Source organism: Carassius gibelio, chromosome B7, assembly GCF_023724105.1.
Source record: "Carassius gibelio isolate Cgi1373 ecotype wild population from Czech Republic chromosome B7, carGib1.2-hapl.c, whole genome shotgun sequence".
NCBI lineage: Eukaryota > Metazoa > Chordata > Actinopteri > Cypriniformes > Cyprinidae > Carassius > Carassius gibelio.
In genome coordinates, this window is record NC_068402.1 from 35,311,564 (window position 1) to 35,383,652 (window position 72,089).

General features: G+C 37.6%; 1 protein-coding gene across 4 annotated transcripts; it reads left to right on the forward strand.

The window, feature by feature from the left end:
• Positions 1-30,330: 30,330 nt before the first annotated feature.
• On the forward strand, positions 30,331-49,798 carry LOC127962537 (hepatocyte nuclear factor 4-beta). Of its 4 annotated transcripts, none has more exons than XM_052562143.1 (10): positions 30,331-30,762; positions 33,352-33,535; positions 35,437-35,531; positions 38,421-38,524; positions 39,112-39,255; positions 39,334-39,421; positions 44,522-44,674; positions 45,733-45,996; positions 47,436-47,555; positions 49,011-49,798. In XM_052562143.1, the coding sequence occupies exons 1-10, from the start codon at positions 30,645-30,647 to the stop codon at positions 49,136-49,138; spliced, it is 1,398 nt and encodes a 465-aa protein (XP_052418103.1). In that variant the 5' UTR covers positions 30,331-30,644; the 3' UTR covers positions 49,139-49,798. The 4 variants fall into 4 exon arrangements, with proteins under 4 accessions (XP_052418103.1, XP_052418104.1, XP_052418102.1 ...); XM_052562144.1 differs by having other exon boundaries at positions 33,367-33,535; positions 49,008-49,798; XM_052562142.1 differs by having other exon boundaries at positions 30,332-30,762; positions 49,008-49,798.
• The last annotated feature ends 22,291 nt before the right edge of the window (positions 49,799-72,089 follow it).

A 72,089-nucleotide genomic window follows, 5' to 3' on the forward strand; every position in this document is an offset into this window, starting at 1 on the left:
AAAAAATAAAAGTCCCGATCACCCTGTCGGGTTTATTTTGCGATAATGACTAGCTGAATGCACATTATCCCTTACATAAGCAATGCTCACCATATGGAATATACGCTGCATCTTATGCAGAGCATCTACTTTGCACAACTAAGAAAGTAACTCTGAGAGGGGGCAGGAAAGGCCACGGACCTCGTGTTTCATTGAGGAACTATTGGCACAGCAATCTGCTGCCCCTTCCTGCCCTCATGACTAAAACAGAGCTACCCAGCTGACTCTCCTGCCTTTCATCTGTTCATCAGACATTCAGAGGAGTGAGAACGAGAGGATGAGAGGGAAGAGGAGGAGACACGCATACCATGTAGAGAGACACGGCCACTGGAAAGGGGTTTTGTAAGATCTTTTGCAGCTTCTGGTGTTTGGAGAGCTGGCTAAATTAAAATCCTGTCCATTAAATCCTGTGTAGGCGTTCGAAATCCCTTTCCTTGACCTTTTGGATAAATTTCCATCAATCTCATTTTACACACGATTAAGGTTTTAATGAGAGATGGGCAGTATTAATGCTGAGTTTAATCTAGACAACCTTTTCTTCAGTGCTGCTAGCTATCCTAAACGGACCTGATAAATGTTAAAGCCTGGATTTTAACACATGCATTTTTAGAGGTAAAGTAATATGTTTTCCTCTTAAAAGCAATTTTACTCTGATTTATTTGGCAACCTAACAATTAGGTCAGAGGCATAACCGCCACAGATCCTTTAAGGAGGACAAATTTTCTGATTAATTCAATTTTTCACCAATTTTAGTGGTTGATCTGTATCCACTGTGACAAAGCCTTGCTTTCTATACAGTCCTCACCCAAACTCAGAATAAATACTTGATTTGTGTGTTGTAATTGGAAAAACAAGACTTTACCAACATTTTCAAAACTTTATAAACATACCTACACACAATTCACTGCAGCTTCCAGCTAAAATGAACACTTTTAGCTTTAAATCACCAACAACTATTATTTATTTTCACACATATCATGATTACGGGGCAGATTTTTACTTAAAGGGGGGGTGAAATGCTATTTCATGCATACTGAGTTTTTTACACTGTTAAAGAGTTGGATTTCCATGCTAAACATGGACAAAGTTTCAAAAATTAAGTTGTACGTTTGAAGTACGTTTGATATATGTTCCAAAAATACTCCTTCCGGTTTGTCACAAGTTTAGGAAAGTTTTTTTAGAGTCCGGGTTTATTTTGGATGATGGTTTTTTCCTCAAGGTAATGTCAGAGCCGTTAAATATGTTTTTCAACGGCTCTGGGTAATGTCACAGCTTCCAAACGCTCTCAACGCAAAGCCTACTGGTGCTCGTGATTCTTTAGCTCCGCCCACACGTCACGCCTCCAGTCGTTCGTGTTTTTCCGGGAAAGATCGGTACGGACTATCTTTCTCTTATGAATATAATAAAACTAAAGCCTTTTTGGAGTTATGAAGGATGTAGTACTACTCTATAGGTACTCAAGATTAACAGGATATTGAGTGAAAACGAGCATTTCACCCCCCTTAAAAGAGACTTAATTTCACCCGGATCCTTTTACAATAATATGTTATAAGTATGGCTTTTCTGAAAAAGTAAAACTGCTCGATAGCTCACCTGGTACAGCATTGCACTTGAGATGTGTAGTGCATAAGTGTTCAATAAAACATGAACTTCAATAAAAGAGATTAAAGACTTAGCTAAACTGGCATGGTTGCAGTAGCAAATGCATTTTTATCTTAAATATTTTTATTTTAATGTTTGCTTTGTTTACACTACTGCTTAAGTTTAGGATAGGGTTTAGTGTAGGTGGTATATTATTGTCAAACACAATATAGAATTGTCAATTTAGTCAGTGTCACTCACCAGACTGCTGCAATACAACAACCAATGTAATAAAATGTTGCCAGGTTCACATGAATGTGTTTTGGATCAAATTGAACATGCTGCTCACTGAGCATTTAAATTTGAATGCATCATGAAACATGCAAAATGCAATGAAACATGATTTTACTGTAGTATCACCACAGGCATGTTTTTCCATCTGCCCTAGGTTGTAAATATGAATGGCAAATGATGAGATGAATCAAAATAATACAATTCATCCTTGAATTACAATAAACATTTTTTCAATTCATTACTGCTCTGACATTCTCACATTAAGTGCTGTGTAATGGAAGCCTGTGCTTGACCCAGTTTTCTAGGTTCTCACAAACATCTTCAGAAAGTTATCAGATACATCCAGCTGAACATGACAGCTCCTCTTCTATTCACACATTTAAGATAGCCTTCCTTTGAAAAATCACAGCATTCGCCAATCAGCTTCAAAACCCATTCCACAATGGTGCAGTAGATTTGAGTCCTAAAACATGCATCCACTTCCTTTCAGCTACAGCACAAAGCACCATACCAGCCACAAAAGCCACCAAATAAGACCACAAGGATAAAATGATTCATTTTAGTATCTCAGCAGAACTTTTCAGTTGTACAGAAAAGGAGTAAACTGAACAATTTTTAAGCTAAACTTAATCTGTTCTATATTGTAGGCCCATTGTGTGATTGATTCCACTGACAAACGTTCTCAGGGTTTTTGGCACATTTTTTTGTAATCCATGCAAACAAAACCAGTACCTAACCTGTCCACTAATTGTAATCATAAGTATCTGTGATTCTAGCATACTCTTTTGTACATGTGCGAAGACACTCTGCATAATGCATTAGCAGCATCTGCAGACGTATTTATATATATATATATATATATATATATATATATATATATATATATATATATATATATATTAAGTAGTTTAGAGATGTAAAATGTTTACAAAACATTCAATGTTCAATGAAGATTAAATTCTTAGCTGCTTCAGTAACATTGATTTAACTTTATTTAATCTTTGAGAGAAAATAGGTTAAATTTTATATATTTTTAATATATTTACCTCACTATATAAACTGTATCTGAAATAATATAGATATCCAAATATAGAATAAATTTATATATAGTGCAAACTGAATGTAATGTTTTTTCTGAAGTTATTTATATGTTCATGTATCAAATGGAAGTGGAACAGTTATCGTAACTTTTTTTTTAAATACTGCCATGTATTTATAGTTAATTAAACGATACTTTATAGTATAACATACAGTAAGATTATGCACTTTTAAGGTAAAACTTTTGTTCTGATCATTATAACAAACTGCATGCAACTGTACTCGCTGAAAGTACACTTAAGTGGCCTTTAATTTAATCGATAAATATATCTACAAGAACTTTTTAAAAACTATACTACACTATAAGCGCATACTCAATACATTTAAGCTTGCTTATTTTTCACAAGTAAAATAATAAAAAAGAAAAATGTCTTATGGTATCTTCCTTTTCCTTTCTGAGAAGACCACAATAATCTGAAATGCCACACAAAGTTCTCACCAAAGTCTGTCAAAAGTTTGAGATTTCAGTTGCTTTAATGTATTATTAACAACAGTTACATTCGTTTCTATTTCTCTCTCTCCTAAAAAAATACATAAATAAAGGAGAAACATCCTAAAGTTAATACTTGAACTATAACTGTCTCCTGAGCAATGAAAGAGAACCCTATCAATTATATAAAAAACTAAAAATTCAACTAGGAGGCAAGAATCAACACAACTTCTCGAAGGAATATTTATGTCAGACTATTTTGTTGATTCATATATTTAGCCATTTATAACTAAATCTTTTTCAGGTAACAGCTTGGATGAAAGCAGATGAAAGGCATCTGTCATAAGCACCATGTTCCCTGGTGCAGTAGGTGAAATCCGCAGTGAAATCCCCCTCTTTGTGAGCATAGTATGGCATAGGGCTGATCCCTGGAGAGGTAGCTCTTTTGAATACATATTGATATGACTGAGCTCCTAAGACACAGCGGGAGAGCCTAAGGCCACTTCCTGTTTATTACACATGTACTCTGTGCGTGAGCCGAGGGTGTGGAGCCAGGGGGGCCTTGGGAGCATGCAAAGACTCTACACTTTATCTCCTGCTGTGCCAGGCTAAAGCAGCATGTACTGCCATATGGGGCAAGCACTTTCTGAGGCCCATGAGCATCTGCTGAAAGCACTTGTAGGAGAAGAGCGAAGCCATTTAAAAAAACGATCAGGGATAAAAATGAATCATCTTCTGGTGGCGCTTAGATCACTTAGAGTTTATAACAATCCAATGTTCGCTTTACAACCACAGCATTTGTGTGCAAACGAGAGGAAATCAGGGTGACCAGGTGGCACGTATAATGCGTGCATGCTTAAGTGTATGCAAGAAGTCGTCGAAGACATCAGTGATCATTGTGAAAGTCCTTCAGAATTAATGCAAATGAGCCTTCAAGAGACTGAGGGTAAGTCGGAAACTAAAAGAAGGAGGGGGGCAATTAAAGAATGCCCGAAGCAACAATATTGAGGACAAAGCTTTTCTTCTATCTAATTATATTCTACGGCAGACACTTGCCCTTTCACCCCGGGTTCTCCTGATACTCGAGTGAGGCAGTGAAACGCTCTTGGCCTCTTTGCCCACTGAGACGACTTCACAGAGAGAGAGAGAGAGAGAAACCACAGCTTAGAGTACTGCGAGAGCACAGCTATTCTTCCCCACAGTTGTGGGGAAGTCGTGGCCTAATGGTTAGAGGGTTGGACTCCCAATCGAAGGGTTGTGAGTTCTAGTCTCGGGCCGGACGGAACTGTGGGTGGGGGAGTGCATGAACAGCTCTCTCTCCACCTTCAATACCACGACTTAGGTGCCCTTGAGCAAGGCATCGAACCCCCAACAGCTCCCCGGGCGCCGCAGCATAAATGGCCCACTGCTCCGGGTGTGTGCTCACAGTGTGTGTGTGTGTTCACTGCTCTGTGTGTGTGCATTTCGGATGGGTTAAATGCAGAGCACAAATTCTGAGTATGGGTCACCATACTTGGCTGAATGTCACTTCACTTATTCTGTCCCGTTTTCACAGAGCACGGTTACACAGAGGAGGGCAGTACTTCATCTGAAAGGAGGACAGTGAAACTCCAGCCAGTTTTAATGATGGTCTGAATTAAAATACTGGTATGGTTGTGATACTGAATTCCTAGTCTGTTGAAAAAAAAAATGCATATGCTGGTTAGATATGTTCTGAAGCATTGTAAGATGGTTATGGGCTGGTTTAAGCTGGTCTTCATACTTAAACCAGCTCATGACCAACTAAGAACCAGCTTAAACCAGCTCAAACTAACTGCCATGCTTCAAAACATATCCAACCAGCATATGCTGATTTTTTCAACTGGGTAATATAAGCTATGAGCACCAAACAAGTTGGCATGCCAGTTAAGCTTAACAAGAAAGACGTCTATGGTCAACTAGCTTCACCATAAAGGCCATTTCAGTTACCAAACCAATTTTTTTTTAGCATACCAGCTAGCCCAACACAAAATCAGATATAAAACTATGTAAAACTTCAGATTTTTAAAGTCAGCTACTTTTAGGGTGCCTAAATGACTAGTTAACATTAATCTAAATGTATGATTATTATTTTATGGCAATTTATTTTTTTTTATTTTTTTTATTTTACAGTATACTGTTTACTACATTTACTACATTTACGACATGCCTTAATTAGCATGGTTAGGCATTTTTTATATAAAACCTTCTCAGAAAAGGCAGTGTCAAATTTTTCGAGCACCACTGCAAATAATAATAATTATTATTATTATTATTGGAAATAATATTCTCTAAAATAATAAGCTTAACCGCAAACTGAAATGCATTATAGCTTAATTTTATTAGCATCACATTTTTGATGCTCCTAAGTAGGACTTAAGTACAAACCCGATTCCAAAAAAGTTGGGACACTGTACAAATTGTGAATAAAAACAGAATGCAATAATGTGGAAGTTTCAAATTTCTATATTTTATTCAGAATACAACATAGATGACATATCAAATTCAACTGAGAAAATGTATAATTTTAAGGGAAAAATAAGTTGATTTTAAATTTCATGGCTTCAACACATCTAAAAAAAGTTGGAACAAGGCTATGGGTGAAAGATCTGGACTGCAGGCTGGCCATTTCAGTACCCGGATCCTTCTTCTACGCAGCCATGATGTTGTAATTGATGCAGTATGAGATCTGGCATTGTCATGAAGGAAAATACAAGGTCTTCCCTGAAAGAGACAAGCATATGATAGGAGCATATGTTGTTCTAGAACTTGGATATACCTTTCAGCATTGATGGTGCCTTTCCAGATGTGTAAGCTGCCCATGCCACATGCACTCATGCAACCCCATACCATCAGAGATGCAAGCTTCTGAACTGAGCACTGATAACAACTTGGGTTGTCCTTGTCCTCTTTAGTCCAGATGACATGGAGTCCTAGTTTTCAAAAAAGAACTTAAAATTTTGATTCGTCTGACCACAGAACAGTTTTCCACCTTGCCACAATCCATTTTAAACAGCCTTGGCCCAGAGAAAACACCTGCGCTTCTGGATTATGTTTACATATGGCTTCTTTTTTGACCTGTAGAGTTTTAGCCGGCAATGGCGAATGGCGCGGTGGATTGTGTTCACTGACAATGTTTTCTGGAAGTATTCCTGAGCCCATGTTGTGATTTCCATTACAGTACTGTATGTGATGCAGTGCCGTCTAAGGTCCCGAAGATCACGGGCATCCAGTATGGTTTTCCAGCCCTGACCCTTACGCACAGAGCTTGTTCCAGATTCTCTGAATCTTTGGATGATATTATACACTGTAGATGATGATAACTTAAAACTCTTTGCAATTTTTCTCTGAGAAACTCCTTTCTGATATTGCTCCACTATTTTTCGCCGCAGCATTGGGGGAATTGGTGATCCTCTGCCCATCTTGACTTCTGAGAGACACTGCCACTCAGAGAGGCTCTTTTTTACCAAATCATGTTGCCAATTGACCTAATAATAAGTTGCAAATTGGTCCTCCAGCTGTTCCTTATATGTACATTCAACTTGTCCGGCCTCTTATTGCTACCTCTCCCAACTTTTTTGGAATGTCTAGCACTCATGAAATCCAAAATGAGCCAATATTTGGCATGTCATTTCAAAATGTCTCAATTTGAACATGTGATATGTTATCTATAGACAAGTTTATGAGATTTGTGAATTATTCCATTCATTTTTTACTCACATTTGTACAGTGTCCCAACTTTTTGGAAATCGGGTTTGTATGTGTTTAAGTAATTGCACTTAAGTATTAAGTTATGTTATACTCATGGGCGTAGGTTTGTTCCAAATAGCAGTGCAAAAATTCAAATTGCAGTTCAAAAGAAGCTCGCTAAATATTGGTGGGGACAAATTTGTCATCTCAAAATATTGATAGGGACTAGTACCTAGCGTCCCCCCCTAAACCTACGCCCATGGTTATACTTAACACTTAAAGGGTGAATTTGCCCTATTTCAGCCAGCTTTTTAATGTTTATTAGTCAACAAAAGACTTTTGATAACTCCAAGGCTTTTGTAAAAACTACAGATTGTACTTCTGCATTTTTGAATCCCTGCTCACAGAACCCAGTGCATTATGGGTGTTGATGTCATGCTACATTGTTTCACCACAAATTTCATTTTATTTATTTTATTTGCATTTTATTTTAATCCCATCTTGCCAGCGGTGAATTTAAATCGTTATATGTAGACACAGTATGTGTCTTTGAAATATGATGAAAGTGTATTGGAGAAAAACATACTGAAAAACGTTTAAGGTTAACTATGTATTTCTTCAATATTATATTATCTGCAAGTACAATGTTTAGAAATACTTTTTGAAGTAGACTTGAAGTACACTGTTTATTATTTATTTATTCTCTTTTTAACTGCATGCCAGCATCAATGCTATTTTCATGGCGATCTCAGAATAAATTACACAAGGTACAATTATCAAAAAAAGACATTTCAAATCTACACTAGACAAAAATTCTAAAATACATTCAGGTGATACATTTTTAATAAATCAGTTAAACACACCTCTGAATAAAGCCACTTTCGATTTACAGTACATTAAAAACATTACAATGTAACATGTGCATATTCAAGTACGCTACTTTTTCACAAGGGAGACATTTTGCACTAACCACTAAGCAACAGCTCAAACAGCAGGTCGCTTTTAAATTTAAAGTATAGCACAAAGAAAAGAGGAAACTGTGCATGTCATAACTTTCACAAACATATAAACACTCAATTGAATATAGTTTAGAAAAGTACATTCAGTCAGGCGCAGAGCCCTGACTCAGAGTTCATTAAACGGGAGATGATCTCCCTCTGCCTCACTCCAGAGGAATTCTTATAGGTGAAACACTGTGGAGGAGTCTGTGGTAATGGCGCGGAAGTTCATAAAAGAGAAACCAGGTACTGGAGATTGGTTTTAAATCGCTGGCCAAGTTGCTCTGCTCCGAAGGGAGACCAGTTTAGCTAATGAAGCCTGACAGTCCATTCCAGAGCAGAGAAGATTTCACCCGGATGCAGCCGCCCCCGGCTCGGCCCCCGCTCGACGAGCACAGGGAATGGAAGAACTTTAGAGAAACTAACTGCTGCCCATTTCCTGCTTATTTAACACCCAATCCTACTTCAAAGCCTGTAATAGCAACATGACTCCCCAACATCAAACACTCTCACTTCCCGATCTTCCTCTCCCACTTTGACTCATTCAATAACTGCCTCTCTCTCTAATTCAATCCTGCTCTCAGGTGGCACAATTAGTTCCTACCACCAGGGCTTGAGGCTTCATCCCTGCAATGAAAATTCAGCATTAACTACCTATCACTCGTACATGCTGGCATTAGCATGCTGACTAATAGCCGTACTTATGGACATTATTACATAGAGGGAAGAACGTTATACAGTATATCTTGAAATGCACCGGCCTGATCGAAAGCAAGCAGATTAATCAAAGTGCTATAGACTCTAGAGACAAAAGAGAATTTTCAACATGATTATCAGACCTGTAGTTTTAATTTGTAGACTATTAAGACTAAACACTAGTTAATCCTGGATACTAATAAGTGTTTAAGGTTAATTGTGTGGATCCCATTTTACGATGACTCTATATTACAGGCAACAATGAAATTTCACAAAGGGGTAGAAAGTATGAGCTGAGCAAGATTTACGGATTCCTTTTCACAACCTCTGGGAGAAGCACGCCAGTAGGACATTTTAGACAGAGGAACCGAGACGAAGCGGAAAATGCTTGTGAACCTGGCCCTTAAACATATTTCACTGCCTTACTAAAAATGAAGAGAGAAAGTGGCGGACTTTGAGTTGAAGGGTGCTGTTAATTTACAGCACATGGCAAAAACAGAGAAGTGAGGATGGAAAGGAGGCTAGAGAGAAAGGGAAAGCTCTGAGTTTAATACGATTCCCAGCTCCCTAATAATCCCTGGCCTCCCCCCTGGAGTGGACTTCCACTAACCCCTCCACTGCTCTCCTCTGTTTCATATTCTTCCAAGATGATCTGGAACTAATGTGCTGTTTATTTTTCCCAGAAGATAGCGTCTGGTCTGCTCGGCTCACGCAACCTGTCTTTATCCACCCACAGGTGGATGGAGAGAGAGAAAATGACACGGGGGTACGGGAAAGGAATAGGATATTTGTGTTCCTTGTTGGATTTAAATATTTTTAGATCATCGCTGTCCCCTATAAAGATATATGTGAGAGGAGGTGCTGAAATCGATGTTTGAAATGATTGCTTGCTGCTGATAATATGTCAGCTTCTGATGACACTTTTTGTTCGGACAATTTTTGAGCTGAAAGATATATCAGGTGTATGTGATTGACTTCACAGAATGTTAAAGTAATACATGCTCTTATAGAGATCAACCTCAAACGAGTCCTACGCAAAACTACTCTGAATTTCTATTTCTTATAAAAGCAGAAACTAATACAGGGCTGCAGCAACATCAAGCAAAAAACAACAACAAGAAAATCCTTTAAAAATCTAGTTTGAAACACATGTGCCAAGTTCTACAAAATGTAAGGAAAGTTTCAATTGAACAATTATTAAATCTTAAATCTCTTAAATATGGGTCTCATAACCTTTAAGTAAAAAATTATAAATTTCCTTAAAACCTGAAAACATCTTTCTTTAATAAGCTTTTTACAATACACTTTCCAAGTACATTTAATGCATACAAATAATTAAATATCTAGTTTGAATATTAAACTGTAGATGGCGCTGTCTGCAGTCTGCAGGCAATGAGATTGCTTGATCAACATTTAAATAGTCTGGTTCAGTGTTTGCTTTAAGCTGGTCCTGCAGTGCACTACTAGAATTCCTTTGAAACCCTCCACCTCCTCCAGCTCCACCTGTCTAGATGTACTATTGAATTTATAAATGCAGCATTTGCTCACAGCAGCAGCATATCTTACAAGCTCACTGGTTGTTAGCTGATCTAGCCTGCCAAAATAGAATAGATTAACTTCATATCCATGCTAAAACTATTCACAGTTGCTATGAATGGATTCTTTGTTTTTCCCAAAAATAAAATAGTAAAATGTTATGGCAATCTACAAAAAAAAATCACCCTTTTATTTTTAACATAATGCTCCCCAGAAAATATGAAAATATTAATAATTCAGAAATTAAAGACATGATCATCGTACTGTAGTATTGATGTTTGAAAATCATTGCAAGTATGAACTGTATTTTTATTTCTAACAAAAAAAAAAATAGTATCATGTTATTGACACACATACGGATAAAAATACATGAAAACTGTACAAGCCATTTTAGCTTCAGAATTTTTGTTCAATACATTACCAACCTTCCTCATATATTGCGAGTGATAAAATAATACCTGAAAACAATATGAAGGACTTGTCATCTGACAGGAAATAATAATAAAACCTGCATTGAGAATATTCAAAACGGCAGGTCACAGGACAGTCAGAGCTTGTGTCTATTGTGTCATCTATGTCACCGCCATGTCACTTCCTGTCTTCTACCGAGTGAACAGTTGATGGGTGCACATGGTGATTTGAGCTCCTACACAACCCTCTTTGCTGTTGTTGGACAAAAAGACAAGCCAAGTTGATTTCCAACAGACCAGCCCAGTCAGTTCCAATAAAGCCTGACAGCAGCTGTCAGACACTCTAATGCATGCTCTTTCAACACTCTCCGAGTGATAAAACATCGCCTCAGTTTGTGTACCCTGATAAAAGTTCCCTCCGCTCAGCCTGTAGGAACACAAGGATATCTTTGATGTAGAGACACCAGGGATGCTGCGTTCCCAAGCTACTATGGGCGTCTGAGAAAGCAATGAGGGCCCTGTACTGGCCTTTTCTCTCCTTGAAGATTTGTAAATAAAATATCAAGGCATGGAGAATCCTGAAACAATCCTGCTTCAGCCACAGCGGCATGCACCGGAGAGTACGGTGCAGCTCAGGAGAGAGATGCATGATTAAACTCCAGAGGTGCTGGGCATGGGCGTTAATGAGATGGGAGTGGGAGTGTTTTCTTCTCTGCCCTCCACACGACAGCCTTGAAACTGGCCCCGACCGGGCCCCATCCGTGCCGGCAAAAGGTACTCGGACTAATCTGCTTCATTTTCTGCCTCTTTAACCGAGACCAATGTATTTAAACGGTTGCTCCTTTGACAGATGCTCAGTTCAAATTATTCCTAACTGGAAATTTGCTGGAGCAAAATTAAATATCCTTCAGGCCAGGCCGCCTTAAGAGAACACTCAACATCAAAAGGGCGAACACTTCAAAAACTAAAACTAATGACCCCAGCCCACCTCCAGGGAGTATCGTTCCATCCTCAGATCCTGGCCAGCTAAGATTTCAGCCTTTAAATGAAGATTTTAACTGTTCCCTTGACTCTGGTCTTTAACACAGAATACAGAATAAGATACTGACACTATGTTTTACCACCTTCCATCAGTCCCAGAACAGAAACGGCACTCTAATCTGATGCATCTATTCATGACTGATTTTCACTTTGTCAGTCTGACCATTATCACCTCTGCACACCCATGGTGTGGAATCGCACCGCCATGGCAAAGCCCAAGGTTTGCCGTAGGTGACTACCATCCAAAAGCGTGTTAAAAAATTTTTTATCCCTCTAAAAATGAGGCTCCATCCCCACCGTGAGGCCAGAGGAAGCAAGGCAAAGAGAGAGGATGCATGTGAGAAGGGGAAAGAAGGGTTACAACAGCTGGCAACATTCATCTGGGCTCCCTGATCAGAGCCGACAGGAGTCATTAAGTCATAAAAACCACAGAAACTCCCACTCTCCAGATGAGCAAAAAGAGCACAGAACAGCCATTCGGAGTAGAGAGGGAGATCCGTGTCAGCCCCACTTTTCCCTGCGAGAGCCTTGTACAAGGAGTTCAGGGTATTGAGCGAGACATACTGTATCTAAAGCATGGGTGAATTTATGCATCTGGACAAAAGCTGAAAAACCCCAAACATCAAGCATCAACAGCCATCAATGTCTGGAAGGACCAGCTGTTTTGAAACAAAATCTTCGTTCTTAAATAATCACACAACACGGCTGTGGCTGCTTGCAATGAGATACATTTTATGCACTTCTAAATAATGTTGGCATTGCACCATTTAACTTACAACTCTACATATAAACTGAATAATTACAGAAGCCTCCGACAAAGAGTAACAGTTGGAATAAAATAGCAGATTGATTGAATTACATCAATAATGCACATATTACACATACACATACAGATATACATTTGTACTTGTTTACAATATTATATGAATGAATTACTTTGCTAATCTAAACTGCACAACTCTGTGTACATCAGTCCATGTTGTGATGGTTAAATAAAATGAAAAATATGTTTGCTGTTAGTTTCGCGACCAACAATCATGGATAAACTGAGATAAACTCGAAACTTCTGTTCGCATATTTGAAGGCTGCTTTGGATCATTGAGAATAAACATCGTATATGGTGACTACACATTACTTTACAGAGAGCTTATGACCTACTAGCTACGCTCAGTCTTAAGAACAAATGCATCGATCGTGTTACGCAGGGGTGGGGTGCGTTCCTCGTTTCTCTCTGTAAATCGTGTTCCGCGTTCCTCTTGGTAAATTGCGTTCCAGGGGGTCCCTCCGGTAGAAATCACGTTCCCCTCGGTAGAACTCGTGTTTCTCCCTCGGGGGGTCCCCCTTCCATCATGGGCCCTTTGAATCGTCCTAACCTCTTACGATGCCCCTGGTTATAAAATGTTAAAAGGCTGCATCATCTGCCGCTTTTGAAAAATAGCGATTAATCACGTCAGAAATTCAGAAAAGCTCCAAAATGCTTTTCACATTTTCTGACATAATAATCCATAAATATTTCAAAATCTGAATCCAAGGAACTCAGGCAAGCATTAAGATAACATGCGTGGCACAGCATGCCAGAACTGCCTCTGAACCCACTATAAAGACCGACCTATGCATATTAGTGAGATGTTGAAACATTGAGAGTGAAATGAACCGACAGTGAATAGTGTGCAGTGCTTTTTTTAAATCTGATCAACGAGGTGTTTCGATCTTTCTGAAAGGCAGTATTCGGTTTCTTTAAGCAGTGGGGTTAAACAAAAAGCAAATGTTAAGCCCCGATCCTCTGAAGTTGTGCCGGGCTTTGAAAGCCAATACCCAGCTTCTCTCACCCAGACTAACCCACCATTTTACAAGTCAAATCAAATGCCTTCTCAAATCAGGGCACATAATTTGTGACATGTATTGCAGGTTTTTTGCTGTTGTAGCATCATGGATAAAGACGATGAAGACAAAATTGTTCACACACTGAATATCAAAGTCCACACATTTCTTTTGAGTAAACAGGCAAACAAGATTTGTGTTTGTGGAGAGGTTTCCAAGTGGCAAGTGTGAGTGCCCTCAGGACCATGGGGAGAAACAGACAAAGTGTTACAGAATAGCTTCTGACCGTTCAGTCCCTCACTGGGATTTTTTCCATGTGTGTCATCCACCTACCACTCTTCTTTGTGCAAGGCGATGTCAGGCATGAAAGAGCTTTGATAGATTTAAGACTTATTCAAGCACCAACTGCTTAACCAGGGCATGAACTACAGCGCTAACCAGGGTTTAGACAGCAAACTTCTGCCTCTTATAGGCTTTCTAAGCCAGTAATTAATGTGAAGGATTGTTCTCTACAATGTTGGGGAAATAAAAACAAGAATTATTAACAAAATAAATTAAAAACATGTTAGGATGCAAGGCTACATTTTACATTTTAAATAAATATATGACTATATTATAATACATATAATATATTATTTTAAATTAAATATATATTATATTATTTACATTTTAAATAAATGTATGTATTTTTGCATCTACATATAATTATTATACTAATTTATAACACTGTATATGTCTAAAACAGAGTATATTGGTCAAATATTGGTATATTCAGTCAAAGTAATGTTATAAAGTCTTTTAATTATGTTTGTGGACTATCAAAACTACTTTTGGGGCGTTTTTACCAACTATAGATAGGCTATATTGCAAAACAATTGATTAATTAATCAGCATGTGATTAATTTGATAAAATATTTTAATATTTATAATTTGTTTAATGTTAGTATTGTTTATAAGGTAATTGTCAAAATATATAATATATAAAAATGAAATAAAATTTGGTGATGAACAATCTATCTATCCAGTCAATATAAGAGATGCATATATCGTGAAGAAATATAAATTCTGATTGAGATATCAATATTACGGTTTTTTGCTATGTGGTACGCTTTTGTGGTATACCCACAGAGGCAAGGATGATGGCCATTTAAGGAAACTTTTTTTCCCTTGTGGAATGTGGAGAGAACGGCGGGAGAGCGAGGAGGATAGACGTAAACCTGTGAGTGTTGACCCGGAACAGTCTTCTCCTGCCCTGCAAGCACGGCAAGGTCCACCGTCAGAAGAATAAACTCTCAGTCCTGTTAGCCGCTCGGCTGCATGGATTTAATTTTCACCATCTGTTGCCTTCATGCCTCCATGCTTTCCATTTCTGCCGCACATTCTTCACAAATTCAGTAGCTTCCTTCTTCTACATTTGTAAATGTTGTTGACTGTGGAAAGGGTCCATGTTTACTTTGAATCCCTGGCCATCTCAAGGCCTCCTCTAATCACCCACAGCTGTTCACTTCTCCTTTGCTTTCCTTGGCCCATCTCTTCAAACACACAGACTATATTTTCAATGTAAATTTTAGATTTGTGACAGACTAAATAAAAAGTCAGATTGTTATTGGAAGCACCATGTCCTAGAGTAATAATGATATTTCATGTTTTTCTGGACATTTTCTTCCCTGGCATCTATCCAGAATACAATGGCAGCTGTGCACCAGTCTGATAAGTATTATTGTGGTGAACTCACAGGACAGATAACAGAGATGTTATTCTTTCTCATAACCTACACTTATGCATTCATATATCAGTGTTGTTATTGTTAACTAAGACTAAAACTACTGAAAAAATTGTGGTAATGGAACGTAAGCTGAAATGAAATCAAATACAAATGTCAAATGAAAAAAAAAGTAACTTAACTTGAAATTAAATGGTAAAGTGGAAATTAGTAGAAATGCCTTGTCAACTAACTGAAATAATTTGAGGATGAATACACTCTATCTATACTATATATATATATATATATATATATATATATATATATAAAACAAAGATTATTGGAGTATGCTTCACAAGAAAACACTATTAATTCAGCCATTTCTATAAAATAAAAATCACATTTAATTCAATGTGTTAATTGACACTTTTTTATAGTTGTAAAATTAACCAGCAGTTTCTAAGTGACATTTGTTTTTACCCCATATTAGTGTACTACACAATTACAATTACAAAAAATGAAAGCTATGTAGATTTTTTTTTAATAAAGTAATATAAATGAAAGAAGTGCATCACAAAATTTGTAAAAAAAATAAATAAATAAATAAATATTTGCAGGTGAAAGTATTTTTAATAATATTAACTGTTGTTCAACACTATGTATATTCAACTGTTCAGTAAAGTTTACTAAGGAACTTACCTTTTTCAATAACTAACAACATTGTCTGTTAGCCCTGCAAACTAAAATTTTCCCAAACAGTTAAGCATTTCACCTACCTGAACAACACAGCTGTTTTTCATTCCTAAATGAATAGTGTTTTTGAACAAATCAGTTGAGTGGCTCAGTATCTTATCGCAACTTACTGGCATAATTATGTAATTTGTGCTGAAAATCCATACTTAATTCACAGACTGACAACCTAATTTATACATATATTTCTTTCTATTAACTGAACTCCTTTTAAACAGAGATATGAAACAGATAAAGTGTCTTCATCGTTCAAAATAGGTTGGCAGAAACCACAAAAAAAATATGTTTAGTGGTAAAAAAAAATCCTACCTGTCGAAAAATTCTGTGAGTTCACTTCAGACGGTGATTTATTTTAATGCAAACTCCAACTAAAGTCAGCTCCCAGACAAGACATGATGACTTTCGGTGTTGCTAAAAAAAAAAAAAAAAAAAAATTTAACACTATGTGCACTGATTTCCATTATGTTGATCACGTGTATTTTAAGTGAGTCATTGAATCATTCGAAAAACCGATTCATGATTAATTCAGAAACAAAACATCCCTATTGAGTTTTTTTTTTTTTTTTTTACTGACAAACGTTTGCAGTAATGCTGTTCTCTTCTAAATATAAGTTTAGCTATGTTTACAAGGGGTTGATAGGCTCAGAGGCATAGCAGACGAGCACACACTGCGTGGGGAATGTATGGTACTAAGGTGTTAACAATTAATTTATGCAATAACACGCAATCGCATGTTAACACGTTAGTACCACATGTTTTGACCCTAACGGCCTTCCATAAGCGATAGGACGATGGGGTGCTTTTCAGACGAAATCGAATTATATATAAACTCAAACAATCAAACAATTCTTGAGATGATTTGATTTGATATATATCAAATCATCTCAAGTATTGTTTGTTTCTTTGATTTTGTATTTTAGACTTTTGAATAATAGGTTTAACCTCTCATGTAGGAAGTTTTTAGAGTAGGGCTGAGCAAAGAGACCAAGGAAATGAGAAAGAGAGAGAGGCAGAGAGATTGAAAGGACGAGAACAAATCGTATAAAGAGTCGTCTGTTCTTCTTCCTGCCTGAGGACCTCGTCTGCTCTCACCTGCTCTGTTTGGCAGCAAGTGGAAAAGCAAATTTTACACAGTCTGGGACACAAATTGGCATTCTGAACCACAGTGATTCCTTGAGTGTAATCTAATTAAAGCACACAGCCAGTGGGGTAACGGGCAGAAAAAAATATTAGTGCATTAAAAAGTTCAATGGATAGAGAGACATAAAAGTGTCTGGCACTCTTCTCCAAAGCCATCGTCAAGTTCACTATCTGTAACTTTACAGCTCTTACCAGGAATGACAAGCAGTGGATAGTCTGGTACATCAAGGCAACAAGAAGCCCATACCAAAAATAGTCAAGGATAGAGAGGGTCTGTATAGTTACTGCATTGCAATTTCTGTAACTCTACACCTGTTTACAACACTGCTGGTTACGAATTCACCCAACATGAAACTTCCAATGTTATTTAAGTGCCTTTAAATGTCACATAACAGTTTAAACAAGCATAGGGTGCTTTGGTTTTCCATCATACAAAAAAGGGGATGCATAAAATCATCCAGCTTTGAGAGTCATTGTAACTCTATAACTTGATGCAAAATTTTGAGTTGAGGGAGGATCAGTCGAGTTTTACTCTAATCCCTGACATTATCCTCAAAGATCTGAAATATGAGTGTAACGTGTCTTTTTGAGAGTGGGGATAGATGATCTCAGCTGCGGTAAGGTTTAATGTTATCACACTTAAAATACTTTGGTTCATCCAGCAATAATGTTTACCACAGAAACAGTTGAAAAAACACCCTTGGGTTGATTCATCCAGACCTGAGACACTGAGCTGTACAAAGAATATTTTAGCACAGTGAAAGACTGGGGGTTTATCAGTAAAGAGTGTGTGAACAGATCAGTGCTTTTCAACTGGTTTTTCTTCAGGACCCAGATTTTGCATTGGACATCAAATGGTGACACAACACAGTACCAAACACAACCGTATTTAATGTAGTTTTATAGATTTTCACATTTTTCAAGGATAAAGGGATGTGACGAAACCTGCCCATGTTACATGCTTTTCTATTTGACCGTTGTATTTTGGCCAAGATACAAACATTTTTGATTACACAAATGACATTGCACCAACAGCAACAACAAAAGACATGGAAAATGTTTATTTTATTTTACAATGCATGAAAATTTGGTTTGCTGCAGTTTATATATTCATTTTGCATTGCTTTCTCCAACGCTATCTTCAGAACAGACATAGTGTAAATCCTTTTAAAAACTGATATGTATTTTTGTATAAATGTATACATTTTGTTTTAAACTATTTGATATTATTTTTACAGTGTGTGACAAATGTAAGTTGCGTTTTGCATTGTTTTTCTCCAAACATATCAGAACAGACCTGCTGTGAATCCTTTTATAAGTTATTTATTTATTTATTTTTCCTTCATTCATTCATTTTCAATGCATGGCAATATGGTGACTTGAATTTTTATATGTACAGTTTGCATTATTTTGCATCTGCAGCCCTATCTGAACACATGCATATATATTATTTTAGAAAAAGGTCCTTGCATCTTCTGCATCTAGTGCCTGTTTTTCCTAATTTAAATGTGTGTTTAAATTGCAATTTTAGTGCTTTGGGGCAAGATATACCATGAATAAAACTCACATCCATAGCAACACCAGTAGCCTTGTATAACCATGCAAGATTAATTACTTTAAATGTGCCTTTCAACCTCAGATAGTCTGTGAGGGCCTTCAGACCAGGTCCTCCACATCACAGTGAAGTGCTCTTCATTTTATACCGCCTGTAAACTAAATCAAACAAGACCCCACTGCAGCCAGTGTCCCAGATCACTCCTGTGAGGGAGAAAAAGAGAGATTGAATGAGTTGAGAACGGGCTGGCATGTGTGTGTGTGTGTGTGTGTGTGTGTGTTGGCATCATTGTGTCTCGAACCTTAAACCCTAATCACCAGGACTGTGATCATAGGCATCAACAAAAGATCCCCACAACATAATGAATGCCCCTCTTGTGATTTTCGCTATTATTCCCCATCTACGTTTCATATGTTGGTATTAAATTTAACAAAACTAGCTAATCCCCTTATAGCCCTTTGGAATAAAATTTGACTAAAGTCTCTAAAGTAGTGTTTGCATAACTTGGTTTCATGGGAAAATGCAACTGGTCTCGGCTGTATAAATAATATTACTTCAGTTAATAGGTAAAATGTTAAAAGTACATGGACTTTTACTCTAATTTGAATAATAAAAAGTGCTCATGTCTACAGTCAGATTCATTCTGCTTGAATTATTAAAGCTATATTTCATTTGCTTAACATGCCTAAAAGTTAATGTGTTCACATTTCAAGGGCAGTGCTGAGCAAGTTCACTATGTCAGAAAAACTATACATTTGGAGCTGGTTTTGTGATGCAAATGTCAAAATGTATTAGTGTTTTGAAGTTGTAAAATAAAGTTGTGCAAGAAATTGTATATTAAAAAAAAGTTTTTATTAATTGATAATCTTCCCCCATAATGTAAAAAGGAATAAAGGCTGGTGTTTTACCGCCACTAGTGTTAATTTCAGCTGGAAACTGCAGAGAATTGTATATGTATAGGCACATTGTTGGAGGATTGCAAAAAAAAGCACTTATTTTTTTTTTTTTTGCCTATGCTGCCTAATGAACTGATTCAGGTTTCCTGACTGTTTTGTAAACAAAAAAGTGATCCAGTTTCACTTTATTTTTAGTTTCATGCTTCATGCTACTATAGCAATTTTTTTCTATTATATCAGTTACAGGAAGAATGAGCCTCATAAGGTAAAAAAGAAAAAAAGAAAAAAGCTTGCTTCATAAAGCAAGGCAATGCCAATCTACTGTCATGCTAGCGAAGACAAACAGAGGCCCTATGGGATTTTTGTTACAATAGCAATACATCACTGCTCCAATTAATCCTGTTACATGCTCAATTAAGCTGTTCACATGCATCATCTGTGGCAAATATCTGTCAACACATGTACACGGATAAAAAAAAAAACACAAATAATGAGGTTAAAACATTACATTAGTACACATTATGACAACATTCTGTACAACAATATTTATGGTAGTGTCACGGTGCTCTTCAATGACAATAAAAAGGTTCAGTATTCTCTGCTATGTTTCGCCTCTAGGCAACATTACAAGTCTTTGATCAAAGAAAAATTAGATTGATAACTATTCAACATGGATATGATGCAGTCTTAAATATCAATATATAAGCCAACAGTTTCCATTCAATAAGAAATCTAGTCCTCCTTTATCCTGATTTGCATAGGCGAGCACACTGCTCACTCTTATGACAGAAAAAGTGACATATTCTTAATTCAAGAAGCCTCCCCCACTCTGCTAATATGTCATGGTGCATTCCCAAGGACCCAAATGAGACAGAATGAATCTGAGCGTAGATGTGGCCGCTGGGTTTCCCTCCTTGCCATTCTCTTTACTTCCCACTCGGCTTTGGGTTTTTATTAATTTTATTTAATTATCCTAAAAAGCTCTTTTTACACCATAGCAGCGGTGCTCCACTCCCCCAGTATGCGCTATGTAATTTAATAAAGCTCCATTAAAGGGAGGATTTGATTAAAAAATTAAGCTGCCACGATCACCCCCTCCCCCAACCCCCACTTAGGATGAGATCCAATATTTCACATTATGAATATGTCGGGTAGAAATTATCACCGCAGGACAAATTAAAACATTTCACGGGACCTCCGCGTTGACAAGCGCGGGAGACTGAGTATGTATAGAAAGTTAAAGAAAGGGAAAATGAAGTGTGAACTTCTGCCTTTATCTCAGGTGTTTCGCCGTTTTTCGCTCTTGTCTTTCCCATCATGCTCCATGTTCAAATCTCTTCTCATAATTCCCCATTTTCCACTTCCTCCTGACCGAGTGCGAATCGAATAACTCAAATGGAAGTCTCTCGCCTACGTATGACGACACTGCCCTGCAATTTCACAAGGACCCGAGCGAAGTCCATGCTGTGACTTTCTGGCTTGGCTTTGGAAAACATTCCTGTTGCCTAATTGTTTATATATAGTGTAGCGACCCTTTGAAATCCCATCTGCCCCGATGTCCAGCCAGAACAAGCACACTGTGTGTACGCACAAAGACTCACTGATATAGAAAACGTGCGAGCTGTCGATCGCCATCGGTCACGAGCGAAATGGCAGGATTTCCAAAAAACAGCATAAAAGCATTTTGGCAGTACAGTATTGGAGGAGAAACATAATCTGTGCAATTAATGCCTGAAAATTATAGCCTGGATCTAGGAGTGGTTTGAAGCATAAGTTATTGATTTTGAAATGAAAACCTGTACTCTTCAAGGTTAAATCCAGTCTACGCTCATTACGGCTCCGTCCTTGAGAGGACCCACATTAGGGGCCGCAGCAAGGAGGAGAGAGGGGCTGCTTTAATGAAGGTGAATTTAATGGGATTTAATGTAGCTGGGGGCAATGGAGCAGGAGAGATAGGGTTTTAACAAAGAGCCGGGGAGCAGGGGTACAGCCCAGAGAGCAGCCACTTTCCATTCTTTTTATTTATTTCGCCATTCAGCCAGATGGGATGAAAGCACACCATGTCTTAGTTGTAAGTGGGTCCCGCGAGTCAGCACTTACTCTTTGCTCTGGAGTCAAGCCGGCAAAAAAGAAACCCGGCTTTTCCACCCCTGTCATCTACACAGCCTATTGTACAGACCAATATAACATGATACGATTTTTTTATCCCCAATCTTTTCCACACACCTAACCCCTTCAACCTGAGCCGAAGACGACGGGACGTAACACACCGTGCCGTCCAAGTATCTTACGGTACATTCCAAAATTCTTCTTGAAGAATGCATTTAAATGATTTACGAGCCGCTGATGTGAAAGACACACTCATTTTGCAAACGCTCAGCACGTCTTGGCTCCGTCGGAGCTGTGGAATAATTGTTTTTATTGTACGGCCGAGTTTCCATTCCACGCGATCCATTGTCTGCTGCAGCGTAGCATTACCACTGAGCTCTTTCTTTCTTTCTTTCTTTCTTTGACAATGTCAGACAGTGTAAGTCACTCATATCATGAATTATCTCTGACCAGGGGTTATACCAGTGTTAGTTTAGAAGCACTGATAAACTATTATAGTTATAGTTCATATTCTAAACTAGATTTTCATGTGTTTTGTTTGTTACAGTTTGTTTATTTATTTAAACATATCTATACATGTTTTTATTAAGTTTTAGATTGTAGTTTTTGCTTTTTGTTTGTTTGTTTTTACTATTGCAAGCTCAAAAATAAACCAAAATAAATATTTTTTTTTCTCTTCTTATATATATATATATATATATATATATATATATATATATATATATATATATATATATATATATATATATCAATTTCAAGTTATGAAATTTTTTTCTGGTTATGGATTTTATTTTTATTTGTTCTGATTTTTTATTTTACTTTTGGTGCTTTTGTTATTTTAAAACTTGTATTTATATATATATATATATATATATATATATATATATATATATATATATATATATATATATATATATATATATATATATATATATATATATATATATACATGTATATATATATATATATATATATATATATATACATGTATATATATATATATATATATATATATATATATATATATATATATATCTACGTATATACTTTTTCGTTAGGTTTTATTTTTGCAGTTTATTTACAACTTTGCAACTATAGCTAAAATAAGAAAAAAAGGGTTTTATTTATTTGTTTGTTTGTTTGTTTGCTCGCTTTGTTTGTTTGTTGTTCATTTTATTTTATGTTTTTATGGTTATAGATTTCTTTTTAAACTTTCTGTTTTCATTTTAATTTTATTTAATGTTTTAGTAATTTTTTGTTTGCTTTTGTAATTTTTTTTTTCTATTTTCTGTTTCTAATGATGCATAAACATGTCTATATCAATTTTATGATGTTTTAGTTTTTCAGTTAATTTATTTATCTTGAATTATTTTGTCTTAAACTCGACAAACATAATATTTTGATTCGGCAACTAGCTATAATTAAAGTTTTTGTTTGTTTGTTTGTTTTTTCATAAAATATATCTTTTTTATGGTTTTAGTTTAGTTAGCGATAATAACCCAGGGTTGTACTCGTCCCTCCGGCTGCCTTTCACAAAAGATCCCAGACAAACGGCGATTCAAGGAGTTGTCAACTTTCAGTCCTGCTTCCATTATTAATTGTGTGTAGCTTGCATAACAACTGCTGAGGCCCAATCGGATGAGTCAAGCTGCACACTATAGCGCTGAGGTCACATCTCTCTCAGCCGTGCCCTCTGCTTCTCATGTGCTTGATGAAAACAATGTGTGTTCTCTGCAAATAACATTAAACAGCCCGCTTCTACAGTAATGCCCCATAAATATGCCCAAATCTTGAAAACCAAAAATAATTACTTTCATACCTTGTACTGAGGCCGTCGCACAGATTCATTTCTCTCCTCAACCCCCCCAACTCCACACACTTTTTCTCTTTCTAGCCTTACAAATCAGCCTCCGTCGTGACTGCGGAGTTAAGATGCTTTAGAGAACACAAACAACTCATTAATTAGAAGTGTCAGCGCAATGAAATTGCTCATCATTTTCTCTGTAACGTTTCATAATAATAATACCAGTAACCCATTACACATCACTTGTACTTTACCCGTGCCTGGCAGGCAGTCTAGTCGAAAAATGAATTACAGTTCATCTCCAACTTATTTTACTCACTTTCCCTTTGAGGAAAAACTCCTGAGATGAGTTCACCCGACGCGCTTATGTTGAATAATGCCTCTCCGCATTTTAATCAGCGAAACGCACTGTTGATGCATTGCTTCACGCGCGTTCTAGCAATCTCAGAGGGGCCGCTCAAAACTTTAGAGGAAAACAAGCACTCCGTTGCTAAGAGGTCAAACTCGGGGTATATAATTAAAGACATACACCTAGCCCAGTGGTGGGTACGTGAGAGGCATAATTAATGTACAGGCATGCGCTTCCAGCTCACTGATCCTCGGCCAAGTTCAGCATGTGTGGACATGATGCTCCAGCCAAGGGCACTGCGGTAATGATGGACGGGTCCAAGATGCCCTGCAAGACTCACCTTGCCCTTTAAACATCTGCAGAGCAACAGGGATATCCACACGACAAGGAAACCCCAAGTGTCAAAGGTCACCGAGCATCTCAAATGTGAATAGAGTAATGGAGGATGAGCCCCTGAGCTATTCAAAACTATTTCCTTTGACTCTTAAAAATGAGTACATACATAACCTGAGACAGTTCATCAACAGAACCGTTTCAATGCGCAAAAACTTCTTTAGAGTGTAAAAAAAGCTTGATAATACTTTAGAATAGGTAACACCTATTAGTTGCTTATTAGCATGCATATTTTTAGAATATTAGCCATGTATTAGTGCTAATTAATAACATATTAATCCCTTATTCTACTTTTCCTTATTCTAAATCCCTAATCTCACCCAATAAACCTAACAACTACCTTACTAACTATTAATAAGCAGCAAATTAAGAATTTATTGAGAGAAATGTTGTAGTTAATAGTTAACAATTGATACCTTTTCTAAAGTGTTACCAAAAGGTATTTAGAATTTTAGAAAGTTCTAAAATTCTAAAATTCATGTAAACAATGAGATCAGGCTGTAAAATTAAATTAAATTAAATTAAATTAAATTAAATTAAATTAAATTAAATTAAATTAAATTAAATTAAAAATAGCATTGAAAAAACATCATTGATCTGGTAACATTTCATATTTTATAGTCTAGTGTTGGTGACAATCAAAATAAAGTGTAAGAAAATATTAAGCAGACAGTCTACTACTACTAATAAAATATCATCAAGAAATATAATAATTTCAGTTTTACCAAAACTTTTTCATTACATGGAGGTGCTTGAACCCAGTCCCTCCTCTTGCAGACATGAGCAACTCCATCCAAAAGCAAAGTCAACATTAATTGAAAAGAAATTAGGAAACCTTGTCAAACCCAGTTAATTTTTTATACTTACTAAACGACAGTGATCACAATAAAACAAGCTGCATTGTTCGCACATCTGCATTTTCCATTTAATCCTTGACTTTCATTGGAGCTGTCTGTAATCCCTCAAACATGACTAATAGGAAACATTAAGTACAAGTTCGGGAACAAGTGGTTTTAATTAAAAGCTGCTTCGCAGAGGCCTTGAATGGCTGGAGTTTTTTATAATTCTTCAGAGGAGCCAGCATGTGTTTTTCCTTTTATTAGCAGTTATGGACATACTCGGTCAGCACAAGGTGTTGCACATTTTCTGCAGAAACTTAAAAGCAAAGCACTGCTATCTAAACCACATTTCTCTTTGACACAACGGCTTTCATGTTTTGGAGAGCGACTAAATAGTAAAGAATGACTGAAGGGGAAAGCTGATGTAAACGGTGGTATAAATGGAACGAAGATGGCACCGAGTTCAAATAGCCATGTTTAGAAAATACAACATCTTGTGGGCGAATCGAAATAAATGGTTTAAACATGCTGAGTGGCACATCGGATGGATACAGGAGGAAAAAAGAAATAAAACAAAAAAAAAATTCAATTTTATAGCTTCCGACAGGGGAAATAGTTAGGGATCTCCGCTGGAATCTTCATGGGAAACATTCATGACCTTGTGCTGACAGCAGTTTGTTCCACCCACATGTAGTGAACTCAAGTTTATAAGAGTTAATGAACACTACTGCCATACCGATTTTCAGTATGAGTGTGTGACACTTTGACCCCACATTTTAAAGCAGTGTAGTCTTCTGCAGATGGGTGTAATCACACAACCACATCCACTCAGATCATGACCTATATACAGCATGTGATGGCCTTGAAATCCAGCACAATGCATATGAAAGATTCTCGTCTTTAACTCTAATCTCTGGAGACATTCTTTGATTGTGCTGGATTTGGATGTGGAACTGTTTCATGTTGATAACTGCATCCTTTTTTTTGTTTAAAATCGATTCAACAAACCTGTTTTATTGAATACAGTACATACTTTACCCATATACTGTAAGAGACATAAAAAAATACATTTATATTAGAGTACATATATAGTTAGTCTATCTATCTAACTATCTATCTATCTATCTATCTATCTATCTATCTATCTATCTATCTATCTATCTATCTGTCTGTCTGTCTGTCTGTCTGTCTGTCTGTCATATATAGACCATCCCTGTATATGCTCATATATATATATAAAAGATATATACAGAGATTATATCTAATATTATCTTTTATGTATATGAGATATATACAGGGATGATTGATATATTCAGAGATTATAGTTTTGATATATATATAATAAATAAATAAAATAAATAAAAAATAGAATAAATTGACATATATCTATAGGTATTTTACACATATATAAATATAAATACATGTTTTATATTTTATTCCTTTTAATTATATTAAATGTAATCACTTCAATCACATGTTATTTTTTTATCGTAACGGTGCACTGATGTATTCAGGGTCTTTTCTCCATGTGGGTCATGGCACTGCTGTCCATGATACGCTTCTGTCCATCTGCTCAGAATCTTTCCCTTGTGTCCAGTTAGAAATGGCGGACAGTGCTGAACGCTCAGCGTGCTCGTCTGCATCTGAAGATGTCTGGAAAAGCCATCGGTCCAAGCCCGTTTTTTGGAGTATGTGCTCTGAACTGCCTCCCAGTGTTGGCGGTGTCCATGACAGGTCCTCTCCTGGTGAGCTTGCTCCCATGATGAATGGCCACCTTTCTATTCTTTATTGCTCCACTAAATCATACAACTGCCATGTGTTTATAACCCATTTTTGCTGCTTTTGTATCCCCACTCCGTTTTTAGGAATTAAACTACAGACGTCTTCTTTTTTTTCTAATAAGGAACATACAGGTCTAAGAGACTTTTTGCATGAAGTTTGCAGGCTTCTCTTTCACAAATGCAGATTCTCTTCTACTAGCCTCCAATAAGCATTTGCTCGCATTCATGGTTTGGATTGCTGTGGATATTAGACCTGGAATATTGGAAAATCTGCAGCTTCATTACTGAAATGATAGCAAATGGAAAGCACAAAAACCATTAAGTCCCTTCAACTAAAAGTCTTGATGCACTAACTAATAAAGTGAATATTTGGAGTGGTTCAATTTAGTTGATAACTCAATTGTGCAGCACTTAATGAGTAGATGCACTGCATCATCGTCCTGTATACCACAAAGTAATTCTCATTCTGCACCTCCTGGTCATGTATTTTTATGCTCAGATTTTTTCCCATTAGGAAACTGCCCCAGTAATGATACAGTGCATTATTTCAGCTATTGCTTTTGCAGAATTAACTGCGGTCTGTATGAAATATGTAGCATGGATATGATACATCTCCATAGTGTAATCATACTTTCTACGTTTCTATGGCCTGATTACCTCTTGCTCTGCTCATTCCAATCATTTTCATAAACCTGAGCATTATGTATAATTATATGTGTGCATGTGTGCTTGCATTATATATATATATACATATATATGTATATTCAGATAGATAGATAGATGTTTAAAAGCATAACTTCATTTGACTCTACCAAACAAGAGATTTGAAAAAGAAAGAGTTTCAGATGGCAGGCTGCTACAAAGCACCAGAGCCATCATTTATTTATGTTTGGTTAATAGCCCTAGCCGCATTACAGGCAAGGTTGTGACAGCACTGAGCAACAGCCAAGTCCAATTTCGCTGCTCTCCACACTTTACCTTTCCAGACTGCACAGGCACCGAGTCTGAAATACAGCTGCTCTCGTCCATCAATCACTCTTTAGTCCACACATGCAGACAGGTCGAGCTGCCTCTAGTGCACCTGTGAGGAGTAAATTCTGCTGCACTGACAGAGCCTTACACTGGCTGTATACGCATTCAGATTTAAGACAGGTGAGCCACTTATTTTAGTCACTTAAGGTATAGAATAGAGTACTGAAATCTGAACTTTAGGTAAAAACTCTTTGTGTAATGGTCAGACATGTTTCATGCTGTTTCTCCATAAAGAGCTGCATATGGTTTTAGGTCTGGCATTTGTTCCGTGAGTGCTCTTCAAAAAAAAAAAAAAAAAGGAAAAAAAAAATTGTAAGTGATGTATTGATGTATACTCTGTACTTTGTCTCCACCTAGTGATCATATGTAAAAACTATGTCAGGCTAAGCCATTAAATTAAAAGATAAAATAAAATACAATCGGATGAATGAATGAATTTGCAGAACTTAAATGTACTAATAGTATATTATAATAATATATAACTAATAATAACCAAAAAAATCTGATTTGTCATTAGAATTCCAGCTGCTTATTATTTCCTCAATATGAAGCCGCTATACGTTTCTTGGGGACATGGCACACTGCTCAGCTGTGCTTTGACTGACAGGTTTTTATGAGCTATCAATCATCTAAAGCGTGGTCTGTGTGTGTTATCGTCTGTTGGGGGAGGTCTGACCCATGGCCTAGCCTGACATTTAGAGAAGGAGCGATGCTCACGGAGGAAATCCCATTACAGCAAAGAATGATGGATCTTTTTTCTTCTGAAAAAGTAATATGCAGCCTGACATATAACGTTTTATAATTTGTAAAAAAAAAAAAAAAAAAAAAAAAGATAAATAATAATAATAATAATATTAAATGACTACATTCAGTCCTAGTCCTTTTCATTTTTATCTGGTCCCTCTTTTTAAATAGGTTTTTTTGTAACTGGGCTGAAGAGTGGCAGGAGAAAGACTTCTAACATTATTCAAATTTCAGTATATATATATATATATATTAAGGAATTTGTTTTATAGAGCACAATATAAAAAATAGACATTAATACGAAACATCATGGAATATTGAATAGCACAGACATCAAACTATTCAGAAATCACTGCATTATCATCCATAAAAATGTAAATACACTACAGAAAGTAATATTCTGACCTAGTAGTCTACAGTCAGACCCATACTACAACAATATAGTTTTGTGTGTTCTTATTTGTCCCAATAGCATAAGAAAAAAATCAAGCATAGTGTATCTATGATGTGGGAAGAATGAAAAAAAAATTTAAATAAATAATAATAATAGTAATTATATATTTTTTTACCAATTTTATATAATACAAATAAAAAAAGGCACCACCATTTTAACATGACATTAACAGCTGTGTCATGCATTTACAAAGCAAACAAACAAACAAGATAAAAAATAATGAACAAAACATACATTTAATGACCGGATGCTGCATATTGTTGAGATTTAATGTGCGTTAATATGAATGTTTGTAATATAAGATGAAAAACACACATAAAAGGAATAAAAAATTCCAAAACAAGTCAAACCACATGACATGAAACCAGCGTTGCCAAACCAACTTATTATAAGCAACTTTAGGCTTGTTTTGAATTAACATGGTCTATAAATTTTGAGGACAAAAATAAAATAAAATCACCACTTTTAATTCAGTGAATTTATGTTGTGATGAGATGGTAATTTGGTGAATGAATAACGTACTGGGGTACCTGCAAAATATAATAACTTACCAGCAAAACCTGACAATACAGTCTAAAACCACTGGTGCTATTCAGAAGAAGAAGAGATAAACATAAACAATTACAAACTGATGGCACTATCTTATTGACTCTGTATGTTGAAGAGGCTCAAGTTAATCTTATTGTATCACTTGAAATGTGATACAATGTAAATGTGGCAAAAGAGAAGGAATGTAACGCAATAGCGTGTTATCACGCTGTCTTTGATCAATAGCACCGCTGACCTGATAGCAAATAACCAAAAGGGCAAAGTTTGAAAATAAAAGCTACTGGCTGTTCTCCTGAAGGAAGAAGATGGGAATCCAGCCACCAAAATACCTTGCAGACTTATATAATTCACACTACGTCTACAAGCGTATGATCCTGCTGTAGGCCTCAGTGTTGCTCATGGCTTCATATCTACCAGTGCATCTCTGAAATTAGTCAAATCAACCAACGAAGAGACTCTCTGTAGTTACTGAACAATAAACATGAGCTTGATGTTGTTTCCCACTGAAGACTGAGTCATGTTTACCTGGTCCAGATCCCTCCCCTTTATGATTCCCTCTGCACTGATAAGAGAAAAGCAAACACATAGGCATTTAGCAAAATCTCAGCCTCTCTCTCAGTCTAGCTCTGATGAGTCTTGGACATTAATTACTGTATCCTCAGTAAAATCAAAGATCTCAGCTTCACTTCCTGAGTGCAGGGAACCTATGGCAGAACAACGATCTTGATGTGTTTCCACCATGTGAAGTCCATTGATTGGGAAGGGCAGAGTAAAAGATCCAAAAGCGCAGTGATATGCTGAGGTTGAAGCGTTTTCAAGGTTGGATGGATGAAACGCTGGTGAGCTTTACAGTGTGCTGTTGATTCTCCGATACAGGCCGAATCCTGACTTTGCCATGAAGATCTCTGGGATCTCTTCACTCGACCTTAGTGCAACAGACTATGGGATAACCCTGGACCCTACGTTCACCATGCTGGAGTTTGACAGTCTACGTGTTCTCCCTCTGCAAACAGGTACGTCTAACCTTTGGTCTACTGACTTATTACCCTGTTATTGACGCGAAAAGACAACATTGATTTCTAGGCCTTTTGAGATTATCTGGCCAACCCAGCAAACAAAAGTATGTTCTAGGAACGTTTTGTCCAATAATTTCTGAATGTTCTTGGAATTTTCCAAATGCATTTTTTTTTTATGTTTAAAAACATATTTGTTGAGAATGTTAAGGATGCATTCCATTTTGTCATTTTGAAAACGTTATGAGCACCATACATGTTCTCTAACATTCTGAACCAAGTAGTGGTATTTAAATGAACATTCTATTCATGTTACTCTTTGTTCATAACTTTGAGAAAACCTTGCAAAACCCTCAGCCAAAGTTCTGAGAATTTGAAATTGATAGAAAAAACAAGTGTGACTTCGCTGACCTATTTAACAGTCCCACAGAGGAGCAGCAGTAGCATCCCATTCTCCAACACAGCTTCCAAAACACAGTTTATGCTGTTGACCAGCAAAGTTGGTCTTTTCAGCAGGGGAGGCTTGTTTGAATATGATTGATATTGCATTTGAGTTGCATATACACTACATGCACGGTTGAGTTAAAACATAAACACGAAGATAAATGTTTAAAGGCGGTCTGTCAGCATTTGTATGCAAGTCTGCTGCCAATGAACATGGAGAACTGCAGTGCAAGCCAAGTAGAGCATGTGTTCAACCACTCTCATTTTTAAACTCTTCCATACTTGAGTGTTTAGGCCATTTGCTCACTGAGCAGGGCACTAAAAGGTAACTTCGCAATGACATTAGTTCCTATAGCATGAGATGCTGCTATTTCAATTACTGTCTGGTCATAACAGGACTTTTCAAAAGCCTATGTGCACCACTTCAGCCTGTTCCTGCTTTCCATTATAATCTCATTTTCTTTAATCATTAGAAGCGCTGCTGATTCAGACATACTGGATCCATCTTCCCAAAGCACACATGCGTGGGTGCCAGAAGCATTGTACACTCTTAATATAATATAACTGCCCTTTGAACCCAGAGGCGTTCTGTATGTTAGAGTATATTACCTCTCTGAGTGGCTTTAAAGTACTGAGTGTATTATTTGCATACATTAGGCTTTATTTCTGCGTAGCCTAAGTGAAGATGTGACATTCACTGGCTTGGGATGCAAACTGGTGAAATCAAATTCTGAGCGCAATTTAATGCAACACACGAGGGAATTGAATTAAATTTTAGCTAACACTGCGAAATTACTGGGAAATAGCAGTAGACTGAGTCTTTTCACTGACTTGTTTAATTAAATGGCGTTTCTCTTTCACAAAGTAATAAGTATACACTCTGACGCCGGGCGGATAATCCACTGGGTGATTGGACACGTTTCCTCTGCTGAGTTGGAATTGCAATGATTTACGTCAGGGATCTGCAAAAGTGGGACTGACAATTATTAGTATTTATTTTTCTCAATTGTATTTTACAATCTTGTGTATAGTTAATAAAGGTTAATATATATATATATTACTCATCTTTCGGGCCATCCAAGATGTAGATATGAGTTTGTATCTTTTTAGGAACAGATTTGCAGAATAGCATTACATCACTTGCTCATCAGCGGATCATCTGCAGTGAATGGGTGCCATCAGAATGAGAGTCAAAACAATCAAAACAAACAATCCACATCACTCTAGACCATCAATTAACATTGTTAAAAAAAAAGTGAAAAGCTGCGTGTTTGTTAGAAACAATTATTAAGACGTTCATAACTTTGTGCTAAAACATGAGTTCCCTACACATAGTATTGCCTTATCCAGTAAAAAAAAAAAAAAGGTGTCTTGTTTGAATCAGGAGAGAAATATGCACAGATCAAGCACCGTTTACAAGCAAAAACAGTCCAAAACTGATGTTAGTGGATTGTTGATTTAAGAGAACAGTGGATGGACTTTTTCAATGGAGGATGCATTATTATTCATTATGAATGATTAAGACCAGAAGTGACTGTTTAAAGTTAAAATTACTTAATGGTGTAATGCTTATTAATGATAAAATAGGTTACACTTTATAAGGTGTCCTTGTTACAGTGTAATTATACATTTAAGTGCTTAGTGATATTACATGTGCCTGCTATATATTGTTAGGGTTAGAGTTAGGGTTTACTTGTGTAACTATGCATAATTTATTGCTATTATAATAGTGAAAACATGTAATGTGATAACGAGACTATATACACATATATTTATGTATATGTGTGTATAAGAATCCTTTAAAAAAATGTAGCGCCATTTCCTCAAAAAAATTAAGCAGCACAACAGTTTTTTTCTATTATTATTATTGCTGTGATGCTAATAAGAAAGGTTTTAGCTTATTAGAATGATTTCTGAAGGATCATGTGATACTGAAGACTGTAATGATGAGTAATGATGCTGAAAATTTAGCATCGCAGGACTAAATTAAATTGTAACATATATTAAAATAGAAACCGTTTATTTTAACTTGTAATGATATTTTATTTTGGTTAGCGTAAATATATTTAAAAAACGGTAGTATCTTTGTCGTCAGTTTGATGTCAACACTTACAGATGTCAACTTCATAATTTTTTTCAATGAAGAGCCACTAATTCCAGGTCATGTGCCTACATCAGTACCAGTGTCTGCGCCGCAGCAGAGCGTGGTGAATCTCTGTGCCATCTGCGCAGACAGAGCTACAGGGAAACACTACGGTGCATCCAGCTGCGATGGCTGCAAGGGCTTCTTCAGGAGGAGTGTGCGCAAGAACCATGCCTACGCGTGCAGGTGAGAACTCACCATCAGATTCACATCTATACACTATATGTGCTTAATACACTTACAAACCACTTTTAATTCATCTCTAAACATGCAAGTATGGCCTCTATTAATTGTTGTTATTCAAAGCAGTAAGCAATATAGAAGGGTTTTAAAGTTCACATTAGAGATTATCATTAACTAAAATATATGTGTTCATTTAAATAAAGCTGAAATAGCATAAAGTAGAAATATTAGAAGAAACCCAAAACATTCAAATCAGATGGAATGGGGACTACCTGAGGCTAAAATTACAAACTGGAAATAAATAAAAACTAACACTGAAAAAAAAAAACTATTAGAAATGAGAAAAGCACATAGGCCTAACACAATAACTAAAAAATAAAAATGTAATTAAGACAAAAGCTGAAAATATGAAAATAACAGCTAATCCGAAACATTTATTTAAGAAAATAGGACAGTATATAAATTAAGAAAGAAAATTAAATTGAAAAAAAATCATACACTAAATATCATTTACAAAATACAGTAAGCATTTTTGGTAACACTTTCTATAAAGCCCGTATTTATAATACATTATAAGGGTATCCTTAAGGCATTATAATGAATGCATAATGCATTGTAAAAAGCCTTATAATATGTTATATCAACTCATGAATAATCATAACAACAATTATAATATTTCATAATAGGTACGTATATGTGGTTATACGTTTAAGAGTATGATTGTTTATAACACACAATGAACACCATATTAAATCTACTTCATTTACAGTATAATGGACTGTATCATATCTTGGCTTTGTTTATTTAAGATCTGCACAGTATTTTACTACAGCTTGTGAGTGGTTAGATGTTGAGTGCTATTTAAGTGTTTCCTGTGGAGCTAATGTCAATTTATTGATGTAAGCTTAATACTCCAGCTGAAAATAAATGCAATATTTTATTTTCACGGTCCCCTTAATCAGTCATCTATAAGCAACTTTGCAACTACATGCCAACTAACTCTCATTAGAGTATTAGTATGCTCAGGAATGGTAGTTTATCTGTTGGTTGACCATCAAAATAAAGTGTTAGAATATATTTACAGTAGCAGACTCTAATGACTGCTATCAACAGCTGTCTAAAGGGTACCATCAACATAATCAAACTAATAATACAATAAAAACAGTTCAAAGCCAATGTGTCATATTACAGATTCATCTGATCTGATATCTGATCTTATGGCTGTTTGAGAGAATATATTATTATTAATATCATTACTACTTATAAGTGGACTTTGACCAGTTTAAGTAAAGTAGCATCAGAAAAATGTTATGAGACTTATAACACATTATAACTATGAGAAGTATAATCCATTGTAAAAGTTGATGCAACATGTTCATTGTGTTATAAATAATCATACTCTTAAAAGCTATAACAACAAATAAGTAAATATTATAATATATTAAAACTGTTTTTATGAATATTCATGAGATGATATAACATATTATAAGGCTTTTTATAATGCATTATGCATTCATTATAATGTCTTAAGAATACCCTTATAAAAATACAGGCTTCATAGAAAGTGTTACCGCATTTTTATATTTTATACAAAATTTTTACAGAAATATTTCATGAAATTAATACAGTAATTAGGCTTTCAAATGCAGACAATGCTACACAATCCTGTACAACATACAGCAGAAATATTATTTCACATTTCCACAGGAGTTGACTGATATATTGTCTTCGTGGCGGGAGCACATCTATAAATGTTCACAATGTCTGTGTCCTATAAAAAATGAATCTGTGATCTGTGAGCACCTTCATCAGGACGTGTAAGAGCATGACCTGAAGTGTTTCATTGGATCTCCTCAAATGTGAGAATTGCAGTCACCTATGTCCTTCTGTCTCTGTGTGTGAAGGTTCAGCAGGCAATGTGTGGTGGACAAAGACAAAAGAAACCAATGTCGATACTGCAGACTTCGAAAGTGCTTCAGAGCCGGCATGAGGAAAGAAGGTAAAAGCCTGGGTCCATTTCATTTTCATTTATGATGCAGAATTTAAAGAGTCTCTTCAAGGTCACGGATCTGGACTAGGCCTGCATATAAACTAACTGAGTTACTGGACTTATCCCAATACTTGTGAATGTCTGCATCTCTCTCTGAATTAAGGATATTGAACTGGGTGAACTTAAACTATTACAATAAGGCAATTCCCAAAACCATCATATCAGTTTTTATATACTCTCAAGGTGAAAAGCAAAGAAACAATTTAAAAGCATCTGGGCCATTGATTAAAACTTTATAAAGGTGTTGTTCTGAGCCATGAGTCTAAGACATGTTGTCAAATATTGTTTTAAAATGCCAAGTTTCACAGTGTCCTTTCCATCTGAAGCTTGAGCTCTCAGCAGGATGAAGCTGTGTCCATGTAATAAGTAACCCAGCTCCAGAAATACCCTGGTGTAGGTACTGTACTCTCAGTGGGTCTCATTCATGAAACATTCGTAAATATACGAGTAAATATCTGAGTGATTTGCGCGTAAAGAGAACTTCCCGAAAACTCTTCTCCTGATTCACAAAAACTTCGTAAACGTCAGATGTGATAGTGAAATGTGTGTGTGTGTTAATGAATTCCAATCAGTCGTAAACTCCAAGCGCGTGCACGCTCACTCTCAATTACCATAAATCCCGCCCATTAAATCCGACTGACAACTATATATGAGCATCATATAATGACACCAAACGAAGGATTTCAACATGTCTTCTCAAAAGCGACTGAAAAAAGAAACATTTCTCAGCTGCAGAAATTGAAGTTTTATTATCAGAAGTTCATTCAAAACGCCATATTTTATTTCAAGCGTACTAGTGGCATATCGGGTCCTAAAAAAGGAAGTTTGGCAGCATATTACAGATCCTATTACTGGCTCTCATAATAAAAGTTCAAAGAAAAACCGTATGTAATTAATATATATAATATTATTTTCAAAATGCTGGGTAAATATGTACCCGATTAAGGTGAATTAAAATGCAGCCGTATTAATGAGCAAAACGTTCAGACGTTAAACGCACTATTTACGCGTGGCTGGGAGCAGGTGTAGATTTCTTTCGTACCAACTAACATTTGGAAAATACGAACGTTTAAATGAATCCGAAAATTTACGCCAAAACCACTTTACACGCGATTTACACAAAAATTCGTTCTGCTCGTGTTTCATGAATGAGACCCAAGTGTCTCTCTAAAGTGCTAAAAGTCGTTGTTTTCTTCGAGTAAGATTCACTTGTATCTTTTTCACTCCCTAAAGCTTGTTAGTAAGACTCTAAAACTCATTATATGTTGGCTTAAAATGATTTGGTTGAAAATGTTTGCATGTAGATTGAGTCTGGTTCTGTGTTGGGCAGGGCCGTTGTTCAGACTCACTTTGAAGAAAAACTGTATAGCTAACTGTATAAATTGCCCTGTATAAAGAAGCATACTTTGGCATACTTCAAAAAAGAATAATTAAAAAATTATATACTTTAAAACAATATTTGCAAATGAATAAGTGTGAACTGAATGTAACGTTTTAAGACACTCAATTGCATGTTAATGGAAATTAAATGAGAATGTGTTATAGTCTAAATGTTATTATATTAAATGTAAAAAATTTTGATTTATGCATTTAGCAGACGCTTTAATCCAAAGCGATTAACAGTGCATTCAATTTTTACATATTATATCATATCATGTGTTCCCGGGGAATCGAACCACTAACCTTGCGCTTGATAGCACAATGCTCTACCAATTGAGCTACAGGAATGCAAAATATATAACAACGTACTATAGTAAATGTAGCTGAATGTTTTTGTCCTGTTAAGCAGGACATAATTCCGTAATTAGGCTACTTCTATTGAAACCTGGTTAAATTATACTGCTGATTGTACTGATGTGATTGGCTGATTACTTCGATGCTACACCCCTGACCATACTGTTTTGTGACAAGACAAAAACAATAAAACCCATTACAAACGAGGCATTTGTTGCATCTAGTGGGGACATAATTACTGATTATAACAACTTATACTGTATAGATCCATGTCTGTATTTCTGATCTGAGAAACAACAAGCCTACTCTACTGTTCAAAACTCGTGTTTAAATCATCGGTGGCAGATTCTTTCAATATGTAGATGTACTAACAGTCTGTGAGTCAGAAGCACCAGACTGTCTTTGCAAAGTTGGAATTGCCCAACTTTATAGAAACTTTGTGTCTTTGTGCCACAGACACATTGCAGGTTACTGGTTCAGGAAACAGTCATCATCCTCAGTAAAATGCGCTGCACACATCTGAATATTTGGGATGAACTCTTCTGGAACAGTGTTGTAAATACAATTTAACCACTGATTTCTAATCTTGTCCTCTTTTGGAAGCCCAAACAAAGTAGTATTGCTTTCACAAGGAAACACATAGTGTCTCCACAACACAGGCAGCAGCAACAATACTGCAGCGAGAATCAAAGTCACGTCTTCTTTCTTTGCGTGAACATTTGGGCAGTGTTATGCAGACCTTCCCTCATCATGACGTAGAGATTTGGGGGCATTTAAACGAGGTGTTTTGGGGGGGGGGGTGAGGATGAGTCTTAACTTTTATAAAGAATATCTTATTGGATTTGAGATTTTTAGTCTTTGCGACTTTACAGATCTTCTTTATGCACCAAGAGCTTGTAACTCTCCAAAGAAAAAGAAAAAATGTAAATCCCATCACACACACACACACACACACACACACACACACACATATATATATATATATATATATATATATATATATATATATATATATATATATATATATATTTCTGTTATCTGTTTTCAATCAAGAAACACATTAGGACAGTTGGTTTTATTTTTCTCTTTGTTTGTGTCTGTTAGCTGTTCAGAATGAGCGTGATCGTATCAGCTGTCGTAGAGAAGGTCAAGGCGTCGGGACCCTCACCATTGATGTGCTGATGCAGGCAGAGGCTTGCACTCATCAGGTGAACTTTCTGCTTTTTTTAAAACATTCACATTTGTAAACAACATCCCATCCTTTACACAATAACACTAACCTTACAGTCTCGGATACTACAATCTAAAAGGATCAGAACCACAGCTTTGCCTCATACATCTTGCTTCTTGAGCTCAAATTTTGTTATAAAAATATTTTCATGCTGGCCCATTTTCATCTTCAGCTTGGTGTTTCTTCACAATGAGGCACAAAATCACTTTCCAGAACCTTCACCCTCTCTGCTCCTCTCTGGTGGAAAGAGCTGCCAACCTCCAAACAGCTGAAACCTTTACAACTTTTAAGATGCAGCTGAAAATATACTTCACAACCTTAACCAATGCACTAGCAAACTAAAACAGAGAAATAACTCCTCTGCTCTAGTGCTCTTGTGTCCTAATCTAGCTTTCTAGTGAATGTGCCATTGCACACTGCAAATACTGCTCACTCTGAGACAAATTGCTTATGCTTCTCTGTTGTAAGTCGCTTTGGATAAAGGCTTCTGGGAAATGTATAGATGCAGATGTGACTGTAACTGAACTATTTATATTAAGCTCAGAGTCATTCTGCCATCTGCAGAACCAGAATCCCACGAGGGACATCAACACCATGAAGATAGCCGGCGTGGGAGATGTGTGTGAATCCATGAAACAGCAGCTCCTCCTCCTAGTGGAATGGGCCAAGCGCATCCCTGAGTTCTGTGAGCTGTCGGTGGATGACAGGGTAGGCCTGTTCCTGACCGTGTTTGTTTGATCATGAGCTGTTACTGCCTGTCTATGAGTGTCTTGTGTGTGTGTGCAGGTGGCACTGTTAAGAGCTCACTCCGCTGAGCACCTCATCTTAGGGGTGGCACGACGTTCACTTCCCTTCAATGACATCATCCTGCTGGGTGAGTGGGTGGCTGGGTTGGGTTCACTTGAAAACAGGCCATTCCTGTTTGCACTGCATTTTTCATGTCCTATTCATATTGCATGCATTAGATCAATTATTCAAATACATAAATTAAAATTAAACTTACTTAAAAAAAATGGAAATCATATTGGTTGGCTTTTACCTCGAAAACTAGTGAACAATTCTCAAAAGGTGAGTGTTTGATTTAGCTGACCAATGAAATTGGCTGCAAATGGGGATTTGCACTTACCCCTCAAAATTAAGTTGCACAGTTAATTAATTAGAATTAATTAGAAATTAACATAAATTAATTGTGCACAGGTTTACAGTTGAATTGGAATTACATGGTGAAAAAAAGTTGAAGTTGAAAAAAAAACAACATAAAGGCCTATAGAGCCCTATAAAACATTTTTATTTATTGTTTTTACTAATTTTAGTTTAAAAAAAAAAATTAAATAGTTTATTAGTTTATTTAGTTTAAATGTATGTACTTAAATAACGTCTCTAGGTTACGTATGTAACCCTAGTTCCTCGAGGGAACGAGACGCTGCGTCAAAAGCGCTTTGGGGAACGCGCCCAGCGTGCGCGACTCTGAATATCGTGTGAAATCAGACCAATGGAAGAGCGTGACGTCACCGGCGGAGTGACGTAAGCGACCAGGAAGCTATAAAAGCACGTGCCACGCAGCTGGCGTCAGCTTCGAGTACTAGCAAGCGCCGGCAGGGGTGCCGGGGGGTATGGCTCCGAGACGCAGCGTCTCGTTCCCTCGAGGAACTAGGGTTACATACGTAACCTAGAGACGTTCCTCTTCAGGAACTCGAGCTGCGTCAAAAGCGCTTTGGGGAACGAGTACCAACGCCGCCAGACTACCAAACCCCTGCCTAGTGTGTATCCGAAGAGCACAGCTTAGGTCAGGAGGACTGAAGCGCCTGGAGTGACTGGCATGTCTAGGCCATAGAATCTGACAAACGTGGAGGGCGTGGACCATCCCGCAGCGTTGCAGATGTCCAGCATGGATACACCTGCGAAGAAGGCCTTGGAGCCCGCCATACCCCGGGTAGAGTGAGCCTTGGCTTGGTAACAGAGGGAACCTTAGGAACATATCCCGCTCGAGGGTATATGAACGCTTTAGTCATGCCTGGTGCAAATTCAAGATAAGTAGGGGCCACAGAGAGGGCCTGGAGGTCTCCTACTCTCCGCAGAGAGGTGATAGCCAACAGAAAGGAGGTTTTAAGTGTAAGATATCTGTCTGAGATATCTTGAATAGGTTCAAATGGGGGTCTGCACATTGCCTCTAACACCACGACCAGGTCCCACGGGGGAATACGGGACCGTACTGGAGGTTTCACCCTCAGCGCACCGCGGAGGAAACGTGTAACTAAGGGGTGTCTTCCCAAAGACTGGCCATCGAGAAGGGCGTGGTAGGCCGCAATAGCCGCCACGTAAACCTTCAGCGTGGAGTGGGTCAACCCTGCAGAGAGCCTCGGCCAGGTCTGTACCATAGCGTCCAGTCCCAGAGGAGCTGGATGAACTAGAGAGAACCAAAGGGGGCATTGAGACGTCTCTTGAGATGCAAATAGGTCTACTTGAGCCCTGCCAAATATTCTCCATATCTGCTTCACTACTTGTGGGTGAAGTTTCCATTCCCCGGGCCTCGGCCCCTGCCTCGACAGTATGTCTGCTCCCACATTTTGTTTCCCAGGAATATATACTGCTCTTAGTGAGAGGAGTTTGCTCTGGGACCACACCAGGATCTGGTGCGCCAGCTTGTACAAAGGGCGAGAACGCAGACCTCCCTGGTGGTTGATATAGGAGACCACCGATGTGTTGTCGGTGCGCACCAACACATGGTGACCCCTTAGGTCTGGGAGGAAGTGCTTCAGTGCACGAAAAACTGCTAGCATTTCTAGACAATTGATATGCCATGTTCGATGGCGATCGCTCCACAGACCACGGGCAGGGTGGCCACTCATGACTGCACCCCAACCAGTGAGGGATGCATCTGTCGCTAGCGTTACACGGCGACAAAGAGCTCCCAGCACCGGGCCCTGTTTCAAGAACCAAGGTTTCTTCCATACATCTAAGGCACGTAGGCAGCACCACGTGACCTTGATAGTGCGAAGTAGATTGCCCCTCGGGGAAAATCCCTTGGTCTTGAGCCACCACTGCAGGGGCCTCATGTACAGCAGGCCAAGAGGTATCACGTTGGACGCAGCTGCCATCAGACCCAACAATCTCTGAAATTGTTTGACAGTGAGTGACTGGCCTTCTTTGACTCTCTCGACTGAGATGCGGATCGACTCGATACGAGCAGGGGACAATCGTGCCTGCATCGTGGTCGAATCCCATACTACGCCTAGATAGTTGGTTCTCTGAACCGGAGAAAGCACACTCTTCTTGGCGTTCAGTCTCAAACCCAGCTCCCCCATATGTGCGAGGACGACATCTTGATGCCGAACCGCAGCCTGCTCTGACTGAGCTAAGATCAACCAATCGTCGATATAGTTGAGAATGCGGATGCCCTGCATGCGCAGGGGGACCAGAGCTGCTTCTACACATTTTGTGAACGTGCGGGGTGAGAGTGCAAGGCCGAAGGGAAGTACTCGATATTGGTAAGCTTCGCCCCCGAAAGCGAACCTCAGAAACTTCCTGTGATGTGGAAGGATGGATATATGAAAATATGGGTCTTTGAGATCTATCGTGACAAACCAGTCCTGGGAACTGATCTGCGCTACAACTTGCTTGATTGTGAGCATTCTGAATTTTAGTCTCATAACTGAACGATTTAAGACCCTCAAGTCTATAATCGGACGCAGCCCCCCATCCTTCTTGGGAACTATGAAATACCGGCTGTACAATCCGGACTCCCTGTCTTGAGGAGGGACCACCTCGATGGCCTCCTTCTCTAATAGGGTTTTCACTTCCTGTTCCATAACCAGACCCTGCCTGAGGCCGACTACTGTCTGAACGACCCCGTTGAATACTGGCGGCACGGAGCCGAACTGAATGCGGTAGCCTTTTTCTACTGTGTGCAGGACCCATCGAGATACATTTGGCAGTAGTTTCCACGCTGCTAAATAATCTACTAAGGGAATCAGTCTTTCGAGACTGATCTCTGGTGTAAGAGGCCCCCGCAGGGGCGGCGAGCGTCTCAGCCCCGCTACGCGCACTGGCGGAAGATACTGAGAGGCCAGTCGGCTGGATCGGGGCGTCCATGAGGCAGACCCTGTCCTGCTCTTTCATATCGGACAGGGTCAACCATAAGTGCCTCTCCGCAGCCACCATAGCTGCCATGGACCGCCCAATCGCTCGAGCGGTCTCCTTGGTGGCGCGGAGGGAGAGATCAGCGGTCCTTCTTAGCTCTGAGATATCATGGGACTTGATCTCCTCTCCCTCATCTAGCTCCTTGAGCAGATCGGCTTGGTACGCCTGTAACACCGCCATGGTGTGCAGACACGCACCAGCCTGACCTGCTGCCGCATACCCTTTGCCCACCAAAGCCGATGTTGTTCTTAGTGGCTTTGAGGGCAACGCCGGGGCCTTTAGAGACGACGCCACACCGGGGGACAGATAGCTCGCGAGCGTCTGTTCCACCCGGGGCATCGCTCTATAACCGCGCTCTCCCATCCCCACTACGTTCCCATAGTAGTCTGATGAGGGGATGTAGAGGCGGGCCGAGAATGGGCGTTTCCACGACCTGGAGATCTCATCGTGCAGGTCGGGAAAGAATGGCAGGCCCCGGCTGGGAGGTGGCTGACTCGCGCGCAGGAAGCGTTCATCAAGCTTGCTTCTCTACGGTTCAGCTGCTTTCTCGGTGGGCCAATCGATGTTTAACTTGGCCACCGCGCGAGTAACCACCTCCAAGAGCTCCTCATACTGCGGCGAGTGGGGTGGCGAATCCCTGTCGAGCGACTCCACATCAACTTCCTCCTCGGAGGAAGAGAGGCGGAGCGTCGACCCCTCTCCCTGAGTGGAAGGAACCGCTGAGCGTGCTTCCGACTCTAGGGATTGGGTGCCGGATCTGGCAGAAGTGGAAGGAGATAGGGACTGGCCCGTCTCCATTCCCTCCACCAGATCCACTTGCGAACCCCACGAGTGCAGCCGCCGTTCTGCCTCAGCAGAAGCGGGACCAGCACCGCGGGGAACGCTGGCGAAGGCCCCCTCCTCGAAGAGGGCCCTCCGGGAACGAAGCATCCGCACCGACATATGCTCACAGTGCGGGCAGTCGGCCCCCTCGAGAGCCGACTCAGCGTGCTTCGAACCCAGGCAAACCACGCAAAGGTTGTGTGTATCCCCACCCGTTATATATCTTGAGCAGGGATGAACACACAGCCTAAAACGCGATTTGGAATCGCCAGAGTGTATAACTTTCACCTTGCTTTTGGGCATTGTCTAGGAGCTCTTAAACTGGACAGACAACAGTAAATAAGACTCACAGACAAACAGTTTGACAATCACACACAGAGCGCTTGCTGAGAGACGCGAAGCTGACGCCAGCTGCGTGGCACGTGCTTTTATAGCTTCCTGGTCGCTTACGTCACTCCGCCGGTGACGTCACGCTCTTCCATTGGTCTGATTTCACACGATATTCAGAGTCGCGCACGCTGGGCGCGTTCCCCAAAGCGCTTTTGACGCAGCTCGAGTTCCTGAAGAGGAACTAAATAAACATAATTAAATAAAATGTAATTACAATTACAAAATTATAAATGTATCATTTTTAATATTAATATATTTTAATACAAAAACACACAGCAAAATTTTGAAAACTTAAACGAAAATTAAATGAAAAGAACAAAAAACTAATAATTGAAAATATTAAACAAAACAAAAAAACTATAGTATCTTAATGATACTTAAATAACATTCATTTCTAGACTTAATTTACACCCTTTTAGTTTCCATCCTGTTTGGTGTCTTGTTCACTTTACTGTCACTGTATAAATGTTATAAAATTCTAATCTATACATTTTAAGTACCTGTTCCAATTTATACAAAAACAGTACTTGCATATTTTTTTTTTTTTTTTTTTTTAAGTTATAGAGTTCACAAGGTACTGACTCAAAAGTAGAAACCTTAATGTTATACTGTGTTTGTACAGGAAATGACTTCATCATTCCTGTTCGAGGCACCGAGCAGGAGATGTCCAAGGTAGCCACTCGTATCCTGGAGGAGCTGGTGAGACCTCTGAAAGAGCTGAACATCACAGACACTGAATTTGTCTGTCTCAAAACCATCGTCTTCTTCGCCCCAGGTTAGTCAGGGATCATCGCTGTGTTCCCGGTCAAACACTCTGTCCGTGCCAGGAGCGTCTGCACTTGTTCCTGGCACTCTTTGGTTGTACTGTCTCTTGGTTTCATGATGTTTTATGGGGATCTATTAATATCTTGGACGTGCTGGTGAGGATTGTTGAGTTACATACTTTCCTGCCTGTTGGCCTGGAGGCCTGATTATAAGAGTGGAGCCAGGATGGTCACTAAGATTTGCTTTGTTTAATTTATTTTGGTTTTGGCAGAGGTTGCCATTTTTGTGCTACGTTGTAACATGAAATATATATATATATATATATATATATATATAATACATTTTGTCACATTATTAGATGTCTATGATGTGTGAAGAATTAACAAGTGAACATTGCACATAAAAAAAAATAATAAAATATTTTTTAATCATTATAAATCTATTTTTGATTTTGGCATATGAAGGAAGAAACTTGATATATTTCAATATTATTATATTTCAATTATAATTTCAAAAATGCATTTCATTGAGCTTTACTGTTTACAACATATTTAAACAAAATAAATGTTCGTGGAAATTTCGATTGCAAATTATTTTATACAATAAATCATTTCCATCCTGTTACCTTCTTACCCAAGAAGTGACATCATCATTTAAAAAAACGGTGTAGAAACCATTTTCACTCTGAAATTGATAGTTAATTTAAAAATTTAAAGTAAAAAAAAAAATTGTATACTATTTTCTTCTTAAACATGTAAACAAAAAAAAAATCAGTCTGTTTTTGAAAATTGATCAATTAAAAAAAAAAATTACAGTGCATGGGGAAACAAACCTGCAAAATTGTTGATTTTGGAACTTTTCCCCCAAAACCATTTGCAGCTGTCTGTCTAAAGAGTTTAATGATCTGTCTTTTGCTTATTCAAAATCATTATCACAGAAATACAGACAGACATGCACATACAATCTTGATTATCCAGTCCATGCACTAAATGACGAATCCCGTCTCAGCTAATCTTGACACATGTCTCAGTGACCTCTCAGTGTGACTGAACCCGGTGTGTGTTTCAGACTGTCCTGGACTGCAGTGCTCTCAGACAGTGCGCCGCCTGCGATTCCAGGCCCAGGTGCTGCTGGATGAGGCCACGAGCGAGCAGCGAGGCCGGTTTGGGGAGCTGTTGCTGTTGCTGACCACACTCCAGAGTGTGGCCTGGCAGATGTTGGAGCAGCTGCAGCTGATGCGTCTCCTGGGCAAAGCCAATGTGGACAGCCTGCTGATGGAGATGCTCCTGGGAGAAGAAGCATCCAGAGGATCTGAAGAACTGCCAGCCTCAGGTATAAAACTGTGTAAAAAACACAAATGAGATCTCAATCAATCCTCTTAGCCATCCGTGAGCTTAAACAGAGATCTGCTGAAGTCTCATGCTTCTCAGATTTTTCTCCTGACAAAATCTTACTTGTGTCTCCAGTAAAAATAGATCTCAACAATGTCACAGACTCTGGTCAGATTGCCAAGATATTAAAGTCTGCAATTAAATAGCAAAGATCTCACGAGAACTCATTTCTCGTCAAATGCTTTCAAGAAGGGCATGCACTAAACTGAATTGTAGGCCAATTGATTATACTTCAAATCTTAAGCCTATACATTTTTTCCAGACAGTTTAATATTAATTAAATAAAAAGAAATGTCTGTCCTTACACACTTGTTTCTCAACACACTTTTCAAATTTTAAATCATTATGTTTTTAAAATCATGATATAAATCATTTCTTGTGCTTTTGTGGTGCTATTATTTTGATGACTAACATACTTAATCACATGTAAAATACTGTATTTTAAATGTAATAAATTGCACCATTACAAATGTGTAATTACAAATATAAAAAATTAAATACATGGCATTCAAGTTTCAATAGAAGTTGGTGCATTCAGCAGTAACTTTTCCAAGTTACCATATTTCAAAGACAATAGAAGCAATTATGAAATTACTTTAAACACTTACTTAAATAGGTTAATATATATATATATATATATATATATATATAAACATGCTAATTTAGTTAATGTTCATTTTAGCAGTTAACATGCAATTGTGTCTGAAAACATTATAGTTAATCTGCACTCAAGTACCGTATATTCTTTTAAAGTATATTATTTGCATAATAACTCTTTTTAAAAGCGATATACTTTACACTGAAAAAAAAATGTAGCTAAAATGAATTGATTGCAGCCACTTACCTTAAAAAAATGTCAATGAATCTTTTTTGTGTGTGTATGTGTGTGTGTGTGTGTGTGTGTGTGTGTGTGTGTGTGCTTTATACTCATAGTGTATGTCAAAAATAGTCTCTCTTCTTTGTTTATTTCTCACAAGGAATTTTAGGAGGAACATATGAGACAAAATTCAGTCAAAAGTCTAAGATAAATCTGAGAATTCAGCAAACTCTCCTGAACTATAAAGTGTTCATCTGGGTTGCCATATACTGCTGATTTCGGATCAGCAAATAAACTCTTAGATTTAGATGAGCAGTGTTGGTCCAGAGATATACTGTAGACTTTCTCAAGCATAAACTTCAGTGAACTCAGAGCTGGATTCCAGAGGAGATCTCAGTCCAGAGTCCATCTGTCTCACAGTAAGCTCATGGGCTTTAGATAAGACCCACCATTAGTTCTCTGAGGGAATGGGGGCTCTTTCTGACTTACCTGCAGTTAAAGTATGAACAGGTTTGAAATGGAATAATATATATATATATATATATATTTTTGCCTTTCTGTAGAGTCAAATCCTGAGCCACTTATATTCACCACAGCTACAGAGTCTGTCCTCTCCAGAGGAATACTGACGGAGCATATCCCAGTGCCTAACTTCACATCCGTGATCCTTCCTGTACCCTCCTGTGAGTATCTCAAGCGCAGGTAGTCCAGCTGTCAGTCCTATAGAGTTTAAAGGAATAGTTCATCCAAAAATCAACATTTTATGTTGTATCAATTGCGTATGACTTTTTCTACTTATTCTACCTCCATGTCCATGCTGCTGATTTCCATACAATGAAACTATTAAAATATTAAATATTAACTGTAATATTTCTTCCAAGATGTTCCATAGATCAAACAAAGATTACTGGAGTACATTTTACAAGAAATTGCAATTTCAGTGTTTTTACTTCAACACTGCATGTTTAATTCCATGTTTCTAGGTTATGCCGATAGACAATAGTATAATATAGTATTGTGTATCGACGATAAAGATATCGCCTGTGGCTGATGTCTTTGACGAAAGAAAGATGATTATTATATTTTTTATTATTGTTATCAGGCTATTGTTATTATCTGATTAATATTAGGCTTTACCAACCCGATCTCATGGCAATTCGTACATTTTTCACAAGGTGGCTTATTCGTACGAATTCGTACGACCACACGCGTACAAATTCATACGATTGTTGCCAAATCGTACGTATTTTAAGAGTTGCACAATTCGTATGAATTTGTACGAATGACCCACACCTACCCCCCCCCCCCCCCCCCCCCCCAAACCTAACCGTCACTGGGGTTTAGACAAATTGTATAAAATCGTACGAGTGACATCTTACGTACGAATTGGCCATGAGATAGCGTTGGCTTTACTCCACCATAATTCATCAAAATTCTTTCTGGGTTTTTACAGTGTTGTGCGTTATAACCAATCTCACATGATTACATTGAGCTTATGAACCGAATCAGAGGCGTTCAGATAAGTTACTGCTGAAAGTTTTGTTGTTCACTGCTAACTCGCATATTTTCTCATCGTAGACAAAAACAGATTATAACTCGAGACGGCGTGAATGTTATTTGTGTTTATCTACCTGCTATTTTATTAATAAACACTAAAATGCATTGCAACTAACTGCAACTTTATCTCAAACTTCTGACTTCTTATGTCTCACAGTAAAAAACTTTTTATCAGAATTCAGAATTTACTTCTCGCTATCTTGACTATTTTTCTTGGAATTACGAGTTTACATCTTGTAGTTCTGTTTTCAGTTTCCTCCACAGAAAAAGTAATTGTGACTTTTTTCTCTTTATTGAGTGTTAGTTAAGGTCTTATTATTATTAATTATTGACTATCTCATTATTGAGTGTTAGTTGATAACAGTTAGCAAGTTAACATCTCACAATTCTGCTTTTGAGAAAAAGTATTGAGTAAAAAGGTCCTTTTTTGTTGCTTGACAGAAGCATCTGCCTTCTATTTGAATAGCACTTCTCACAACACATAGTTTCAAAGCATTTTCAGTTCAATATTACTTCATTTTGGTATAGCCTATTGGATTATTAATGTCACTTTTGTCATTCTGATCTTTTGTATGCAGCAGCTCTGTCTGAAGATCCCCTTCTACCCACACACACTGGACCTGAGGTCTTCACACATGGACAAGCAGCAGACATGCCAAGAGAAATGTCCAACAGTCTCGCCATGCCAACTGTCCACACGTGCCTTTAACCACATGTATAAAGGTCCTCAGTTAAACAGACATAAATAACTTTATATACTTATGACCTCTGCTAAAAAACTCATAAAACTGAAGACAAGGAGTCCTTATATTTTACATTTAGTGAGTAGGATAATGCATAATATTAGGGTTCAAATCTAACAGTGTTAAAAATTTTATGTGAGTGAAAAATGAACACAATAAACGGTCTCCAAGCAGTATATAAATATTTTGTATGGAGATCGCTGGTAAATGATTGTCTAATTTATTGGATGGTGACATGGCAGGGCGCATGCATAAACATTACAGTTGAACAACTCTCATGGGTTCATGGTTCAATCAGATACCAGATGTCAAACACATGAGGGTTGGAAAAAGGGATGCCTGATTTTTCTTCCACTTGAAAATATCATAAGAGATTTTCTTTAGGCCCTAAATATGATTGTTTTGTTTTCATATCATACACTGTAAAAAATGATTTTGTTCTTGTTTTTGTAAATAAAACAGAGTTTTGGAGTAGATTTTACAAGAAAATACTATTTCAGTTTTGTTGCATTTAATTCAGTGTATTACTTGCAATTTCTCTGTAATTATTTGTGAAATTTACTAGCAATGTCTGAGTGAAAACTGTTTCAAAGAAAAAACTACAATCATTTTTTCAGTCTTTCTTATGCTTGTTTCTGTCATTTATTTTGAAAAATGCATAAAATGCATATATGCTAACGTTAAGACTATTTTTGTTTGTCTGTGATTATCTTGGTCTGTCTTCAGTCAAGTCATTTGGAAAGTGAATTAGAATTTAATTTTAATTGTTTAAAAAAGAACCCGAACTATGACGAGGCAGATTAGAATAAATAGACCAGTGCATGTGGAAAAAAAATGTTCACCAGAGGGCGCCAACTGCTTATTAACCAAGATGGGTAACACTTTTCCCATGTCAGGAATCGCTCGTGTTATTCTTTCATATTATTTGACTTATTTCTCCACAAATTTACAATTAGAGCAAGTCATAATATAACAAATTGTCAGGCAAAATAATCCCAAACAAACAAAACCTTACTTACAAAAACTGTACAGGGAGGACAATACTAATCAGGGGTGTGTTTCCCAAAACCATAGTTGCTAACTAAGTTAGTAACTTTGTTTTTTGCAATGCAATTTCCCATTGCCAATCAACTGGGTTGCTAACAGGTTAGCAACTATGGTTTTGGGAAACGCATCCCAGAACATGTGAAGCACTTTTAAGTATTTTGATCTAGATTATCACTGCAAAGATGAATTGTACTATCAAGATAGAATAAATATAAGGCCTATTGTTTAAATGTCAGTTTATAACGTTATCAGTGTTTTGTGTTTAAAGGGATAGTCTACCCAAAAACCTAAACTGTATTTATTTATTCTGAGGAGCACAAAGGTATTTAGAAGAATGTTGGTGACCAGGTCCCATAGTTTTTTTTTTTTTTTTTTTTTTTTTTTCTTGTCCATACTATTTTGTTTACAAACATTCTTTGAAATATCTTTTGTGTTTCATAAAGAAACCTAATGACACGAGGGTGAAATTTTGGGTGGACTGTCCCTTTAAGAGCCTCTTTCTTGATTTCTCCCTCCCTCAGTAGGTAAGAAACCAGTTAAGTGAGCAGCTGTGCTGGTCAGGCCTTCAGGAGGATAGTCTGACTCATCAGCAGCAGAGGGGCTTAGTGGGCGGCTACACATCAATAAAGAGATGGAACAAGAAATATTTGCCCCCCCTGGCAACAGTCGCCACAACGAGAGGATCTGTCTAAATAACTAAGAACTACAGTTGTTAACACTTATTCAATTGGACCTCTTTTTGTCAAACCAGTGATTTCATAAACATACACACTTGCAAAACTAATCATAGCTAATGAGTAATGCTTTAATTGTGCCAAGTTCAATAAAATGTTCTACTCACCTGTGAAGGCATGTCCCCAGCTAGCAAGAAAAAAAGTGTTACTGTATTATTGCATGGGCATTGTGAATTTGATGCATTAATGCAATAACGGACAGACTAAAATAATAACAGGATAGCATAACACTTTTAGTCCGTAAATTACCAGAAAAAGTATTTCATCACGGCAGTAAGTAGGTCACATATTTTGTCAGTGAGTGCAAAAAACCTGTTAAGAGTGTTCAGATCCAGTTAAGATTCAAAAGAAAATAATTGCTTTTATGTTTTTAAGAGCCTTTCAGAAAGTCAGATTGGAAAAAGATCTTCTGAACGGCTATAAATACATTTTTGAAGTGATGACGTATTTTTGTAGGCCAACCCATACATTCAGATCACAAAGGTTCCCTTGACAAAAACCCAATAGGATTGTACCATTTGCATTTGTTATAGTTTGCAAGACTGTGATTATAAACATGGTGAGGCTGTGAAAGTGACTACTGATTAGATGAGTTTACCTGTTCGGTGCCATGATGTTTAACATCCCCACTGTAGTCCCATTTAGACACTTGTTAGCAACCTTTTTCAAGACAAGTGAATGCTTTTAAAAAATCACAAGGGGGTGTTAGTGATATATTTTTTTTGTTGTAGAATAAGACGTGAATGTTTTATCTTGAGTTTGGGGTTCGCCACGCACCTTATTTTAGGCAGTTTGGTGGAAAGATACTTTAAAGGTACTACACTGCATTACAATGTTGCATTACTATATAAAAGGAATTGTATACTTTTTAAATGGAGAGTAATGTATTACATTAAGATTATTTTCTGTCACCTCAGTTAGGCTTGTTTTTTTAAATAACTCCAACTGTAAAGGCCATGGTCACACAAACAGTGAAATGAATAAGCATCAGACAGAAGGAGGTGCATCAGTGACATTACTCCCCCCTTCCGAAAGTTGTGACCTCGCACGGTGGAACAGAGAGGGGGGACAGGGTGGGAACCAGGGAGGAGGTTCTGGTGGAGGACGGATCCCTGGGAGGGAGGGGGCCAGCAGACAGAGACCACAAAGGGAGGAGCCAGGGAGGAGACAACCGAGGGGGGAGATGATGGAAGGAGGAGCAGGAGGTACCTGGAGCAGGAGGAGCTAGGCGGGACCCAGGCCACAGCCATGATGGCGGCCCACAGTGGAGCAGACGGAGAGAGGAGCCATGGTGGATGAAGGCCTGACAAATCCAGGGGGCCAACCAAAGGTGGCAGAGCAGGCTGGTGCCAGCGACCGTGGCGGGGATCCGGAAGGCTGCGGTGGAGCTGGAGTGACCGAGGACTGAGGTGGACCCTGACGAATAGAGGGATGAGGTGGAGCCAGAGGACTGGAGTCCCAAGGCTGCAGATGGTCAACGACTGACTAAGACAGAGGCAGAGGGACGAGGGAGCCCGGCGGAGCTGGTGGGCTGACAGGCCGCAGTGGAGAGGGAGCTAGGAGCCATGGTGAAGCTGCTGGGTTGAAGGGCCAAGCCAGAGTCCGTGACCCAGGGGCTGGAGGCGGAGATAAGGGATCCTCCAGCAATGACATCGATGGAGAGTGGAAGACCTGCAGCGAATCCAGCGCACATATGGTGGGCAGAGGGAAAACAGAGGGGCTGTCAAATGACAGTGGTGGAGAAGGTTGGAGCAGGTGGGAAGGTGGGAATTCGAGGAGCCCATCCTGGGCTAGACTCAGGAACATGAGCCCTCCTGGGCTTTACTCTGGGGCTGGGCCAACACTGGAGCAAACTCTGGGGCCTGGGCCGACACCCTTCTCCTCAACCCTAGTTTCCTCTTCTGGATCGGGAGGGAAAGGCATGGTCTGGGCTACCAGTAAAAGGAGTGTTCGAGGAGCGGGTACTGGGGCTGAAAGTCTTGCCACTTGAACCGCCGGCAGGCTTGCCATATTAATGTTCATTGGGCTTACAACATGCATGGCTGTGGGGTCTGGGCTGAGGATTGGATTGGTTAGGGAAGTTAGAAATGGATGACGGAAGGCAGATTTCCTTGCTGACCAGACGTATGTTAGAGCAGGGTCCACAACCTTAGCCCCCAGGTCAGCACTGTTAGAAACCCCCTTCCGGGTTCAGGAGAATACAGGGGGACAGGTATGGTCAGACCCAATGGCCAGGTATGATGAGGATCTCAACATTGAGTGAGCATGCAAGGCCCAGTGGTTTTCAGAAGGGGCTGGATGAGAACGACTTTACTTCCCTAACCTCCTCAACTTCAAAAATTAGAGCCATTTAAATGAAGGATGAAATTAACTCAAGCAAAGTAAAATCAACAATGGGAGAACGACAACGAATAGTGTTCACATCCAGTCCCAACTGAAAACAGGCACATAAAGAGGCGTCGGGCCAGTCTGCTTGATGGGAAAGCTCTATGAAATCCTCCACATACCTTTCCAGAAGGCAACCACTCTGTCCCAAGCAGCACAACCAGTCTTCAGCCCAATCCATCTTGTTTAGGGCCAGTCTTCTGTCACGGTGCGGTGCAGGAGAGAAGCATGTAAACTGGGCATATAATGATGACACAGTCTTTATAATCCACATAGGGGTAATCCAAGGATACACACATATGCATCAATGAAACCGGACAACCAAACACTGAACAGATTGCAACATATATTGGAAACGTAACTGAGGACAACCGGCAAGACACACCTGAACAACATGACACAATCAAGGGGAGAGAGAAATTAAGTCACACAGAGAACATGAGGAACATAACACAAGAGTCCAGGGGCATAACAGAAGTGTGTTTTATTCCTAAATTTTGACCCATTGGTATTTTACCAGTGTCTAGGAGAATTCATTCATGAGTAAATACACCTTTTTTTGCATCAATAACACATATTCTATCATCTAGTATCACTGCATGCCTGTCATCACTTCTAAACACAACAGTGATATAAAAAAATTCTAATTTTATTATAAGAGTTTATTTTGTGTTTTGCTACGAGTGAACCACGGGTTTCATTCAAGCAGATACCTCTTTCTTCATGATTATACAGGGCTGCTGACTGGTGTTGAAAAGCCGTTTAACATTCTCCAAGAACTCCACTTATTTCCAGCTGGCTGCCTTTCACACGCCTTTCTCTGTGCTCTTCCCTGGGCTTTTCCATGCTGTTTCAGTCCTGTCTTTGCTGTCATCGGAAAACAGATTGAATAAACGACAAACCACAGTCCACATTAGCACAAGCCGAGTCTTTCAGCATGCTGTCGCACTTATTGACCTGAAGTCTTGCTTCTGTGAGACCTTGTAAAACCAGGTTTCTTCTTTTCAGGATGTTACTGTAATTGTTGGCAGTGCCTGTGAATTTCTGCTGGAAAGATAACTCAATTTCGCCACCACTTTTGGCAAGTCAGTGGCATTATTTATTATTGTTAAAGGGTTAGTTCACCCAAAAATTATGTCATTAATAACTCACCCTTATGCTGTTCCAAGCATATAAGACCTCCTTTTATCTTCTGAACACAGTTTAAGATATTTTAGATTTAGTCCGAGAGCTCTCAGTCCCTCCATTGAAGCTGTGTGTACGGTATACTGTCCATGTCCAGAAAGGTAAGAAAAACATCATCAAAGTAGTCCATGTGACATCAGAGGGTCCGTTAGATTTTTAGAATCATCGAAAATACATTTTGGTCCAAAAATAGCAAAAACAACGACTTTATTCGGCATTGTCTTCTCTTCCGTGTCTGTGTGAGAGAGAGTTCAAATCAAAGCAGTCTGGATATCCGGTTCACTAAATCGACCTGAATCGTTTTAAACGGTTCACATCTCTAATACGCATTAATCCACAAATGCCTTAATCCACAAATGACTTAAACTTTTTTAATGTGGCTGACACTATGGCGTTATTTCCCTGTAAAATGTCGAGAGCACATAATTGTAGCGCGAATGTACATTAATATAATGATTAATATAATAATATAATGATTAACATAATAATATAATCTCTCTGCTCGAGCAGAAGTGTGTTTTATTGATGTTTGCCTACAAAACTACCACTGGCTCTGCACCCATTTACCTTAATTTGTTATTTCAGACTTATGTGCCCTCTAGAAGCTTACATTTTTCAAGTGAACACTCACTATTCTAATTATATTGTTAAAAAAAATTTCAACTACTCTTCTAATATTTTTGTATTCTATTTTCTTTTCATTGATTATGCACTTGTGTGTGTATGTATATACAGCATGTATGTACATATACATGTGTATCTATATATATATATATATATATATATATATATATATATATATATATATATATACATATATATATATATATATATATATATATATATATATATATATATATATATATATATGTGTGTGTGTGTATGTGTATGTGTATGTTTTTGTGTGTATATATCTTTATATATGTGTGTGTGTGTGTAAAGACCTCGAACACATCTTGCTCTATTCTTTTTTTTATTCTATCTGTTTTCTTTTTATTTATTATATTATTTAAAAGCCAATGCTTCTTGTACTGTGTTAACCTAACTGAGACGTGTTATAGTGCTTATATTTCATTGCTCTTTTTGTTGTTTTTGATTGCTTCCACTGTCCTCATCTCTAAGTCACTTTGGATAAAACCGTCTGCTAAATGAACAAATGTAAATGTAATGTTCCATGTGCGGTTCAATATTAACCAATAAGATTCCATGTACTATGTCGCGTTTTCATTGGTCAGTCGTTGAAGCCTTTTTCTGATTGGTTGTTGTCGTCTTGACAGGGTTTATGACAAGAGCAAAGAGAAAGAAATTGAAGAGAAGAGTACCGAGAAACCTGAGCGAGCCCAGAGAAAATTCTTACAAGAGAAACGTGTATCTGAGAGCGTGCGCCGAGTTCCAGCACGCGAACAGAGAGATTCGCGCTCCACACATTATATTCCACGCGCAAGCAGAGAGATTCACGCTCCGCACATTATATTCCACGCGCAAGCAGAGAAATTCATGCTCCGCACATTATAATCCGCGTGCGAGCAGAGAGATTCGTGCTCCGCACATTATAATCCGCGCGCGAGCAGAGAGATTCGCGCTCCGCACATTATATTCCGCGCGCGACCAGAGATTCGCACTCACGCACATTATATTCCGCGAGCGTGCAGAGAGATTCACGCTTGCGCATCATATTAATTTACTTTCGCGCTACAATTATGCGCTTTCGACGTTTGACAGGGAAATAACGCCATAGACACTCCCTCTAAGTTCAAACAAACCAATATCCTGGAGTAATTCATGTAATCAAACAGTACATTGACTGAACTGCTGTGAAGAGAGAACTGAAGATGAACACCGAGCCGAGCCAGATAACGAACAAAACATTGACTCGTTCACGAGTCAAGAACCGTTTCTGTCAGGAGCGTCCGATTCGTGAACCGAGGAGTTGATGATACTGCGCATGTGTGATTCAGCGTGAAGCAGACCGACACACAGAGCGTCTGAACTGAACTGATTCTTTTGGTGATTGATTCTGAACTGATTCTGTGCTAGTGTTATGGGTGCGGGTAAACCGAATGCTTGAATCAAGGGCAATCATCGCAAATGACGCCATTACGTCGAGCGCAAAAGAACCGGTGAACCGTTTTCTTCAACCGGTTTATTGAATCGAACTGTCCGAAAGAACTACTGGTGATCCGAACACCGATGCAACCGGTTCTTCAGTCGTGAACAAGTCAGTCTATTGTTTGTTATCTGGCTCGGCTCGGTGTTCATCTTCAGTCTCTCTTCACAGCAGTTCAGTCAGTGTACTGATTGAGTGCATGCATTACTCCGGGATATTGGTTTGTTTTAACTCAGAGGGAGTGTCAGCCACATTAAAAAAAAGTTAACATCTTAAGTCATTTGTGGATTAATGTGTATTAGAGATGCGAACCGTTTAAAACGATTCAGTTCGATTTGGTGAACTGAATGATTCGTTCGCGAACCGGATGTCCAGACTGCTTTGATTTGAACTCTCTCTCACAACAGACACGGAAGAGAAGACAATGCTGAATAAAGTCGTTGTTTTTGCTATTTTTTGACCAAAATGTATTTTCGATGCTTCAAAAAATTCCAACGCACCCTCTGATGTCACATGGACTACTTTGATGATGTTTTTCTTACCTTTCTGGACATGGACAGTATACCGTACACACAGTTTCAATGGAGGGACTGAGAGCTCTCGGACTAAATCTAAAATATCTTAAACTGTGTTCTGAAGATAAAAGGAGGTCTTACATCTTTGGAATGACATAAGGGTGAGTTATTAATGACATAATTTTCATTTTTGGGCGAACTAACCCTTTAAGACTAATTTCATGTAGATTTCCAACAAATTACAAAAGCTGTCAATAGGGGAGCACTTTTGCATCACAGTTCATTTTTTAAAAGTGTAGTGATGTCAAATTAAAAGTTTTACTTTAAAGTATATTTAAAAATAATTATGTACACTTAAAAATCAAGTAAAGTAAATCATGTAAAGATGTGCTTAAGTCCTAATTAAGTGGGTCAAATATAATTCCATTGAATAAATTTTAATCATATTTTAACTATAACACATTTTCATTTAATTGCAATCTCTTATACAGCTTAACATCAAAAATTAAATGCCAAATATAAATACTTGTATAAATGAATGAATTAATATATGTTGATAAATCACATTTGGAAAAAACAGTACATTGTTGAAATACAGGGAAATAGAGGAAGTTGACTAGACAGCCTTTTTTCCACAACGTTCCCAAACATTCTTCCAAATCCATAAACACACAGTTCATACACACACAATCACACCCACACACGCCTTCCACAGATCCAGTTTCAGAACTATCATGCGTCTTACACATTTCCAATGAAACAAAAATATACCATATACTTGTAATGACCAGAAAGAACAGTCAGACATTAGTAAGTAGTTTAATACAGAGTCAAGTAAAAGGTGAACGTGTGACTGCATTAGAAGGAGTTGGAGGGGTTTCCCATCATACAGCACGTCATCTTGAGTGACTGGGGTGTGGTTAATATAATTTGCTCAAATTAAAACTAAAAGAATAAAAAAAAAATGATCAAACACAAACTGATCAATAGACTGTAATCCAAATTCTCGAATGTCTCAAGAAATGAAGCCTGTGGAAAAGTTCAAAAGTTAACTAAGATGCATCCCTCTTAATGCTATCCAGAACAGCTGTCATCCATGTCTGGATTCAGTCATCTGTCTTGGCTCTTGCATTACTGTACAGGTGTCTCTAGTTGGCTCATGACACAAAAATTGATAGTAGTGGCCTCAAATTCATCATTTTTTCATTGAAACGCAAGCACCCTGTTGTACATGAGGTTGGTGAGTGATCTGTATAAACAGATGAAGTCTAATGGTTTACTGAGATCAAAGGACGTGAAGGATACACCTGATACATCGCATCCTTAAAACAGGCCAAATGAAGGACTCAAAACAAAGACTGCTGCTATATTTGAGACATCCTTCAAATAGCTTTATGGCAATGCCGGCTTAATGCAGCCTAAATATGCAGACTAACTACGTCCTTCCATTTGAAAAGCACACCATTTGTTTTTTGCATTGCTTTGATAGCTCCGTAAAGCCAAACTTCTTTGTCTTCATGATTGGTTGAATATATTCAATGCCTGCCCTGCATACTATTGGTCAAAGTATTTATTAGTCAGTACCTTCAGCAGGTATGACAACAACAGTAAAACAAAGCCAAAACCAGGAAAAAGAGGACATAAATACATTTTACATTTACATTTATTCATTTAGCAGACACTTTTATCCAAAGCGACTTACAGATGAAGACAGTGGAAGCAATCAAAAACAACAAAAAGAGCAATGATATATAAGTGCTATACAAGTCTCAGTTAGGTTAACACAGTACACATAGCATGGGATTTTAACTAATATAATAAATAAAAAGAAAACAGATAGAATAAAAAAAATAAAAGAATAGAGCAAGCTAGTTAGAGGTCTTTAAACATACACACACACATAAATAATGGGTCTTATTCATTAAAAATGTTTATGCGAGAATTTGAGCATGACATTTGCATATGAATGATCACAATCATGATTTGCCAATACATGATTCATGTTTCAAACACTTACATGTACTTTCTAAAAATAAAAAAAATGTAAGAACCTAAACCATACGAATGCAAAAACAAAAAATAAAAAAAGGAAACTGCTGGTGAGAATACTTTAGCCAAAAACAAGAATCTTAACATCACCATCCACTATAAAACCAGATTTTAATACATCTAAGAATAGTGTTTTGGTGCTATATGTTTTAATGTTTTGTGAAAACATCAAAATTTGAGCCTAAATGTTAAAACAACACAGTGGTTGAGAACATAGGGATTATTATCGTGTCTCCGTCTATAATTATTTATTTAAAAAAACGACGTTATGGTTAAAAGCCCAAAATATCATTGTAAATATGACGACACAGCCATGAAAATATAGTCATCTTAGCTGGGAGGAGATGCTGATTTACTATCCAAGAACAAGAGAAGACCCTGAAAGCCTGAATTGTGGAGAAGTAAAGCTCAGACCTGTCACTTGAAGCCAAGCGTCCCAAAACCTCAGAAGCCATGGAGGAATTGGCTGCTATCATAGACAGACTCTGGTGCCAGGGAAAGACAAGGACCAGAGCACACAGACAAAGACAGAGCGGTCAGCTCGTAGCCTGGCCTGATTTTCATTAAACTCTGCTGATCTGTGTCATAAACAGCTCCTCTCTGGAGATATTCTCCACATGGACACCGTGCCCACAAAAACACAACCCTCTCTCTCTTAAAGTCAGCTTTAAACCTTCTAAAATAAAATAATAAATCAAAATCCCTGTCTCCACCTGATTTTCTTTAATTAATGTAGCATTTCTGCAATTAACCAGAAACTAAGGCATGTGATGACAAGCGAAAGGACAGAAAGTTTCTCAGTCAAGACCACTAGAGCACTAAATTCAAACCACACAGTTATTCCTAATTTTTTCAGCCACTTTAAAAACAATCGAGTTAGCACAACACAAGCACCTCCTCTCTGTTTGTGATGGAGTTGCAAGCAGTCAGCTATTTTTACTCTTTTCGCATTTCCCAGCTTCTACTGTGCAAATTCATTTATAACAGAAATCAGTTCGCTTCAATTAAGCATTTGCATAGATGCTTAAAATGAAATGAAAGCATTCCTAGATAGCATCTCTGTTATTTGCATACTTAAGGTACACACATTACAATGATACATTTGCAATTGAATACATTTCAAATATATAACTTTACATCTACTGTTGAATAACACTAGAGATTAATTATAACAAAACTGTTGATGTGCTTTTGTATCTTAGTCAACTCATCACTCAACTCATCAACTCAAGTAACTGCAATACATTAAACGTGACATATATTATTTATTCACAATTTATGATTTAAAATACACTTAAAAAAAATAAAACCTTAATTTGACATTATTACAAAGTGCATTTTGTCACAAAAGCAATGGAAGACCCATAAGTTATATATAATTAAACGCTTTTTACAGAAAAGGATTGTAAGTACAGTCAACTTTCAGCGTGTGCATGTACACCATTCAGCTGACTCTTTACAAAAACACAGTTTCCCTATAAATTTGTAAAACTTTTTATATTAGTGCAAACTCCTGAATGCACCTTTAAACTGGTGATTTACCTGACATCAAAGCTTGCGTTTAATACTGTATTGTTATCCAAATATGGTTATGACATCCTATAAATCAGACACTGAAAGTCTGTGTGATTATCTTGTTACACATAATGAATTTCAGTGGTGATTTATCATCATGCACATGTGTTGATTCCATCAGTCGTCAGTGGAAGAGATAGTGATTCAGTAGATTGAGCATGGAGGACTGTGTGTGCAGAGTGTGCGTTGATAAACAAATACCACTGACACACACATTCATACACACTAAAAGCCCGTAAAACATGTGTACTGCTGTGTTGTCTACCACCCAAACTGTCAAAATTAAACCCCCTTTGCATGGAAATGATCCATGCAAACGATTTAGGAAAGCTAGAAACAGACCATCACCTCATACAATCTGAACTTTTCAAACCTGCTATCGAACAAAATCCCTTGGCTTGTCATTCCTTTAATGTACAGTACATTACACATTATTACACTCATTATTATCAGTTCTTATGTGATAGCCACAGTGTGGCTTTATCTAATGACATAGGTATGATATTCTTCCTTTTTGTCCCCTCCATCCAGAATATGAGCCATATTCTAAAAAAATAAAGGCTCATTATTTCTGACAAATGTTCTCAATCTCAGGCCATCGAAGATTAATTTGTTTCTTCATGGGAATAGAACAAGAGAAATGTATCAATACATCACTTGCTCACCAGTGGATCCTTTGTAGCGAATGGGTGCCGTCAGATGTTACTACTTACATTTTAAAACTTTACCTTTTTTTTAAAACTTTACACACAATTCCAAGAATTGCACACACAAAATGTCTCTTGGAGGACTTGCAGATCTGGTGTGTGTTTCTGGGGTTTCAGTGCAAAGATATTGTGACTGATGGACTGGAGTGGTGTTATGTAGTGGATTATACTGTAGTGATGTTTTTATCAGTTGTTTGGACTCAATCTGACGGCACCCATTCACTGCAGAGGATCCATTCATGAGAAAGTGATGCAATGCTACATTTCTCCAAATCTGCTCCCAATAAGAAACAAACTCGTCTACATCTTGGATATTTTCAGCAAATTCTTTCATTTTTGGGTGAACTGTTTCTTTAAGAACTTTTTAATGATGGGATCTTTGAGGAACAAAAAAAAGGATTCTTCTATGGCATCACTGCAAAAGAAAAAAGAAAAAAAAACTTTGGAGCCTTTCTAAAGAGTGGAGTCAGTGTTTTGGGCAATGTAACTGGCAATACGGGCATTATAGCACGTAACTCCAAATTTCACACACTGTGGCCAACTATCACAGCCTCCTCAGAGTGCTTTGAGATGTCATTGTCAATGTTGTTTTACAGGAGAAGTTCTCAGGCTTCCCTTTGGCAATGTTTATGGATGGCTCCCTGAATTACTATGTCTTTCTGCTGATGTTTGTCGAGAGGAAATCTAGGACATGGGGTACTATAAATGACAAAAACAGAGCAGGGTTATTGAGGGTACATGGGCAGCTGTGTTTGATCTGACAGGCCCAGAATGTGTGTCCAGTGGCCTCGGCTCTATTGTCTGGCCAGATCATTAACAATACCACTATTTGCATGGCATGAATCTCTCTTATAATGAACGATGGAAGAGCCATGCGCTTCAATCCCAGGTCTGTGTAGGTTATTGTACAAAACTGACACTGATCCTCCAGTGCAGAAAATGTGAAGAGGAATGACCTCCCTGCAACCTCCAGCTCACATTTTCACCCTGAAACCACACACTCGCACCTGTAGCCTGGCTCTAGAAGCTGAGACATGAGTGAAAATAAGAAGCAAACGGGCAAGTCTTGGCAGCCCTTGTACTTTGGCTTAAATTGAGGTCTCTAGCGCACCTGATTACATAGAGAGCAACCCCAGAGGAAGAAACAGGCACAAGCAAGCGAGAGAGTACTTTTCCACTCATCTGATGTAACTGTGTCAACTTAATTCTGAAAGAACATTTACACATTACTAGTATTAAGCAATAACATTACACAATGTAAAATAATCCAGTGAAATACAACCTTAAATAAAGCTTTTCTCTCTCAAATGGCATCTGCACTGTACAAAAAACCTTTCTTTCTTTCTTTCTTTCTTTCTTTCTAATGTCAGCCTCATATTGCTGCCTGTGGCCAACAGCTCTTTGCTTGATGCATGTTGACTCTAAAGCTCAAACAGTGAACTGTAAGAGTTACATTTTTAGTACAAGAGGAATAACTTAAACTAACCTAATGCAGTCTAACACATTGTGCATAATATGTGATTACTTTCCATTAGTTTTAAATGATCTCGGATTGATTTTTTCTGATTTGAATTCTGTTTATATTAAGTTTTAATTACAAGTAATATTACATGAACTAAACTTAATAAATGCTGTAGTCATGACAGTCATAACTGATGGTATGTACATCAGTTATAATATATACTGGAATACTCAATTTTACAATCCATACAGTTCCTGAATCATCTAATTGTAATCACAAAATCGATCCTCATTAACATTTATTAATTGTAATATGTTGGCACTCCTGGTTTCTGTTAATAAAAAAAGAAAATAAGCAACTAAGAGGAAATAACTTTGTTTTGAAGGGATTTTTAAGCTCTAAAACTGAAATAGAATTGTTATTGTGACTGGGTTGAGTTCACACTTTAAAGTCTGTTTTATTTTTTCAGAAGAAAGGAACACAAATAAATACTTACCTTTTTTTGGACTATAAGTCGCACCTGAGTATAAGTTGCATCAATCCAAAAATATGTCATGATGAGGAAAAAAACATGCATAGGTCGCACTGGACTATAAGTGCATTTATTTAGAACCAAGAACCAAGAGAAAACCGTCTACAATCGCGAGAGGGCGCTCTATGTCTTCAGTGTAGACTACAGGAGAACTGTGCAGCATAGAGCGCCCTCTCGCGGCTGGAGACCGTAATGTTTTCTCTTGGTTCATTTCTCTCGGTTCATGTCAAATTAGTTTTGATAAATAATTCGCACCTGACTATAAGTCGCAGGAACAGCCAAACTATGAAAAAAAGTGTGATTTATAGTCCGAAAAATACGGTATATTATTGCCAAAAATCATCAATGCACATTTTGTTAATAATTTTCTAAGTACAAACTTAGTGAAGTGTCCCAGGGAAATGACAGAATGCTTGGTTTAAGATATGTAAGACATTAGTTTATGCTAAAAATGATTTAAAATTTAGTAATTATTAATTTGTTATAATGGGCATACCAATGTATTGTGAAAAGCTTCTAACAATTAATTTTGGCAAATCATAACTTGAAAAAAAAAAAAAAAAACTCTGGGGAATGAAATATTACAGTAATGACCTGTATAAGCTGTTAGCTAGTGGGATCTGCTAATATGTTCAGTGTTAAATTATAATGTGGAAATACCTGCAACCCACTACTAGAATATCTGAGAATCTGCAAACAAAGCGTAGTAGAAGAAACACATGGTTTAAATTCTGTCATGATTGACAATCATTGAATGGGACTCTCTGCAGCTGGAAGAGGCAAAACTACATTTGTGGATCACTGTGTTTTTCAAAACGTAAAGTATTTGGCAGCTTTTCTTGAAACTTCCTGAATAATTTTAGAGGAGGAAGAACACGTCTTGTCTCATGATGTGTTTACAACAGAATCCTGCGAGCTGAGTCTGTACACACTGATGTGAAACCCAAAGTCCTTGAGACGTTCCTGAACAGGTACTGGCTTCTTCACCAATGGACAAAATCTTACAGTATGTGAAAAGTATCTTACATGTATCTGTGAAAAGTTTATCATCACCAGATCATACTTTGCGAAAAGAATCAACCAAATAGACTATAAAATGACAGAATATTGCATAAAAAAGTTAAATAGAACAGTAAGAGTGTCAGGATGCTATGAGATGCTCTGTACAAGAGCCAGGAAAGAGGCTTAAACTGCAGTAACACTTCTCTCTGGAGAAGAGGAGAGATAACCATGAATTACTACTGTGGAAAAATAAGGCAGTCAGGGAAAACACATGAAAAACTAAATCATTTCACAAGAACAAAATGTACAGGGGTGAACTTATTTATTTATTTATTTATTTTTGTAAATCCTCTGCCTTACAGTGTAAAATGATAAACAATTTCTCCTCACAAAACCATGTGATGGTTCCCTGTGTTTATACAAATATTTCCGAGAGACAGTTTTAAATTCAGCATTTAAGGGCATAATTGGTTTACACATAAGAGATTTAATAAATAAAATAAATAAATAAATTATGAGTTAATACAAAATATTACTAAATTCTAGTTATTAATCACTACCTTTAAAAAAGTTCATTTCAAATAATAAATGTTATTATTTATTATTTGAATTTATATTGAATATATAATATATAATATATTGAATTTATTTATTTATTATTATACTAGCTAATACTTTTTTTAATAATTTTTACTTTAAACAGATAAAACATAAACAATGTAAACAGTAAAAGAGCAAAACAGAGATTACAATTTTTCAAGCATGTGCACTTACTGTAGGGTTGATCCATTCGTTTTTGTTGTCGTTGTTTTTTTTTTTAATAGAATAGAATAGAATAGAATAGAATAGAATAGAATAGAATAGAATAGAATAGAATAGAATAGGAGCTTTTTTGTAAATAGAAGCTTTTGGGGTCAATTTGGTTGACAATATGTGAGGACACGCATTGATTGCATAGATGGCATCATCTGATATTTACATTTTGGGTGGCGCCAAGTGACAAACACCAAAGAAACCTCAGAGAAACGTGATGTCCATTGGAATGGATGCCATGTCTGAACAAATTAAAGAGACGTGAGGGATGTGAGATTCTGGAGAACAGTATTAAACTGTAGTCTGTCCCTCTGTTTCTCTGTAAGCTGTTTCTTCACTGAAAATGTTAGTTCCAAGAACAAGGATTTTGGCTGGAATCAAAGCTGCTGCTCCCTCCTCTTTCAGCATACATCAGCGGCCAGCCTCTGTGACTTGCTGCCCATGTCAGACTGGTGTTTTTCGTCCTGGGAAATAAAAATATGAATCAACAAACCTGGGGCGTTTCAACTCTTTAAAGATCCAGACCCTGCGACGACCAACATGTGTGGATAGACGTCATAACAAACCAACTATATAGTTAATTTATGGTTCAGTGGAACAACAAGAAGCTCAAGTTTCACCTCTTCTAGTCATCTGGTTCTGGTAGTCTTCTAACTATAGAATATGCTGTTGAATAAATAAAGCCATTCACGTCCTACATGGTTAGATTAAGTAAATTACAGCTTGAGAGAATGTAAAACCCTTTTAATTTGATTGAAAACATTCCCCACGCAGAGTTGAGTTAAACTGACATCAAGAGACAACTTCTTGTTATAGTCTTTGTGAAAGCCGGGACATTTTGGTTTCTTAGCTGGGGGAAAGCAAAGTGAAAACAAACATTTATAGTGAAGCTTTGTGTCCTTTGTCACTTAAAGGAGCAGTTCACCCAGAAATGAACATTTGCTGAAAATGCCCTAGATAGATCAGTTTGATTCCTCATCTGAACAGATTTGGAGAAATGAAGCATTTCATCACTTGCTCACCAGTGGATCCTCTGCAGTGAATGGGTGCCACAATTAAGTCATTTTAACTTTAAACCGTTCTTTTCACCAAAATGTTTAAGATGGTTTCTGCTTGTAAATGGTGCTTGATCAGTGCATATTTCTCTCCAGATTCAGACGAGGTGGGTTTTTCACTTGATAAAGCAATATGAATGTTTGAGAAAGGGTTTGAAGGTAAAAATGTTTAAATAATGGATTTTTTTTGTCTTACAGTCATGCAGCTTTTAATTTCACAAGATGAGGGACTAGAGTCGTGTGGATTATTGTGATGCTTTTATCAGTTGTTTGGACTCTTATTCTGACGGCACCCATTCACTGCACCCATTCACCATTGGTGAGCAAGTGATGCAATGCTACATTTCTCCAAATTTTTCTGTTCTGATGAAGAAACAAAATCATCCATATCTAGGATCTCCTGAGGATGGGTACATTTTCAGAAAATCTTTATTTTTGGGTGAACTGTTCCTTTAATGCCAGTGCAAAAGGCCTAGAGAGACCAAGCCTCCTGTGGGGCAAATAAACTCGTCTCACTCCCAGTCTAGAACTTTCAGTCTGGGAGAGAAACCTTTCCCAGAACCTTTCCGATCAGACGCAGAGGACCTGCATTACGCATGTGCTGAGGTTTTAATGTTGTGCAGCTCAACCGTATGTTGTAAGCTTATCAAAAATGTAACAGGGACTCATTATGTAATCTGACTGGCATTTGTGTTGGCGAGAGCGGCAACCTTATAAAGACTACGTCACAAACGCACAATCTTTGTTATGGGAAATTTTCTCCACGATTCCGGTTTGATGACGATCATAATCGTTCTTGGAATGATGATAAGAGGGTATTTCCAAAAAAACACAGATGTGTTTACAGAAGAGTTGCTGTAATATCATTTATAAAGTGTAGTGTAGAGAAATATTAAACCTTATTAGAAATACAGTATTGTGGTTTCTGTGTATTACTCAAGTGCCTTTACTGACCACTGTTGTATGTCTGTCTATTAAAAAAAAAAAAAATTATTTTATTTATTATGTATGGCTCTGTGGAAATGACACATTTAATTCTTGGGGGATCAAATATGAAAATACAATAATTGTTGTCCATTACCAACTGCTGTTTTTGTATACTTTACATCTTTACCCAACATGATTTTGGGTTATGAGTAATAGTGGTATTATTATGTTAATACTATAAAGACTTCATGTAAATAATATTTCTCAAAACATGGTGGCAAATGTGCCATTTTTAATTATGATAAAAAATAATAATAATCAAGAAACTCCAGGTTAAGCATCAGGGCAACTGTGCATAAAAAGCAAAACAATTTATAATATAAATGATTCAAATTAAATTATTTTGAAAGTATCATTATTAAGTTATACTGTTATTATTGTTAAATTATTATTATTTAAGGCATTTCATATTTTAAAATAAAAAAAATAAAATAAACAACTAACACTAAAATCCCCCATTAATTTATGTAAATTCTTTATGTTTGATTGTGTTACAGTGTTCAATGATCATGTAAAATAAATGTAATATATAAATATATATTTAATAGTAAATTTGTGGGGGGTTTTTATACATTTATTTCTGTGCATTTTGAGATGCTTATAATGTCATTTAAGAAATGTGTCTAGAAAATGGCAAGCGTTTTGTTCAAAACACACTTTTACTGCATTTTAACTGTTAAAATTACAAAATAACACACACACACACACACAAAAGTCCCGCTACTGAGAAGCATGTCCAAAAAAGTTCAGGGTCCAATACAAAAGGTTAAGGGTCCGAATGCACAATTCTGGGTTATGCAATATCCAATAAATGGCATTTGTGAGACTGCAATGCTCTCTGGAAGGACATTTATATGGTTTTCTTGGTTTGAACTCTAATGGATGAACTTACGCTGACAACAACACTGCAGTGGGCCTAAAAGAGCCCATCCTGAAGACGCCAGCGTAATCTTCGGAGAATCTCATGAGCATATGGTGGCAATAAAAGACTTGGCATCCATCAAACAGCACCTCAGAACAAGCCACCAGTGCATCAATGGTCCAAAACATCTCTGAGATCCAGCTTGTTGTTTTAACCGTCTCAGCAGTAGGAGAGTGGTCAAATGCAGTACAGGAATAGAACACTTAAACTGTAACATCTGTCATGTCTTCCCACTGTGAATGTGTGTCACTTTGGGAAAACTGAGTCCAAAAAACAGCATTGTGGCTCAGTTGGCCCTGAACCACGGTTTGACTCATACTCCACATCCCTCAGACTCCGAATGATAAACAGTTTCCCCTCACTAAACAACACGATGGCACCCTGTGTTTAGCTGAACACTTCAGAAATTAAAGACATTTTTAAGTCCTCTAAAGTATCAGCACGATCAAATCTTCACTGAAAAACCTAGCGCACACAATTACAATCGACATGACTTCTGTGCAACATTGCTTCTGTAAATTCAATCAAAGTTTCAAATATGATCCATAGGCTTTTCAGAAACGTTTGTTTGATTGTTCATCTCTCAAACGTCATGGCATTGCATTGCATCATATGTTTTACACAACAATAAAAAAATAAGCATTTCAATATCATGTTACAAAGACATATTATTGAAATATACAGGTTTTTGAAGCATTCTGTTTTACTGCTAAAGAAGAACGTCATCTTACTTTTTGGTCTTATAACTAGCAGCTTCACCAAATTGTATAATTTTCTGATTTTAGGCCTCTGAATAAAACTGAGATGTTTTTATTCCTCAAGTATGAGCTTCATGTTCTCAATAAAAGCCTGATATCAAATATGAACAGCAATCTTTCATTTTTCATCTAAAGGGTTAGTTAACTGTTCCATATTTAAAGAAAATGAATTTTGTTAGGCTATCTATCAGGAGATGATTTAAGATGGATTCAAACAGGGAATATAAACATTTCGTACCTTTATTAATATTTCTGTGTGTTTTAATCTCAATGCAATCTTTGCATAGTTTGGGGAAATTAACATAACATTAGTTCAAAACACTGAATATAGTGTTTGTTAAGAGTTTTAGTCTACTTGTCCATAAACGCAGCATGTTTACTGATTGTATCTGGAAGTTATGTGGACATGTTTTTATGTTATATAGAGTGTGAACAAATTATTTGTGGCTGTCTGACGAGAGCTTCAGTGATGGTTTTCCCAGATCTCAGGTGATTTACTGCAGCTCACTCCTGAGATACACACCATTTCCTTTGCTTCTGTTTTTGGAGGGTCCTGGGTGTCTCTGAGGCCCCTCACCTTTGACCACTCTTATAGCATGATCCTCCAACAGATGTCTCGATGTAATGCCGGAATACCATAAAGCTACTGTACTTTAGAAAGGGCATCTGGATGTCATGATAGTTCAAAGACTAATGTTAATGACCAGCAGGTCTGAAGGCTGAAGGCCCTGCACTTTTCTCCGTGGAAATCTGAGAATTTCTCAAAAAAAAAACATTCACTCTTGTATTTTCACAAAACAAAATCATCTAAAAGTCAGCTAACACTTCTAAAAGTAACGGTGGTGGTATCGTGAGTAGTCCTATCATACACTTTATCTCAAGTCTTGATGATTTATTACCCTGATTTATGGCCTGATTTATGGCCGTACAGTCCGTGTAGATTGACAGGTAGTCAGAAGTGTGCATGGTCAGTTTGGATTGATTTATGACTATAAGGCCTGTCAGTCAAAGCGGTTGCCATGCCACTGGGTCCTGTGACCCTTGATTGACATGGCAGAGGTGTGTAAATCAAAAGATCAAAGAGATCTCAGATTTGACTTGTGTTGTGTTTATTACTGGATATATGATGGTTGTATCTGTTACCAGAGCAGTGGGGGGGTTTCTTATGATGGTTGTATCTGTTACCAGAGCAGTGGGGGGGTTTCTTATGATGGTTGTATCTGTAACCAGAGCTGTGGGGGGGGGGGTTTCTGTGAAGTCCTGTTGTTCACACCTAAAGACAGTGGGAGGTGTTTGGGTTCTTCCTGGGGGAAAAAAAATGGCGGTGCAAAAGTGAGGGTTTTGACGTCTTGGCAGGATCAATGTTTGTTTAATCTTTATGGTGTTGATACCTAGGCACCAACAGGCCACATGCTCCCCGTCTACAAACACATTTGAAAAGGAGGACGATGTCTGGTGTCTTTCCAGGTGAGAATTTCAAAGAGTGAGAGAGACAATTATCTAAATCATCAACTAACCAAGCCGCTGAAGAGATAAATAATTGAATGTTATCTGGAATTAATAAAATCAAACAGGCATTCCTTAATGTTAAGAAAATACTATCCATAATATGTGATGTGTAAAAGGAGTTGAAATCTCACGCTAATTTTAAAACCAACTCTAAACACACACACACACACACATTGGTTTTCCATGTTCTATGGGACATCCCGTAGACGTAATGTTTTTTAGACTGTACAAATTGTATTTTGCATCACCATACATCAACCTTACACTTAAACCTACCCCTTACAGAAAATTTCTTTCATTTTAAGATTTTCAAAAACACTTCATTCTGTATGATTTATAAACTTGTTTCCTCACGGGGGCAAAAACAATCCCCAAGGATTTTGGATATTGCCATCATTGTTCCCCATAACATGGGGTATACCTGAACCACAAACAAACACAAACACACACACACACACGCACACACACACACACACACACACACACACACACACACACACACACACACAGACACACACAGTAAATCTGAGTAAACTAAATTTTATTTATGAGCAAATTCGTATTTGTTGTTTTTACTTTGTGTTATGTAAGAAATGTTTTAATTTAATAATCTAACCTGTAGTATGTGTACTGTAAATGAACAAATATACATTTAGCTTAAACTCAGTAAAATAATTACACCTACCATTTTAAACATGTCTAAAAGATTACACATTGTGTGTCACTAAAGCAAGGCACACTGTCTATTGTCTTAAAAAATGTTTAAATAACCTGATGACCAGCATTGTTTCTTTAGATCATTTATGCACACAAATGCTTTTTTCCCACGAGTAGAAAACACTTTGGATGTGTTTGGCAAAAACATCATTTCTACATCTTAAATGCATGACTGAACTTTTCTCATTCGACAGAAATACTATTTTCTAATTATTTACCCGGCCTATAACACTTGGTGTAAATGTTCTTACCTAGAACAGAAAACATACACTTTGACTATTTGATAATTTTGTAGGCATCATGTAATGTTAAATGGTTTACAAAAAAAATTTAGCACCAGCAGCTGTGATTTTCAAAATGAAAGAAATGTACAAGCTAAGGATGTTTCAACTATTATCATCATTTCCTTTTGACTCTGATAAACTGGTAATGAATTTTCTATGCAAGTGACACGATATACAGTTCTCATACTATTTGTGTAGATAGCTGTGCAAAAACATTTATGACTATTTTTGCATGCCAGCAGATTATGTCAAGGGTGTTTCACATCTAAGAATCACAATGTTTTTTAAATGACATTTTTCTTACACCTCAAGATTTAGCCATATCAAGATTTTGGACGGCCGTTCACAATTTGTTTGTTGGACTGTACGTTTTTAGGTGATCTCTGTGTGGTGTCATCATAATAGGAATAAATGAAAATTAAGAACTTAAGTTACAGTTTTTCTCTTCGAGATATTTCTTTTAGTGCAACTTTGTGTCTGTCCAAAAAGTGTGATCACATGAAGCATCGACACAACAAAAAATTAAGTCTAGCTGTTTTACACTTAAAACTATTACAACCTAAACAAATGAA

Bases quoted from the DNA above. Each gene is read 5' to 3' on its own strand.
- LOC127962537 (XM_052562142.1), top strand. From the start codon at position 30,645: ATGAAGATCTCTGGGATCTCTTCACTCGACCTTAGTGCAACAGACTAT. The intron at 38,525-39,111 runs GTGAACTTTCTG...TGCCATCTGCAG, and splicing joins CAGAGGCTTGCACTCATCAG to AACCAGAATCCCACGAGGGA. The intron at 44,675-45,732 runs GTTAGTCAGGGA...TGTGTGTTTCAG, and splicing joins CATCGTCTTCTTCGCCCCAG to ACTGTCCTGGACTGCAGTGC.